General features: G+C 45.7%; 1 protein-coding gene across 1 annotated transcript; it reads left to right on the plus strand.

Moving 5' to 3' along the window:
• The first annotated feature begins 15,591 nt into the window (after positions 1-15,591).
• E2f7 (E2F transcription factor 7) lies at positions 15,592-57,728 on the plus strand. The gene is made up of 13 exons (XM_032912272.1): positions 15,592-15,792; positions 16,433-16,525; positions 23,510-23,788; positions 30,262-30,430; positions 34,459-34,749; positions 36,146-36,304; positions 37,596-37,730; positions 47,002-47,187; positions 47,660-47,729; positions 49,331-49,811; positions 51,227-51,482; positions 52,700-53,121; positions 55,095-57,728. Exons 2-13 carry the CDS (start codon positions 16,433-16,435, stop codon positions 55,260-55,262), a joined length of 2,709 nt encoding a protein of 902 aa, XP_032768163.1. The 5' UTR covers positions 15,592-15,792; the 3' UTR covers positions 55,263-57,728.
• Positions 57,729-64,190: the final 6,462 nt, after the last annotated feature.

Below are 64,190 nucleotides of genomic sequence, written 5' to 3' on the forward strand. Positions count from 1 at the left end.
TACATCTTTATCTGAAGGCAACTTTTCTGATGTCTTGATGGTGTAGAGCCCATTGCATCCACTGGAACAGGAAAAACATTAAAGAAGGATTCATATCTGAAGGAGAGAGGAGCTTGGAACCTGATCTGCTGTCTCTTCCCGTTGGCTCAGCCTACGTTTTCTAGAACTCAGCTCAACAGAATCATACAGAGCATGCTTCTGTGCGGGGCTTCTTTGTGGCACTCATTTTTGAAGCTCTAACCACCCTGCTGTGTGTCCAGAAGTGGACAGCTGCAGCATTACAACCCCTTTCCAGGACAACCCTGAAAGATATAGATGAAGGAAGATCGTCACAGTGGAGGTCAGTAACCACAGTATTACAGTCTGTTTAGAAGAAGAAATGGCCAGATGTACAATTGTTCACTGACTCATGAGCTGTAGCCAATGGATTGGCTGGACGGTCAGGTACTTGGTAAGATCACAATTGGAAAAATTAGTGAGAAAGACATCTGGGGAAGACGTATGTGGATAGATCTCTCCAAATGGGCAAAGGATGTGAAGATATTTGTGTCCTGTGTAAACGCTCATCAAGAGGTTATGTCAGCTGAGGAGGAGTTCAACAATCAAGTGGATAGGATGACCCGTTCTGTGGACAGTCAGCCTCTTTCCCCAGCCATCCCTGTCATTGCTCAATGGGCACATGAACCAAGTGACCATGGTGTCTGAGATGGAGGTTATACTTGGGCTCAACAACAGGGACTTCCACTCACCAAAGATCACCTGGCTACAGCTGCTGCTGAATGTCAGATCTGCCAACATCAGAGACCAACACTGAGCCCCAGATATGGCACCATTCTTCAAGGTGACCAGCCAGCAACCTGCTGGCAGGACAACTACATTGAACCACTTCCTCAGTGGAAAGGACAATATTTTGTTCTTACTGAAGTAGATACTTATTCTGGTTATAGATTTGCCTTTCCTGCATGTACTGCTTCTGTTCTTCCAAAACCACCATCCATAGATTTACAGAATGCCTTATCCATCCTCATGGTATTCCATACAGCATTGCTTCTGACCAAGGAACTCATTTCGCAGCCAGAGAAGTGTGACAGTGGGCCCACAATCATGAAATCCACTGGACTTACCATGTTCCCTATCATCCTGAAGCAGGTGGTCTTTTCAATCCTCCTTTCTACAACTGGTCACATGGTCTTAGCTGGTATTTATACCTACCTTCCTCTACTAACCATTCTATATTTCCACCGCCCTCTGCAAGCCCCTCAGCAGGTCTTGGCTCTTTTCCTGGAGGAGTGGCCCATACCTTCATTCCTGATGGGTCTGCCAATTAGGTGACAGCAGCATGGAGGGCTGGGGCAGAATTCTTCAGAAGGCAGTATATGCTTTGAATCAGCATCCAATATATGGTAGTTTCTCCCATAGCCAGGATCCATGGGTCCAGGAATCAAGAGGTGGAAAACGGAATAGTTCCACTCACTATTACTCCTAGTGACCCTCTAGGAAATTTTTTTTGCTTCCTGCCCCCACAATTCTAGGTTCTGCTGGCCTAGAAGTTTTGGTTCCAAAGAGGGGTGCTCCAACCACGAACCACAATAAACATTCCCTTGAAGTGGAAGCTCAGACTTCCCCCTGGTCATTTCGAGCTTCTAATGCCCTTAAACCAACAGGCTAGGACAGGAATAGCAGTGTTCGGAGGGGTGATAGATCCAGATTACCATGGGGAGGTTGGATTGCCTCTCCACAATGGAGGTAAGAAGGATTATGTCTGGAGTGCAGGAGATCTTTTGGAGCATCTCTTAGTACTACCATGTCCTGTGATTAAAGTCAATGGGAAACTACAACAGCCTACTCCAGCAGGATGGCAAAGGGCACAGACCCATCAGGAATGAAGGTATGGGTCGCTCCTCCAGGAAAAGAGCCAAGACCTCCTGAGGGGCTTCCAGAGGGTGGAAGAGATACAGAATGGGCAGTAGAGGAGGGTAGTTATAAATACCATCTAAGGCCATGTGACCAGTTGTAGAAAGGAGGATTAAAAAGTAATATGAATGCTTCCTTTTTATTTTGTTAAGAACACATTTGTGGGCTGGAGAGATTGCTCAGTGGTTAAGAGCACCCTACTGCTCTTCCAGAGATCCTGAGTTCAAATCCCAGCACCCACATGGTGGCTCACACCCATCTGTAATGAGATCCGATGCCCTCTTCTGGTGTGTCTGAAGACAGCAACAGTGTACTCATATACATGAAACAAATAAATAAATCTTTAAAAAAAAAAAAGAAGAAGAAGAAGAACACATTTGTATAGCTATTTGTGCTTTCTTCCAGTTTCTTTAACATCAATTGGTATTTAAGTTGAGATTCTAAAAGAATGTTCCCAAAGGATATTGCCTCATTGTAAATTTACAAACATGTTTGCAATTGTATGAGGAATAGTTACATCATGTTAGGCATAATCATGACCTTGTTATGGTTTCATGTGGACGTGAGATACTATTTGTATCAAGTTGACAAGGGGTGGATTGTAGTGGCTATTCCTGACTTGACTATATCTGGAATGATCTACAATCCAGGATTGGAAGGCTCACCTGTGATCCTGATCTTGAAGCTGGGAGATACAAGTTTCTGACCTGGATCTTGGCATGGAGATCTTGAGGCATAGTGGCTATGAATCCCAGGAGAATAAAGCAAGATCTCTGAGCTCAAGGTCATCTGGGACAAAGGAAGTCCCCGATCCAGGCCTGGTGGTACACACCTTTAATCTCTGCCATACCTCCTGCTGGAGACCTACATAAGGACATTGGGAGAAGGAAGATTCATTCTTCTTCCACTGCTTGCCTTGTGGGATTGAGCAACTGCTAGATCCTTGGACCTCCATTCACAGCTGCAGCTGACCATTGTTGGGGAGTTGGACTGCATACTGTAAGTCATCAACAAATTTCCCTTACTGTATAGAGACTACCCATAGTTCTGTGACTCTAGAGAACCCTGACAAATACATATATAAAATAAATGGCAGAAGGATGTGCCTGAAGGAACTAGGAGAAGGAGAACAATCCATGTCCTCCAGAGCTCCTGGACTTTATCCTGGATATGGTAACGGAGTAGATCTTCATGTTGCCTTCTTAAAACAAGAAGCCTGGTGGCCAGAGTACCACCAGAAATGTCTAGCTGCTCCCAAGAGTTCCGGCTCTCCACCATAACCCAGTGGCAACGGAATCACTGTCCACCTTTAGTCCAGTGCAGCATGAAGTTCTGCTTCTTCCCTCAATAGAGGGTAAGAAGAAGGTGAGATGGTTCCTCTACTGTCTTGCCCGTGCTGTACAAGCTAAAACAGACAGCTCAGAGCTCTGCCTGAAGATACAGCAGTGGAAGGAGCTAGGTAGGTGCGTGAGTCCCCACCCGCAGGAAAGGCACCGGCCATCTAGGGTGAGTTAGCAGACATGAGTGAGAAATAGAATTCCCTCCGTAAGCCGCTGAAGTTCAGAGGTTCATTTGGTACAGAAATTGATGTCCTGAATGATGAAGAGACTGTTACAGTGCTCTGAGTGAAAAGCATTCCATCAGAGGTAGCAGTTTTTGTGTGTTCGAGCCATGGCCAGATTAAGAAGGGTGGTTGTGGACCAGCAGAGATCCCAGCATGGCAGAAATTAAACACGGAAGGAGAGGATCCTGAAGGAGAGACGAGCAAAGCAGAAGGCTAGAAGCCAGATCTCTGAGCACCTATAACCCACCAACGGACATTGTCCTTGACCTTGCATGAATATTTGGAGCAGAAGGGAGATGCGGTGTGACATTTTAATTGGCTTTCTCTTACCTTTTCTTCAGGAACATGTCACAGAGGGAGTCCAAGTGAGAAGGTCTGTTTTGAGACTATTAAAATCCAGGGAGAGTGGTACTACATACTTACAATAGGAAGGATGTGGAGGGCATAAAACATGCCTGGGTCCTGGATACATCACTGTGGTAGTGTCCAAAGTCTTCTTGTCTAAAATCTAAGCACAAATGATGCTTATTTTTGTACGGCTGGCTGGCTTAAGTCAGAGGCCTGTGTGCATTACAAGCAGAAAGTGGCTCCCGGCAGCTCATAAAGTGCAGGAGGTCCTCTGTGGTGAAAATACATGATAGTATTATTATTACTTCATAAGTGTTAATAATTAATGTATAAAGAATAAATGAAACCAGCGGAGGCTTTTATGAATGCACACTGAATTGCCTAGCCTATAAATAGTTTTATTGAGATTTAATAATATATATATACACACATATATATATTAATCTTTTGTGTCATGAGATTGCCAGTAACTTGAAAGACAGGACGGGGGCAGGTCAAAATGCCATCTCTGATCACCTTTGCCCACTTTCTGGAAAAACAAGGCTGCCTGTATTAGTTAGGGGTCTCCCATACCTGGAAAGAACAGAACATGTTTATAGAAATACACCAGTCTAAAAGAATTGGCCATCGATTCAGAAAGGGAGCAGCGAGCAGGTGGGAAATTCCAGAAACAACTGCAACTTGAATCCAAAGGCAGGACCTGCGTACACCTTAAACCAGGGAGAGCAGACTTGGCACGGGAAGCGTGAAGACTGTGTGCTGACAAAACAATCGCTTCCCCCTTGGAAAAGCTCACCCTTTTGTTCTGTCTATGCCCTCGCCTCCTCGGATGGGGCCCATCCACGTTACAGAACTCACTCTGCTTTACATACTCTCCAAGTTCCGTGAGGAAGACTTCCAGGACAAAGCACTCTCACAGAAACTGCCGTAATAAAGCTTAATTGAATAGCTGGACACTGAGGTGCGGACAAGGTAATGAACTATGGGACTGTGCGTGTCTATCGGACGGCCGCTTTAAAGTAGAACATGTCAATAACCCGTCTGCAGCCATCCAGCGACATTTGCCTCTTAACAAGTACATGGACTCTTCCTTCTCTTAAAGGCAATTGAATATTAAGAAATAACAAAATCACTGGGGGACAGCTAGATGGCTCATTTCACAAGGTACTACTTGCCAGGTAAGCCTGGTGACTAGAGTCGGACTCCAGAATTCACGTAAAGCAAGAAGGAGAAAACAATAATATTTTTAAAGTCATTAGACAATAAGAGCCCGATGATTATTACTACTATAAAAGTTTAATTCACATCATGCTTGTGTTCCCAGTTATGTATCCAGCAGGTTTGTAACATTTCACTCCTTTAGAAGAAGCACTAGGAAAATGACAAGACACCCACCCTGCGGTTCTTAAACCGGAAGTTTTGGTTGAACTTTATTGACTCTGACTGTGGTCTAGAACGTTTTAATTACACAAATTTTGAGAGAGAGAGAAAAAAAAAAGAACAATTTACCCTAAGGGATATTCTAGTATTATGTCACTGTGCTTGCAAATATCTATAAACTATTTAACAGCTACAAGAAAACTAACCAGTAAACTGGAAAAACAAACAAACAAACAAACAAATTCCTAGAGTAAATGTCAGTGAGCTTAAGAAAAACAGTGAGCACACAGGAATGCTATCCAGCAAGGAATCCTGCAAAGCGATGCTGAGAATCAGAAGAGAAAGTCAGAAGAGCGGGCAGACTGTCCCCGCTTCAGCTAAGAAAAGGTCGAATACCTGAAATACAGAGACATTAGACACATAAAGATTTGCATACCATCGGTTTATTTAAATGAACTAGGTCTAAAGGGGAAGGAATTTAAGGCAACAAATACTAAACACCACAGAGGCGTGCGATGACTATTTCGGGCTGTTAACTTGACTGTGTCTGGTATGAACTATAATCCAGAAACTAAGGGCATGCCTGTAAGAGATTTTTTTGCTTGGTTTGAAATGGATGAATCCACTTCTATTCCAGACCTTCAGGATAGGAAGACGCACATTTGACCCAGATAGTGAGGCAGGAAGGCCCGTGCCTTTGAGTTGGCTCTTTTTATTAGTTCTTTGCTAATGCAATACATTCTGACCTCAGTGTCCCCTCCCTCTACTCCTCCCAGTTCCCCTTACACTGCCCATGTCCCTCATCTACTGCTCCTCTGTTTCCCTTCATAAAGAAAGCAGGCCTCCCAGGGATATCAGCCAAACATAGCACACCAAGACACAATAAGAATAGGCACAAACCCTCACATCAAGGCTGGACGAGGCAACCCAGTAGGAGGAAAAGGGTCCCAAGAGTATACAAAAGAGTCAGAGACACCCCCACTTTCACTGTCAGGAGTCCCACAAACAGCCCAAGTTAATCAATCACAACATATATGCAAAGGATCTAGCGTAGACCCTTGAGGGCTGCAGGCTCCGTGATTGCTGCTTCGATGAAGATCTCTGTGATCTTCAGTTAGTTCTGTGGGCTGTGTTCTCCTTGGTTTCCTAGACCCCTCTGGCTCCTATAATCCCTCCGTCTCTCTTCCCTGGGGCTGCTGGAGCTCCACATGTCTGGCTGTGGTCTCTGCCCATGCTCCCATCAGCTGTTTCAGATAGGAAGACGCACCTTAAATTTGGACCACAGATGCTGCTGGAAACCTATATAAGGACCTCTGTGGGAGAAAGAAGCTTTTGTTCTTTGACAGTTTGTTCTCATTCCGCTAACAAGTCCATTCCTTCACTGGCATTCGAGTCTACTTCTCCAGCATCCTGAAGACCAGCTGAGGCAACCAGCCTGGTGGGCTGAGCAATGTCTGGACTCCTGGACTCATAGCCTTCCATCGCTGGATTAGTTGGGCAGTAGCCTATAAATGATTCTAACAAATCCCATACCTACACACACACACACACACACACACACACACACACACACACACATGCACGCACGCACAAAATAATATATATACTAACAAACCCCATGTATATATGTACATATATAGAATTTATATAGAATTTATATAGAATTTATATATGTACACGTATGGGATTTATGAGACTATATATTCTAATATTCTAAAACTATAATAGTCTAATAAATGTTCTAATTATATGTAACATGATATATATAACATATCTAATATTTTAAAATTCTAATATTCTAATAAGTATTCTAATATTTGTAGTAAATTCCATGTATATAATAATACATATTATATAACATATATTATATATAATATCTTATATATCACATAGATCAACATATATGCCAAATATATGAAATATAATATATGCATATGGTATTTGTTAGAATTTATATTATATATTCAATTATATATATTATATATTATATTATATTATATATTCAATTATATATATTTATAATATATATTATATATTATATATTCATCAAGGGAGAGATGTCTCAGTGGTTAAGAGCACTGACTGCTCTTCCAGAGGTCCTGAGTTCAATTCCCAGCAACCACATGGTGGCTCGCAACCATCTGTAATGGGATCTGATGCCCTCTTTTGGTGTGTCTGAATACAGCTACAGTGTACTCATATAAAAGGAAAGAAAGAGAGAGAGAAAGAGAGAAGAAAGAAAGAGAGAGAGAAAGAAGGAAAAAGGAAGGAAGGAAGGAAGGAAGGAAGAAAGAAAAAAGAAAGAAAGAAGAGAGAAAGAGAGAAAGAAAGAAAGAAAGAAAGATTGATTCTTTAAGTTCTACTACTATAGAGAACTGGCCTGATATGTCTTATTGAATATGGGGGAAGGTGGAGGGGCCCAAGTTCCATCCACCAAGCTTTGGTCATTGGCACCTTGCAGAACCAGTAACAAGATACACCCTCAAAACGGGCAAGATCCCAATCTGTTCACTTGCTAGCAGCAGCAGCAGCAGCTGGTGCCTTTGATGCAGAGCACAGTGCCATCAAAGAGCACCTCTGACCTTCTACTTGAGGGCATCGGCAGGAGAGAGCTGTATTCTGTGACGGTAACTGGTACCTTATAACACCACTGAGGGCAGAGGAAACCAACACTCGGTCTGGGAAGGTTTAGGTGTCCTGAGAGGTTAAGAGACTTCTTAGGAATGTCTAAGCCACCAAGCCTGATGACCTGAGTTCAGTCCCTAGAACTCACACTGTGGAAGGCGAGATTCAACTCTTTGCAAATCGTTTCTAATTTCCTTATGTGTTCCATGGTACACACATGTGCACAGGCACACACACACACTCACAATAAGTTAATACATGTCCAAAAAAGCTGTAAGATTTCCCTCAGACATAAAGAAGGATGTCTTTAAATAAGGTTAGAAATTACACTGTAGGCACTTTTCAACTTTTGAAGGTTTGGCTAAGATTTTGAGAGTTTGCAACACTGTAAAAGTGATACGAGTTCAGTAGAATTCATATTTGAGTCTTTGTCTTTCTTGGGCTGGGAGTATCAATCTGAGTCCGTCTTGCTACCCAGAGCAACTCACTGCACCACAGATCCCAGCCAGTAAGCAAATGATACTCTACAATTTCGCCTGTTGTTTTGAGTCTAGGCATTCAATGTTATCAGACGTCTAATACTTTTCCATAAAATAGGGTTTGTATTAGATGAGCTGCCCAAGTTAGGCTAAGCTAAGGTGTTGTGTGAGATTGGCACAGATGCTCATCTTCACTTCATCGGGTAACCCCACCACAAGATGAGGTGGTTTGAATGAGAATGGCTCCCATAGGCTCGTAGATTTGAATGCTTGGTCCCCAGCTGGTGAAACTGTTTGGGAAGGGTTGTGGCCTTGTGGGAGGAGGTGTGTCACTGGGATGGGGGTGGGGGTGAGATTTCAAAAGCCCATACCACTCTAGTTACTGCTCAGAATTCTCTCTCCTCCGACCTCCCTCTGTTTTATGGTTGTTGCCTGGACAGGAGAGTGGAGCTAATAAGCAGCACTCCTCAGTGGCCTCTGTATCAGTCCATGCTTCTAGGTTCATGCCCTGTGTGAGTTCCTAATCTTATATCTCTCAGTGATGGAGTGAAAGGTGAAATAAACCCTTTCTTCCCCATGTTGCAATGGTAACCCTAACCAAAACAAGTTGATGGGATGACAATCTGCACTACAATACATCTACTTGGGCCCAATACACCACTTCTGTCATGTTTGCAAGGTAGAAAAGTCCAACAAATGATAAAGTGACTCTCAATCACTGTCCCTCCTCTAAACCAAGGCTCAGGGAGCATTGTGACAAGAGAGGCAGAAAGAATGTAAGAAGAGAACTGTGACACGCTGTCATCTGGATATATAAATGAGGCCATCTCATTCAGAAACTTACAGCAGGACCAGCACAAGATCAAGCCAGTCAAAATTCCCATATAGATGGAAGATGACCTCACACGACCCATCCCTAATTGAAGAAATATTGGCTGTTGTTAGAGAAAGGGACAGGGAATTATTCTTCTCTGGGATGTGGTCACTGGTGGGTCTCCCAGGCTTCAACAGATGCCCTGACACTCATGCACATGTGGGCAGCATTAAATGAATTTGATGGCAAAGGGAGAGAAAGAGAGAGGGGGGGAGGGGGAGGAAGAGAGAGAGAGAGAGAGAGAGAGAGAGAGAGAGAGAGAGAACATGACGGGGACACATGGGGATAACGGTGGTGTTAGAGAATGAAGGATGAATAAAAACACAGAGAAGAAAGCTATAATGTTGCTCTACGTTGTGCATGCCTATTAATTTCTGTAAATTATAACTTACTACATAAAATGTAATGTATGTAAGTGTAATATTCATTATACAGTGTCATATAAAGCAGTTATGTACATAATTTTAAAAGGCAATATCTTTCTTCTTAATGAAGTTTAATCTCAGTCTTTTCTCCTTTACCCTTTGCTCCAAACTCATCTTTCTGCCACACAGTGGAAATATTTCTATTTTGTCTTACAAAGTATTACAGTAATTAGCATTAGTAATACTAAGTAATACTATTTCAAGGGTAGTAAAAAGGTACACCCAGACACTTAATTTTAAGATGAGAAACAAGAAAGTTACATAGCATTTGGTCTGACTTTTTAACAGTTATACTATTAAAATTTGAATGTGTGCACATCAATATTCATAAAGTGAGTTGATGAATAGAGATGTATTCCATTTGATCAAATTATAGAAATAAAACATGTGATCCCAGAAATATTCTTACATATCCCACATCAAGTACTAACTCAATCCTAATCAAGTACTAACTAGGAGTTAGTAGAAAATAATTTTAGGAGGCAGCAAGTGATTTCAGAACAAACTAAGCATTCGAGAAATATTTAAAATTAAAAAAAAAAGTTCAGGCTTTTCAAGGCTCTTCCAAATTAGCCTGCCACTTAGGGGAAACTAAGCCCTAAGTATGACCTGGAACCATTTGTTCCATGAGAAAGCTCGTGGCCAAGCTTGATCTCCAATACATGTGCCTCTGCTTTCTCAAAGTTCTTTACTTTCTGGAGAAGACTGGAGATTCAGAGGAGATTTGTCAATCATTTTCTCCAGAATCTCCTTTCCAGGGCAGTAGTCAGTCCGCCATTACTACCCAGCGTGGTGCCTCCAAACACCATGAGCTGGCTTGCACCATAAATGATGCTGGATGTAGTAAAGAAGTCCCCTGTACACACCCATTCTGACTCTCGTCCCGTGACCACTCAACTCCAGAGTCATCCATCTGGATCTGGGGGGGTTCAGCATAGATTCCTCCCCTCCCTCTCCAGTGAGTACACAGCAACACACATAGATGTCCACATAAACACACCAAGTATCTTTCCACATACTGAGAGTGCAATTCATATTTCCTTTCTCCATTGTGCTCATGATTCCAGGAGTCTGTGGGTAACAACAAGTGAATTCCTCCATTCCCTATGGGACGTGCACTCACAGTTGGGGCATCTCTCTCGGAACAGCCGGACATCTAGATGTCATTTAGGATGGGAGTCATAACCGATCTTCGCTGTTATTTTCTTTGTACTGTCATGAGCCAGTCAAGGACTCGTGCTCCTTGGGTTGCTCAGAATCTATCGAAAACAAATGGTTACCTTCTCTGACCTGCTGCTAGGTGGAGAAGCTAACGCACCAGGTTCTCGGATCCACGAATGGCTGATGATACGGGTCTCTTTTATTCTTTTTAAAGACAGGTTCTCACTACGTAGCCACAGCAAACATGGAACCCACAGTGTCGATCAGACTTGTCTCTGCCTTCCAAGTTGGTTGGGGCTAAAGAATGAGTTCATGTCCAAGTTGGGTGGCTCAGTAAGATGCTGTCTCAAAATTAAAATGGAGAAACGTCTCTGCAATTAAGAATGCTGGCTTCTCTTCCAAAGGACCCAAGTTCAATTCCCGGCACCCACAGGGTGGCTCATAACCATCTAGAACCCCAATTCCAGAAAGTCTGATGCCTCTTCTAGACTCTACAGGCATTAGGTACAGAGGTGGCAGGTACATAAACATACATACAAACAAAAATACCCTTACAGACAAAATAAATAAATATCAAACGTCAAAAAGTGAAAGGTTGGCAGTATAGCTCAACGGCGGGGTATTCGTTTTGCTGACATGAGGCCCTGGGTTTAAATCCCAGCACTAGGGCAGTGTGGAAAAGGAGAGAGCTATTATATAGCTCCATTAAGCAAGGCTTGAGAATTGCCGGGATGCAAAGTCAAGATCCCTCTGTTATTTGAAACTTGCAACTGTACTTTGGAGCACAGATGTCACATTAAGAGCGATTTATTTCCACTGTTCGTGGTCGTGGAAAAAAAGAGGAAAATAGCTGAGAAAGGAAGCTCACACACTGACTGGAAGGAAGCTCACACACTGACTGGACAACCCTGGCCATCTTGCCCTAGAGTTGACTCTCATAATTCTATTTCACTACGGTGTGTTCGTTCCATAAAATGTGATTAATACGGTGTCTCTGAAAATCTCGGTGTTCAGAATCCAAAGCAAAACAAAACAAAAACAAGCAATCACAACAACAAAAAAAACCAAAACCAAAAAAACGGTAAATTTGCAGGTTTGGGAAAAATGCAGAGGTTCTCAACCTGTGGGTAGTGACCCCTTTAGGGGTTAAACAACTTTTTTTACAGAAATTACCTAAAACCATTGGAAAACACACATATTTGCATTACAATCCATAACAATAGCAAGTAGTACATTATAAAGTAGCAATGCAAATAATTCTATGTTGGGGGGGGGTCAGCACAGCACGAGGAACTGTATTAACATGTCGAAGCGTTAGGAAGGTTAGGGACCCTGGAACCTCATATAATTTCCTGAGGGAGGGATGTCAGGCATAGGAATTCTACTATGCACAGCTGTCGGGGCCCTCCTGCCTTTCACCCACTCTCCTCACCCATCAAAGGCTTTCATCGACAACCACAACGCTTTCATCCTTGGAACAGAAAGACCTCACAATCTCTGTCTGCTTTAGAGAGTAGTAGCACATCCACCGAACCCTAGATCTCACTGACGGGATCTGTGGGTCCACGGCTGAACCACAGAATCCGAAGAGTCCACGGGAGCCAACAAGGAAGCATACACCTGGCATGATACGAGACCCAAGTACTGAGCGTTTTAAAACACAGCACAAGATCTAGTGGATGGGGAAATACTTGGGTGTGGAGTTCAAGTACTGAAATGTTCAGGCATCTCCTGAGGTGGACCCAAGGTTAAGCTTGGCATAGCACATCTTGGCTATCTGGGGGCTGATACCAGATACGTGATGGTAGAGCATTCTAGTCCATGGCTTTTCAACGGGCCTGAAATCTGATGTAGCAGGGTTTTGTTTTTTTTTTATCTAGACTTTCTGACATGAAATCGGATGTATCCACTTTTAAAATGGCCCCAGATTCTCCCGGTGAGAGGTAAGAGTGTGTGTCTTCTCTCCTGGAACACGGATGAACTTGGGTTCACTGCATCTGAGAAGGAACTGTGACATTGATGTTCCTTTCCTCCTTGGCCTTGTGGTGATAGGCTATCTACTTTGCCAGCCAAGACTCATGTTAGAGCCCTGAGGGCATGCAACAGAGAAGTCCCTCTTCCTGGAGCTCCCGATCGGGAGCCAAGATGCGGGGCCTGCCACAGCTATTTCCCAGCTGATCATCCAAGACACTGCTAGGGTGGGAATTCCAGGACCTAAAAGGACTGACCCGCTTAATAAGTGTGTTGGAACACTGTCTTTGAACATGTCCATCAAACTGTAACTCTTCCAATTGTTCTCTAGACCTAAGATCATTCTTACTTAAGCGTACAAATCTAAAATCACATATCGAATTCTTCTTCAATAGAGGCCACTCTTGAAACTGATAGAAAGCTTTAAAAAAAGAAAAAAAGTTGATGACACGAAACTTTGTAATCTCAATGAAACAAGCACCTAAGTTTTGAAATGTCAGAGCAGTGAGTGGACTTCATTTGTTGTTTAAATTTAGGTGTATGAATTTTGAATGGTACCCCGCTGAAAATGTACATCCATGTAATAAACTCTGGAACCCACGAGCATTACCTTATTTAGATGACTTTCTAAATGTACATAGGAAATAAAAGTATTTATGTAGTAGTCACATGTGTTACATATACGAACTTCTGGTTTTTAAGACAGTCATTTGGTGGTTAATTTATTGTAGCAGCCAGAGAAAACTACTACAGTCACAAATAAGGTATTTCCTCATCTAAATTCTCTGCATCTACACGAGGAAAAAGTATCGAAAGTTCCAGTTTTACTCTTTGCATGCCCCTGTGCTACTCTAAGCATTTTCAAGACAGATTTCAGTTCAAATTTTTTCTTTTGGTGTGTGTGTGTGTGAGAGAGAGAGAGAGAGAGAGAGAGAGAGAGAGAGAGAGAGAGAGAGAGAGAGAGAGAGAGAGAGAGAGAGAGGGAGGGGGAGAGGTATACATGTAAATGCCAGTGTGAAGATGCTAGATATCTTTTTTTCAGTAGCTCTATACATTTTATGTACTCATTTATTCACTAATTTATTCCTTTGAGACTGGGACTGTCACTGCCCTCAGATAGCTTGCCTGACCAATGACCTTCTGGAAGCAGCAGGTCTCCACAGCCTGGGTTACAGAATACCCCACCCCCAGCTTTTAAACTGGGTGCTGGGAATCCCAGCTCTGTCTTTCTGCTTGTTTAGCAAGCACTTCACTGATTAAGCCATCTCCCCAACCACACCTTCTTTTTTGACACGGGGGTCTTTCCTTTATCTGGTTTACTGATTAGGCTAGACAGGCTAGCCCACAAGCCCCAGAGATCAGTCGGTGCCTGCTGGTGCTGGAAGCACAGGCACCGCACCACCACACCCACACCCGCACTCTGATCCTTCTTGCACCGGCGAGCACTTTATTGGTTGAACCAATCCCTAGAGTCTTAAACTTGTTATTTGCGATAGATATATTTTTACTATTGTTTATTGGCCCATGCTGATTGTTTTACATGCTTTCTGGTCTTTTCTAAAGTACGGTCCGGTAGCCATTTTTAGGCTGTATTTACCAGCAGCCTGGATAACATATGATGGAACATCTTAAATTCTTCTGTTGGATCACTGTACATATTTGAGAGCTAACAGGTGAAGGGTGGAGCCTTTGCACTGAGGCTAAGAAGGAGTAATGAGAATGATAGTTTCTCACTGAAGTTACCAAGTGAGGAAATACTAGTGGGCATACGTTAAAGAGACCGTTATAAATCCCAGCTGAGGGTACCCTGTAAAATAACAGTACTCGTGAGAAGTGCGGGGATCAATGCAAGAAACTCAACCAGGAGCTTAGAAGACATGAACAAAAGCGATGTAGTCGGACAGAAAATAAAAAGCATTAGGTAAAAAGAAAAACCTGAATAGTGACTTTAACAAGTGTTCTGTACTTAACTACATAAATGGCTGAAACTGGGTACTAGATGTGAGTGAACTCTTTAAAGTATCTTTACGTTTTCTTCTGCAAATCCAGAACAGTTCTAAACATGAGTTTCTAGGGAGGGGCCTAAAACAACAATCTTTCCCTTAGGTTCATGTTTTAAATAAGAATCCGAAGGAAGTGAAAGATCTAATAGAAATCAGCAATATTCCACAGATATTCTTGACTGGTCCCCAACCCCCACCCCGCGCGGCTAGTCCTTACCAGAAAGTATCTAATTTCCTCGACCATTTCTAAAGCTCTGGGAAGGAAACACCAAGAAACCTTTGCAAAAACCCCTTTGGTGCGGCTCCCTGGGTTGTTCCCAGGGCTAACGGGCGTGCCATCTGCTCGCAGCCCAGGTGCTAACCAGGGTTCACGTGTCACCCGGCGCCGCCCGGTGTTAGGGAGCCGCCCTGGCAGGTCCAGGCAACTCCGCTCCCGCAGGTTGCTGGGGACAGGGTGGCGTCCGCAGCATCCCGCGCGTGCGGATCGTTTCCCCGGCTCCATCTGCTGCGCGGGGAGCAGGCGCGGGTCGGTCCCCCACAACAAAAGGGCACCCCGCGGAGAGCGCGCCGGCCCGCGCCGCCCCGCCCCGGCTTCCCGCGTCCGCGCCCGCGTCCCCGCGGGAACCGCTCCCGCGTCACGGCCTCCAGGTACCCGGAAGGGGGAGGGGGCGAGGCGACAACAATCCGGCGGGCGGGCGAAAGGGAGGAAAGGCGCGGCGCCGAGCGCCAAGACAGCGAGGGGCGGGGCTTCGGGCCGTGCCGCCGTGCCATTGGTTGGCACCGCCCCGCCGGCCGCCGCTCATTGGTGAATGCTCAAATTCAGTCTCAAGGCGCCAGAGGAGGTGTTTTAGCGGGGACCGCGATCCCGGGCTGGAGCTTGTCTTAGGCGGGTAGGAAACGCTGTCGCTACCACGGGTGGAGCGGAGGGTCTGCGAACTTTGCCCTGTCCTGCCCATGTCGCCAGTCGGCCGCTGAGATCTACACGGTCTGCCGGCGCACGCGTGCGGCTGCGGGCGTCCCCGGAGATAGCCTCCATCGCGCTGCGGCAGTAAGGAAGCGTGCGGCCCCCGGATGGGGAGGCGGGAATGCGGAGAAGGGTTACCCGCCGCCCTGGCTGCCATCCCACAGGCCCCGGGTCCGAGTGCCCCTGCGGTTGTGCTGGCTGCAGCGCTGGGTGAAGGAGGCTGGTCCCTCCCCCAAGATTTTGGGGGTTCCCCGGGAAGAGTTTCACTTGGGGTGTGCTTAGATGCCTAGGGAGGGGCTGTGCGCTTCCCGCATGGGTTGGTCTTGAGATCGGGTTTCAGTCTAGCCCCTAGATCAAACCCACTTAAAGTTGAATTCCTCCCGGTTCTTTGCGCCAAAATTAACCGACCTGGGAGACCCTGTAACTTACTTGACATTTGCCTAACACCTTCCTTACTTGGTAACTATTATGCCTATTGCTTTTTATAAAGGATTACTGTTTTGTTCAGTTTTTCTTCTTCCCAGATTTCCAGTGATTTCTAAGTATATTATAAGTGTTTGTTCATGTGAGTTTTAATGAGGAATGGAGGGTATCTGCATTCTTGGGAAAATCCCAGGAATGCTCCAGGGAAGGGGAAGTTAATGTTCATAAGTGGCATTTTGTTGGTGTTGTTGGAGGGGGAAATAAATGTAAAATCATCTTCTGATATAATTGTGTGTTCCAGATGGAGGTAAATTGTTTAACACTAAAAGACTTGATCAGCCCCAGGCAGACCAGACTAGATTTTGCCGTTGAAGATGCAGAGACCGCACAAAAGGTAAGCACAAATAAATACTTTATAGTCTCTAAGGTATTTTGGATGAGGATACCTAGCTTTCATCCTGTATACAGCGTAATTGTGATGACGATTATAGAGGAGTTTTTAGGGAACATAGCCATTGCGACCATTGTTTCAGCTCCTCTTAAGTCATTAGTGTTGGGACCCGCTCCTAAAGTCAAAGGTACCTTCTGGATGCAGTGATCAGGACTTTGTGATGCTTAGAGCTCTCGAGGGTAGTTAATAAGCCAATGCTTTGCATAAATTAGAAAAGTCAATTCCCCGGGGCAGAATTTTGTGTTTCTAAATACCGGATGTAATGTTCAAAAAGCTGAGAAACACAATCTTCATCCTAGCGAACCAAGAGCAGAGATTTCTCCCAAGGGTTATAGTCTTGCCTGCTACTATACAGGGGTCAAGGTGACTGACCCTCACCAGCTACTCTGAGTAGTTTACAGCCCTTCTGCTTCAAAATGTACTGAACTACACTCGGCAATAGCCAAATCACCCTGGCCTGCATCGGCACAGGTATGCAGAACAGATGTCCTGTTGAGAAGGTCTAGCCGTGAAATCTGAGCATTGTTCAAGCTGAAGCAAACAGATGTAGCAAACCAGTTTCAGAAACCTTGAATCCAAGTCTACAGTAGCAACTCCCTCGGGCATTGACCCTCTCCGGATTCCAGGTGTTTGTGTTAGGTTAGCGTCAACAGTGAACCTGGTGACAAAGAGCTTGTCTTTATACAATATTCGGCAGTTGTTATGTTTGTTAAGTGGGGACCATGTATACCAAAACATGGTCGTTTTAAAGAGAGTGTTTTAAAAATCACCTAAGACTATTATGACCTTAGGTAACATATTCAAAGGTTTGGCTTTGGAAGTTCCAAAATGTGCGTGTGATATATAAAGTCTTTCCTTTCAGTACTCCACTTCTCTTTCTGGTCAGTGACTTACCCAGTACTATCCTCAAGGTTCGAGGGCCCCCCTCTCTCTGTTTGCCTCAGTAAGTGACGAGTTTCCTCATAGAGTTGCAGAGAAATTCAGACGACCCACGAGATTGGGAAAGTGGTTAAACTATCTTTCAACTAGAATAAATTAGTTGGGGTTTAGCACAGAAAGGAGGCAAGAGATGAGAACGGAGGGTTTCGTGGGGGATATTGGGGGTCCCTTTGACCTCTCCTCATTGCTGAAAGATAAAGAGGTTTCCTAAGGTTTGTGGGAACATGGGGTTTACAGTCACAGAGACCTGGGTTTGATTTCCTGCTCTGCCACTTACCTAAAGCTATGGGACCCCAAATAAATATATTTTTAAGGTCTTTTAGTGAATATTTGTGTTCGTCGGCTACCTTTATAAATCAGAGCCAGTGCCTAGAATCCCACCCATTGGGTGCTTGCAAAGTGCCTAGCGTTATACATTTTTCACGCCGTGCTGAATGAAAATGACTGTGCACTCATAACCTGCTCTTTAGTTACCTTAGAGGCTTTCAGAGCCCCAGGTGCAAAAAGTAGCCATGTACGTCATACTCACAGGATAGAGGAGGAAGGAATCACGCAGAGGCTTTGGGAAGCTACAAGATTTGGGCTGAGCCTTGTTGGATAAGGAAGTTCGACCTAAACACTGAGTGAGAAGAACGTTTCGGACAACAAAAACAAGATTTGAGCCTTTGACAAATCCAGAATGGCCAGAAGCTAATGAGGCAAAGCTATTCCTTCCTAGGATCCCTCGGGGGCTGGGGGGGGAGGGGGTTCCTGGAGGGATCACTGGATCACCCTTCCTTTCGAGGACCTCTTTCTTGATCTATACATGCATGTGCTGTATAATCCACACATCTCCTGTCGCTCATGGAAAAACTTGTTTCAAAAGAAACGTTTTTAGCATTATCACCCAGTTTTACTGTTCTTAGTTCGGGCGTACATCCTGACCAGTATAGTCATGGATGCCAAAGATAGGAAAGGGACAGTTTGGGACAGAGAAGTGGGTGTTATGGATGGAGCTGTTAAGGGATCCATTCATTGGGCTTTTGGGGAAGGCATCTAAGGCTCTGGAATGTGAGGAGAGGGGGAACTGTGCCGGAGGCTTATGATTCAGTGCTGTGGAGGCTAAGGCAGGAGAGTTGTGAGGCTGGAATAACAGGCTCATACCGCCATGCCTGGCTTCCAAGTATGTTCTTTAAAGGCCATTCGTGTCTTTAAGGAGGAGCTAAAGCAGAAGGTGAATTTAGCTTGGAATATGCTTGGACCTGTGTGCTCTCTAGACAAATGACTCTGCATAAGGTGCAGCCCATGGGCTGACTTTAGAATTCCTGAAGAGTTACAGCCTTGGACCCAAAGTTGGAATTGTGAGCACGTAGGTTGACCTTAATGCCGTGTAACTGTGAGTTTGGGTGAAGTAGTCTGGAGAGCGTCAAGGGAGCTGAAGGTCTGGATGTGGATTCTTGTAAGTGTAGGGAAGGGAGCCCAATGGAGGAGATGGAGAAGGTACAGTCAGAAATAGAGAGAGCTAGAAGAGAAAGAGTAATGTCTGGGAAGCTGCAAGCTAGATTTTATAGAGCCAAGCATCAGTGCCAACCTTAACCACTTCAGAAGAGACTAATGGCTGCTGAACCTCTTGGAAAAGGTCTCAGTGGGGACCGCTCCTCCGAGGGAGTGTACCCTGACGGGCAGGAGAAGTGTTAGTCCGACAGCTCCTAACATGGGTGCTCTGCAATGAGCCTTGAACACCAGGTCAGGTTTCATCAGCAAGGCTCTTCGAATGGAAGTGATGAGAGGAAGTGATGTTCAAAGGAAGAGCTGGGGTGTGACGGAGGGCAGAAAACCAATGGGACGTAGCGTGAGCTGTGCATGAAGAGGGAACTGGAGGTTAATCAGCTGTTATCAAGGCTCTTGACAAAGCTGGTAGCCACATGTGACTTGAGATGGCACGGTCAGAGCTATATAGAGACAGGAACAGGTTGAAAACCAAGTTCTTTTAGCTTCCAAGCCTTCTCTGTGGCAGTGTGCAGCATAACTCCCCATGCCCATCATGCCAGGACTTACCAATAATGATGAGCGCCTGCATGATAGGCACTTGCATAGCATGTCATAGATGCCAGCCTTTCACTTTATTGTCTGAGCTGATGCTCACAGTGGCTTTGTGCCAGATAAACCCAGGTTCACTCCCTCCTTCATATCCAAGAACTGCGAGACCATTCCATGGCTTGCATTTCTCTGGGCTCCCCACTGAAGTGATGTCCAAGGTGTAGCGGGTTACATACACTTCCTAGCTAGCAGCTCCCACGAAAGTTCAGTGAGCAAGAGACTTGTGAGTGCCCAGGATTTTAGCCAAGGGAGGAAGAGAGTGGGAAGGAGCAGGACCAAGCTTCAGGATGGAATTCTGAGATTACACTCCAGGGAATTCAAGGTGACCCCTTCGAGTGGTCCCTTCGAGACTGAATCTTTGTTTGCTGGGAGGACTTTTCCCAGTCATTGAGTTCAATGTTGGCCTCCCAGGGATGGGTGTGGTCCTGGGTTCTTGGGTCCTCTTTAGCCAAGGCAATCCAGCCAAGGGCGTGTGTTGTTGGCATAACTTCTAACAGCTGGAAAAATGACTCAGTCATTCCTGAAGAGTCCTGGTTGCAAACAGAGTCTACCATATGAGTAGGCAGCTTTACTAGAAAGCCTTGGTAATTAGATTGAACCCCATGGTGTGTGTGTGTGTGTGTGTGTGTGTGTGTGTGTGTGTGTGTGTGTGTGTGTGTGTGTGTAGAAACATAGAACCAAGTAGAATGAATAACCAGGTCTATTTTAATCCCACTTTGCTCTGCCCCACACAGTGTCCAGAAGACAGTACAGACAGGGGGCACAGAGTAGATGATAGCTCACTTTCTTGCCCACCTAAGGCCTCACAACACAATTCCTTGTGCCATTATTAAGTGTTGATATAGAGGTGTTGTCTTAGTTAGGGTTTCTATTCCTGCAGCAAAACCATGACTAAAAACCAAGCTGGGGAGGAAAGAGTTTATAGCTTATACTTTCATATCATTAAAGGAAGTCAGGACAGGAAATCAAACAGGACGGGAACCTGGAGGCAGGAGCTGATGCAGAGACCATGGAGGAGTGCTGCTTACTGGCTTGCTTCCCATGGCTTTCTATAAGAAAGCAGGACCACCAGCCCAGGGGTGGCAGCACCCACAATAGGCTGAGCCCTCCCCCATCGATCACTAAGTAAGAAAATTCCTGAGAGCCGGAGCTTACAGAGTCATTTCCTCAAGGTCCCCTCCTTTCAGGTAACTCTAGTTTGTGTCAGTTGACCTAAGACTAGCCAGGACAGGTATGCTATAGCCTAACTCAGCCACATTACCCAACCTCACTCGTACTTTCTCACATAAACTATATGAAAAATGCATCTGCGTCTGAAGAAATTATTCATCTGAATTGCTCTGTCACTGAAGAGAAACTCAAGACCTCATTCCTGTGTGGACATGTACCCTGGAAATAGAAGGGAAGGGAGGAAGAGGAAAGCTGTCTACTCATAAGCCCGGGACACACCCCGTGCCTTGAGGGAACCTTTTGGCAAGACATAGAGTTCAGTCGACACCTGGACTAGGCAAGTCATCATACGAAACATGACCTGTGGAACTGGCCTGGTGCATGGACTCATTGCTGAGTCAAGACCTGCGTCAGGAAGCCGAGGAGAAGTGCCGAGTGCTGGATTACACTGGGGCCGAGCGCCAGGGCAAATGGAGAGAACGGGAAAGGGAAAGAGGATAGCTAAGTTTTCTTGGGAGCTCACTGTGCACTAGCGAGCTAGTCTGAACCCGCGAGGTTGGTCTTCTGATGAGTGTTGCTTTTCAATTGAATACATTTCACTGAAATAAAGGAAGCAGGAGAAAACTTGCCCACTGGCCTGAGATCCTATATACATAACCACTCCCCCATGTTGTGTCTCCAGCCACTACTGGGCACCTTTTCCGGAACTTAAAAACAGATAATTTCCTTCTAATCTGCACCCAGAACGAGCTCATTTGGAGATGCACCATTTTTAGAAACTGGTCTCAGATACCTTTCACCTACTCAGATTTCCCCACGGGCTGCTGTGTACAAGTTCAAGCAATGTATCTAACCTCTATTCCTGAGGTTATGTAACTTCATCCATAAACTGAAAATAAACAATAGTACCTGAGTCGGAGGATTAGATTAGGAATTGATACAAGGCCAGGATACACGCCAGGAAACAGGACATGACATGTATTAAACACGCCATCATTTCCCTTGAGGGTTCCCTTGTGGGCACCATCAGAATGGCTCACTCGCAGGGACTTGTTAGCAGAACTGAGCAAGTTAGCAGGACTGTTGGTCGCCTGCTCCTGCTAAAATGTGAGGTCCTGTCACCTCCACCACTCCTTCCCGGTACAAGAGAGTGTCGCCTTAGCAAATTGGCAGCGTCTGCTGACCCAGTGAGCAAGAGTGGTTGGCCAGTGTCTGAGGGTTTTTATTTCTGTGAAGAGACACCATGACCACAGCAACTCCTACAAGGGAAAGCATTTCATGCCGGTTGTGGTGGCGCACGCCGGTAGGATTTGCTGAAGGAGGCAGAGGCAGGAGGGAAAGCATTTCATTGGGACTGGCTTACAGTTCAGATGTTTAGTCCATTATCATGGCAGGAAGCACGGTGGAGCACAGGCAGACATGGTGCTGGAGAGGTAACTGAGTTCTACATCCGGTCCTCAGGCAGCAGGAACAGAGGGGCTTGAGCTCTGAAACCTCAAAGCCCACTCCCACTGACACACAACTTCCAACAAGGCCACATCTCCCAAGAATGCTACTCCCTATGAGTCCATGGGGGCTACTGTCATTTAAACCACCAGAGCCTTCGGACCCAAACACCAATTTCTCCCGGTCTTGTGCCTTTGTCCAGAACAGGACTGTGTGAAGCCCTGATCAGCCAGACTGGAGCATACAGTAGCTGTAGGGTGGTTGTTACAGTTCAGGAAAAGTGTGAGGTGTTGAACCTTCCTCCCCTCTCATCATATGAGTCACTGTTGACAGGAAGAGAATTCCATTAAAGGAAGGGAAGAATCTTCCTAACTTCGAACGGTGAAAAACAGCAGGAAAACGTTGCTTCCGTTCCTTGGTGGATCCAAATGCAAGCTCTTCATGCGGTTTGGTACTGCGGGCTCACTTCAGACCCTTTCTTATAATTGTCTTAGGCAATATACACAAAGTATGCGGGCAGGTGGTGCTACGCAAACTATTTCAAGATTGCAAAAGCTGAAAAGCAAAACCTTGGCACAGATCACTTAACCGCGCCAGCAATTCGATACCACCTTCAGGGCATCTAAGCTTACGACCTACTGGAAGTCTCACTTGTTGGAGAGACTATAGGTTGATTTAAGGGACAGACTCAAATGGTAAATCATGTGTAGTGAAAATTCTACACTAGTCCTATGAGATAAGGATCTGGGACCCCGGAAAAACAAAGCAATATAAGCCAGCAAAACAGTGGTCCTTTGTTGTGAATGGTCGGAGAAACACTGCTCAGAAAACATGAGGCAGCTCTCAGGGTAGCTTACGATGGTATTCTGTTGGCTCCTCTCCCTTTAACTAGTCTCGTTACAAGTTGCTTTTGACCATAGAACTGCCAAGGTATAACTGTTCTTCAGTGGTGAATGCAAACTTGTAAGTAGGGTTTTGAAAAATACAGCCCAATGAAGCAAAAAGACTCGATTGGCCTTCTTCCTTCCCAACTACTATAGGCATCTGTTGGTGACAGACAGATACACTTCATGAAAAATATGTGCAAAAAAAAAAAAAATAGCAGATACAATGGGGTTCTTTGAAGCCATGGTTCAATGCAATGCTCTCTCCATTTATCCAGTATTGGTTCTTTCTGACCTTGAACGTGTGGTCTGTCTGGATTCCCACATCTAAGTGGAACATACTCTGTACTCTTAGCAGACACCTGCCCTTTCTTGGCCGTGCTAAAAAAGTTCTCTTTGCTTTAAATAGGAAAATATATTCGTCGATCGATCAAGGATGACCCCAAAGACACCAATGAAAAATGAACCCATCGATCTGTCAAAGCAAAGAATCTTTACTCCAGAAAGAAGTCCCATTACTCCGGTAAAGCTGGTGGACCGGCAGCCGCAGGTGGAACCGTGGACACCCACGGCCAACCTGAAGATGCTCATCAGTGCGGCCAGCCCAGACATAAGGGACCGGGAGAAGAAAAAGGAGCTGTTCAGACCCATTGAGAATAAGGGGGATGCATTTGTGAACTCCCTGCAGGTAATGAGCTGTGCTCAGGGGCTTTGTAAATCTTCACAGACTTCCATAACCATTTAAAAGTCACAGGGCACCTGTCTGGTCAAACAGCGTCCATTAAACCTGGCGTCACTTGTTAAAGGCTGACTTTTTGCTCTCTCCGATTCTTACTTTTCCTAATCAATTGTTTGTCTCCCTTAACCAGACCAAATCTTAAAAATAACTCGTAGTAATTTGATCCAGTAGAGAAATTTGGATTATTTATTTTTTTAGCTTAGGTTACTTATTTACATTCCAGTCGTTGCCCCCTTTTGGTCCCCACTCCCACAGTTCCTTATCCCATTCCTCTTCTCTCTTGCCTCCGAGAAGGTGCTCCCACCGCCACCAGACCTCCCCCTTCCCTGGGCCCTCAAGTGCACCTTCTCCCACTAGGGCCTGACCAGCCGGTGTATGCTTCCAGTTGGTGTCTCAGTCTCTGGAAACTCCCTGGGGTCTGGGTTAGTTGAGCCTGCTGGTCTTCCTACGGGGTCGCCCTCTCCTTCAGCTTCTTCAATCTGTCCCCTAATTCAACCTTAGGGGTCCCAGACTTCAGTCCATTGTTTGGGTGTAAGTATCTGCCTCTGTCTCAGTCAGCTGCTGGTCGGGTCTCTCGGAACAGCCATGCCAGGCTCCTGTCTATAAGCTCACCATACATCATAGCATCAGTAACAGTGTCAGGCCTTGGTACCCTGCTCCCTGTGAGATGGATCCCAAGTTGGACCGGTCACTGGACCTCTTTTTCTGCAATCTCTTCTCCATTTTTGTCCCTGCAGTTGTTTTAGACAGGAACAGTTCCGGGTCAGAAATTTTGACCTTGTCTCTCTGCTTGGGGTTTTGTTTTGTTTTGTTTTTTAAAGCACTATTATTTTGTTGGTTGAATGGTTAGCTGTGGGTATGTGGGAGTGTGTGCGCATGTGCACAGGGGTGTGTGCGCATGCGCACAGGGGCGTGTGCGCATGTGCACAGGGGTGTGTGCGCATGCGCACAGGGGCATGTGCACTCTGCTGTCATAATCACTGGTCTGTGGCTGTGAATCGAAATCATAAATGACCATTTTTTGGCTGTCATTGAGCTACCGTGACCCTCTCCTGTACTGTAATGTGCAGGGAGTGTGAGGGTGATGAGGTCTTACCGTTTAGGTGAGACCTTTTAGTTTATTTCTCTCTTATAAAAGAAAGCATTTAGTTGGGACTTGCTTACCGTTTCAGAGGCTTAGTCCATTGTCATGAGGAGCACAGAGGCACATGTGGCACTGGAGAAGTAACTTGAGAGGAACATCCCCATCTAGACAAGAAGGGGGGCACTGGACCTGGTGTGGGCTTTTGAAACCTTAAAGCCTAACCCCAGAGACACTCCCTCCAACAAGGCCGCATTTCCTAGTCCTCTTCAAACAGTGCAGTCCCTGATGACCAAGCCTTCAAATGTGTGATCCTGTGAGGGCTGTTTCCATTGTTTCATAGCCTAATGATTAGCATAGGGCTTTCTCCTTAGCAGGCAAGACCTCTGCTCCCAAGCCATAAGCCCAGCCATCATCGTACAGGCTCTCAGGCCATCTTTAAATTACATTCCCCGTGAAAAACCAGGGCTACTCAGGAAACAGCATATTCATACAGTTTTTGAAAGACTTAACCATCAGTCATTTCCATTCCCACCAAACTTTTTCTGAGACCTCCCTCCCAAGAAAAATGACTCTCAGCTATTTTTTTCCCCGTTTCTTGCTGGATTCTTTTTTAAGCTGTAAAATTACCCAGAAACACAGAAATTGGGAAAGAAAAAGAGAAGATGTCTCAGATTACAAACTTGAAGCTAATAGAGCAAAGCGAGTTTAATCTACCACACATACCACCACAGAGGATTCTTCTGGGTAGCTAGATACACTTATGCAGAATCCAGAGCGATTCCTTTATGCTTAGTGCCAGAAATGGTCACAATTCCTTCTCGTGTCCGGTCTGTTCCTGGCTTGGCCTCCTCTCTGGATTTATGTGTTTTGACAATCATGGGAAGCCCAGCTTCAGAGACTGAGCTCAGATCACAAGGGATTGTGGCTTAGGGCCATCTCTGCTACATATGCATGGGTTCTTGCAGACTTACTTGGGCTATTCTGTTGGGGTTTAAAGGTTTGTAAAATTGAAACTATTAACTATAACTCGTGGCTATCTTGGGTTTGCTTTTAGTTTTCTTGTTTGGGTTTTTTTTTTCCCTCTGTTTGGTTTTTGTTTTGTTTTGGTTTGTTTTGTTTTAGGACAGGGTCTTACTGTGTAGCTCTGGCTGTCCTGGAACTCACTCTATAGAACAAGCTGGCCTCGAACTCACAGAACTCCACCTATTTCTGCCTCCCAAGTGTTACTACCCCTTGCAGGGTTTGCATTTTCAGTCAGCCCATTTCCAAGAATCATTTATGGTTCTGTCCTTTCATTGCCACAGTGATTGACTGCGTGAGCACTGATACCTGTCCCTTCTATCTGCAGCCATTAAGATGGTTCGCAGTTTGGGGCTGATACAAATATATGGTTTGCTCATATTTCCTAGTGTAAAGAACTAACATTTCCTAGAGCACTGGTTCTCAAAATAGTATTTGGGAAGTAATTCATACCCAAAGGATCTTTCCCAGGGCTTTTTTATGTGTGTATATCTGCTTGTCTGTATGTAGATTGCATCTGTGCAGTGCCCATAGGGGCCAAAAGGGGGCATCAGATCCCTTGGAATTGGAGTTACAGGCCAGTATGGCCTGCTCCGTGTAGGTACTGGGAACTGAACCCAGGTCCACTGCAAGTGCTCTTAACCACTGAGTTATCTCTCTAGCCCCCAAGTTACTTTCTCAGTAATACTAAGATGTTAAATCCTTGCTCTTGTACGTTGAAGTTTGAGGAGTACAAAAGTAAGCATGGAGTCGTTTCCTGTGATTTAGCCAACACTAAAGACATGGGAAACAGACCTGTGAACCTGACCTTTTCTCAGCAGCCTAAGTGTCTCCATTCATTTTCTGCTATATTAAATATCAATTGATAAGACTAACTCCAGCTGCCACCTTAAATCCCAGCACTTGGGAGGCAGAGGCAGGGGCATCTTTGTGAGTTCAAGGCCGGCCTGGTCTACAGAGTGAGTTGCAGGAAAGCCAGGCTATACATGCACACACACACACACACACACACACACACACACACACACACACACACACACACACACACACACACACCCTTTCTCAACAACAACAAAATCAGAATTCTCACATGAACAGAAAGCTCTGTGAGGTCCTCAGTGATTTGGGGAACACAACGTGATCCTGTGAGCACAAAGTTTGAGGATTACTGTATTCCCCCATTAGTGGGAAGGCTGCCATTGACCGTGTGTACAGTCATTGGGTGTTTGCTGCCCCGGCACCTGCCTGTCTCCACTAGGCGTATGAAACACTGATCGACCCACGTCTCCTCTGCTGCCATCACTTACTGGTCTGCCAAGTTTCTGGGTGTCCCTCTGTGACATCCACTGGTTTTCTCTTGACCCTTGCTCATAAGATCAGACAGTCCACGTGACTGCTGGCCACCATGGACCTTTCCCCCTCCTCTGTGTGATGCCCGTTTGTGTGTGTCAATTTGTGTTGGGTTGTTTTCCTTCTCATAGTGATTTCTAGGAGACGGTTTATATTCTTGACACTAAACTATCATTTAGTTACTTGTGTTATATATGATACATATATCTTGGTTCATTTGGGTTTGTTTCATTTTTTTTTCCTGTTGGTTCTCAGCTCACAAAGCTCTTAAATTTAACAAGGTTTTGTATTAGGGCTTTTCCTCTTTCTTTAAGAACTTTTTTTCCCATCCTAGTTTATTTTTTAAATTCACACATATGTGTACCTGCTTCTCTGTGTATGTACCATGTGTGTGCAGCTGCTCATGTAGACCAGAAGAGGGCCTCGTATCCCCTGGAACTGAAGTTACACATGGTTCAGGGCCACTGCATGGATTCTGGGAACCAATTCTGGGGCTTCTGCAAAATTAGCCAGTGCTATTAACCGCTGAGCCCAAAACCTCTTTTAAGGATGGTCTTTTAGGGGTTGGAGAGATAGTTCAGCAGTTAAAAGCACTTGTTCCTGCAGAAGACATGGGTTCAGTTTCCGGCATCCCGGAGGTGACTCACAACCCTTTGTAACTTCTTTTCAGAAGGATACAGCGACCTCTTCTGGCCTCTGTGGGCAATGCACACACACATAAGAAAACAAGTAAAGGATGATGTTTCTCTAGCCCGGAGTTACATATTCTTTATTGTAATTTGCTTTCTACGCATCTTGAGTCCATTTGGAATTGCTTTCGTGTGTCAGGAACACAGCTGCTTGTCCCTGTATGTTTAGTGGTCTGTACATTTTCCAGGAGCTCCCTCTCCTTCCGTTGGCGACATCTACCATATGTTCTACATGTGTGTGCTTCTGTTTCAAGAGCCTTCTCCTCTCCTCTGGCCCATTTGTCTCTTCAAGGCCAGCCCCACTTTGCAGCAAGCTTCGCCAGCAGGCACAGCACAACCTTCACCGAATTCTTAAAGTGTGTAAAGTGTTCCCTGCTCTTCTTCCATATACGCTCCCGATCCATCGGTTGTTTCCCTTTGTCTCACTGCTTAGCCCTGGCCCTCCTGGAATTCTCTGTAGACCAGGCTGGCCTTTAACTCACTGAGATCTGCCTGCCTGTGCCTCCTGAGTACTAGGGCTAAAGGCGCAGGCCGGCATGCCTGGCTCTAGATTTTAATAGGATTCCTCTGACTGAAGGGATTGGAGAGCCATTACCCTCTCCATGGTGCCGAGCCTCCTGTCCATGAAAGTGGTCACATTCCTACTGCTCTCGAAAACAATGGTTCTCGGCCTTCCTGGAGCTGCAGCCCTTTAATATATTTTCTTGTGTTTTTGGTGACTATCTCCACCCCAAACATAAATAACATTATTCCATTGGTACTTCATATCTGTAATTTTGCTGCTGTTGTGAACAGTAATACAAATATTTTTGGAGATAGACGCTCGCTAAGGGGGTAGCGACGCACAGGTTAAGAACCACTGCTCTAAGATCTTGAAACTTTTTTAGATTTACTCCTGAAACCCTTACCATTCTCGTTGCTGTTATAAATAGCATCTTTTGAACTTAATTTTCTCTTGCTGTACAGTTTGGGTTTTTGGTTGACTGGTTGGTTGGTTTTGTTTGTTTTTGGTTTGGTTTGGGATTTTTTGGGGGGGTTTTTTGGTTTTTCAAAACAAGGTTTCTCTGTGAACCCTTGGCTGTCCTGAAACTCCCTCTGTAGGCCAGGTTGGCCTTGAACTCATAGAGATTCGCCTGCCTCTGCCTCCTGAGTGCTGGGATTAAAGGTGTGCATTTGGATTTAAACATGTCTTCTCCTACTCAGCTGTCCTGCTAATTCCTCCAATTTTTCAGATTTTTTTTGAGTGAACAATCATATTTTCTCAGGATGAAGAGGGTTTGTTTGTGCTTTCCAGCCCTTTGCCTCAGTCTTACGTCCCAATGTATTCACTAGGATTTCCCACATTAACCAGAAAAGGGCCAATGACTGGGTATCCCTGTTGCTTTCCCGGTTTTAAGGGGATGCTCCCCCGGTTTCTCAGCCAGCTTCTGCATTCTCATGAGTGTGCAGCGTGAAATCTGTCAAGCGCTTTTTTCTGAATCCATTGAGAGAACCTTTCTCTTTGGGGTGTGTTTATTGAGAGCCTCTTATTTTCATCGGAGACCTGTTTAAAGGTGAGTAGAGACAGGAATGCTACCTGAGTCGTCTCAACAACAGAAGAATCTGACTCACTGGCCCTTATGGAGCTTCACCAAGATTTGGTCCATTTTGAGCTATCTGACAGTTTTCCGGGTCTCTCTATCTCGTCTTTGTCAGTAACGGTCACCCAGAGTCCTGGAGAGCAGCTCCCTGCTGCACTGGGTCCCGGATGAAGGCTGAGGTCCCATCTCCTCAGCAGGCTCCAGAGCTGCTGCTTCTGCTGTCAGGTCTGCCCAAATTAGAGAGGCAAGCGGGGAGCCGCCTGACTAGGGCGTCGGCATCAGTCCTGTTTTAAACTTCTAACCACGAGTCTTGGCCTCTTGTTATAAATGAGAAACAGCTTAGTTCAGAGAAGATAATAGGAAAAACATTAAGAAAATTAGAATAGGGCTGGAGAGATGGCTCAGCGGTTAAGAGCACTGACTGCTCCTCCAGAGGTCCTGAGTTCAAATCCCAGCAACTACATGGTGGCTCACAACCATCTGTAATGGGATCTGATGCCCTCTTCTGATGTGTCTGAAGACAGCTACAGTGTACACATATATAATAAATAAATAAGTCTTTTTTTAAAAAAGAAAAATAGACTAGAATAGTTTTCACTGGAATCGTGAATGGTGTGGGTCACTTGCCGACGGCTTTCCAGCATCAGTTAAGGTGATGACCATGACATCTCCTCCTTCCCTTCTGTCTGCCCTCTGTAGCTTGACGTGGTTGGCGACAGTGCTGTGGACGACTACGAGAAGCAAAGGCCAAGCAGGAAACAGAAGAGCTTGGGGCTGCTGTGCCAGAAGTTTCTAGCTCGCTATCCAAGCTACCCCTTGTCCACGGAGAAAACCACCATCTCCCTGGATGAGGTCGCGGTCAGCCTTGGTATGTATTGCCCGGTTGCCTAGAGACCTGCCGTCTATGACAGTAGGAAGCTGGTTGGTTACCTTGGGCGGGCCAGAGGCATCAAGCACCCTCCTTTATTGACAGAGGGGCCCTGCAAGAGGGTGAGCATGGGGGTGAGGGCAGAGCTGTCTATCACCACCAAAGGCGCTTAGAATCCAAAGAAACCTAGACCTCAGGAGCCAAGCAGAAACTCCTGAGTTTTTAACCTTAAAAATGTGGGGATTGAAACGATGACTTAGTGGTAGAGAATTTGCTTAGCAAAGTGGGTATAACCACTAACTCATACATGGTGAAAATGTGTTTAATGGTAAAAGGTATTATTTTTACACTTACACGGCCAACTAGTCTCATCCTAAGTTCATATTTCAGGATCTAAAAATAAAAGCTGGGTAAGATGGTTTATACCTGTAATCCCAGGACTCCTGAGACAGAGGTAGGACTGTAAGATTGGAGCCAGCCTAGGGTACACAGTGAGACTTCGTCTCAGAAAGAAAACGACAGGTATCTTGCTCTTTAACAGTGCTTCAAAGAGTTTGGAACTAGTATTGATTGTTTCCCATGTAAAACAAAGAACAGGGAGCAAGAACATGACGCTTGAACACAGCTGGACGTAACTCCAAGAGCTAAGCTTCCTAACAAAGACGAGGGCAGATGTGCACGTGTGCAAAGTGTGCTGCCTGGCACAGCTGTGAACACGTACACAGTTGCTTTGGAAGGGAGACCCTTAGTGGGCAGGGACTGCATTTGGCTTCAGGATGATTGACTTAACACTCGTTAAATAGAAATCCTGCTAATCTGGAGGTTTAGCGGGGGATCCACTTAAAAAGAGCACGGAAGTTTTACCTATGGGAAAATGTTTAGGGGAGAAGCTAAATGAATGACCAGTCTTTTGTGTTTCATAGCTCTCTGTCTTCTGTACCCCAGAGAAACGTGTTACAGTAGCAGGCTGTCAGCGGGAGTCATTTGAGCTGATAGCTGAGAAGATTCTGTTAGAAACTGAGACCTCGGAGAGACGGTGGGTTCTAAGGGGAAGACTCGAGGTTAGGTAGGCAGACAGGCCTGGCTCTGAACTTTGCAACCTTTTCTTGTCGGTAACATAAACTCAGAGAGAGGTCGCAAAGTTGGGCTAATAAGATTAACGAGTGTAACTCAGTCCCAGCAGGAGTCTTGGGAAGCAATCCTGCAGAAAATGAGGGTTAACCACCAGATCATCCATTGTCCTCATCAGGGTTCATAAAGTCTCCCCTGGCCCCCCGCATCCCGGCCATAGACTCAGTTTCCCCTGGAAGTTTTACACTGGTATCGGTGTTGCAGGACACAAAGATGAGGTGTTTGAAGGGGAATTTAGAGTCCCAGAGAGGGTTAAAGAGGAGACTCTGTCATCCAACCCGTAAATCCCACCATGTTATACCTGCCTGGAACCAAACCCCAGAGATTCGCACAACAGCTTCCTGATGTCCCATGGTGATACAGACATGCTAAGTAAAACAAACCACCAGCTCTTGTCATGTGAGACTGAAAACTAGTGTCGCTCCCTAGGAGCTATTTTCCTCAGTGACCATCTCTTGGCCTTGAGTCTGAACCCTTTGCTCCCTCCTGGACTTGCAAGACCTCCATTTACCCAGAGGTGTGCAGGATTTGAAACTGCCATGTCCAGGATCTGCTGCGATACGGCCTTGACTCTGGTGTTAATGAACGAGCACTTAAAGACTTGGAAAGGAAGTTAGTAAACAGGAAACAGATCAGCCTTCGCTTCTTACACTGAGCTGAGTGGTGGTCTCCATTGGTTCCCAGGGAAATAGACTAAAGAAAGCATAGTAGTCAGTAGTAAGTCCTTGTATGTACAACTAGGACCGTAAGTAGAATTAATAAGACCACCTCAGAACAAAAGACAAGAGGGAAGGAGGCAGAACGCCCTAAGAAAGTTCCAGAGTAGTCCTGTAGGTCCTGAGACCTGCGAGTGGAACTTTATGTGCACAGCCCCATAAACCATGAAACTTCGGCATGATTGGGATGATGACCGATTAAGCTGTCAAGAGGCTGCCACATTTGGCGTTCACCAAAACGACCTACCAAGTGCCCATTTACAAGTTCTTATTCTCAAAGCAGGCAGAATCTTCCTTCCTTTTCCCTTCCTGGGACTCCCGACCGTTAGGTGGAGACTAACAGCTTATTTATCAAGCACAAAAATACACAACAGCCAGGCCTCTGGCCGCTCCCAGGGAGTCTCAGTGCATTCACTTGGAATTTCTAGTGGGCAGGTTTGTGGGAAGGAGGTGTTGCTGTGTGAGCACAGGCTGCAGAGAATAGATATAGATATAGATAGCTCTGCACAGAGGCTCCTGCCAGAACCTTCCAGCAGGGCAGCCAGCACTGAGCCTGGGGTGAGGAGCAAGCCGGTCAGGATCGTGAGTGGAAATGTTCTGATTGACCATGAAATGCCTCTTCGTGTGTGTGATAAAGCCCCTCCTCGTCCCAGAGAGAGGTGTCTTCATTCTTTGGTGTCTTTCTCCCATTATATCTTTGAAGAACCCAAAGCTACCTTCTCTGGGATGGTTTCTGGGAACAGAGACGGCGCCTCCTTATAGACAGTTGGGTTTTCTACAAAGCTCCCGGAGGCTTTAGCGTGGATACCTACATGAGAGCAAAGGGAACCGCAGGCCTGGGGCCTGTCACACCACACCGTGAGTCACACACCAGAGGTGGCTAGACTCTGCCTCTGCTGTCGGCGGGGGTTTTAGGCAGCTCCAAATCGTGTTATGTGGAGATGCAGTTAACATCTGTTGAGGACCCTTTAGAGTAATGGCCAGCAATCATTTCACAGGGTACGTACTGTACTGTAGAAAGGTTAAATAACGTCCCAGGGCGGGACACTTCGAAAGGACAGATTGAGGATTCGTGTCCGGGGAGTCTGATTCTAGAGCCTTCCATACTTAACTAGCATACACATTTTCAGTAATCAGAAGAATATTCCAACTTGGGGGAGTGCAGGGGAGGAGGTGAGTTTCCCAGTGGCCTGCCCTGAGCTTTGCACGTCACTGCTGTTGGCCTGAGGTTAGCAGATGGTGAGTGAAAAGAAGGAGAGTTACTGCAAACCATGGCATATAGACAGCCCGTGTCCCTCCAGCCACATGAGAAGGGACCCCAAACCCTTGAGTCTGGGGTTTCCAGTCCAAAGTGGAAGGCAGTACTTATCATCCATTTTCCTTAGCAGACCGGTCAGGGTTTGTATATTAATTATTTCTTGCATCATTCAAACTCCCAAGAGAGGCCAGGACTGTCCAGTGAGGAGATTATCAGCACGGTCGAATTTATGGTTAGCGTTGCTGTCCGTGTGACAGGATTTAGGATCATTACAGGAACACGCCGTGGGTGAGCCTATGAGGGTGTCCCCAGAAAGGGTGAACCGAGCAGGGAAGACCCACCCAGTATGTGGCAGCACGATCCAAGGTGGTAGGAGTCCCAACTGACTGAAATGAGAAGTCAGGACAAACTGAACAACAGTCTTGTCTCCTCTGCTTCCTGACTGTAACTGTAGTAGCCACTTCCTGTCCCAACACCGTGACTATTCACCGTGATGGACTGTCTCCTCAGACTATGAGTCAGAGCAAACCTTCCTCACCTCGCATTTGTCAAGTATCTTGTCACCGTGACGAGACTAGAAACTAATATAAGTCTGCAAGTTAGGAATTCGGTCCCAACTGGCCAGCTGTTGAGTCCAGTAGGCACGCTGTTAGCCACACTGGTACATGCTGTTTGCTTAACCGTGCTATGCTGTCGCTGTCACACAGGTGGCCGTCTCAAGGGTACGCTACCCTAGACATGTTAGAAGGTTGGTTCCCAGGAAGAACAAGCAAGGTCTGTTTGAATCTTCCTCAGAAGGACTCAGGGATTCTCCACAGCTGCTAGACATTAACTTGGACGTCAGACACGTGCCAGGCCCTTCAGGAGTTGGTACTCAGAAATGCTCATTTGCATGATGTCTTTGGCTTCTTCTGTGCAAACAGGTGTGGAAAGGAGACGCATCTATGACATCGTAAATGTGCTGGAGTCTCTGCATCTGGTCAGCCGGGTAGCTAAGAATCAGTATGGTTGGCATGGTCGGCACAGCCTTCCCAAAACCCTGCGGACCCTACAGAGACTGGGAGAGGAACAGAAGTATGAGGAGCAGATGGCCTGCCTCCAACAGAAGGAGCTGGACCTGATGGAGTATAGGTTTGGAGAACGCAGGAAAGACGGGTCTCCAGATCCCCGAGATCAACATCTACTCGATTTTTCTGAATCTGACTACCCCTCTTGTGAGTCTGTTATAAACTCGTGAATAATGGCCAAGGGAGGACGGTCTCCTCTAAAGAAATTGACTACTAAGACGTGAGGTGTCAGTGGGACAGCCCTCGGGGATGTACTCTCTCATTCTGTCTACTAAATGACATCAGAGGGCTCCCAGCCGGGCTGCCCTCTCCACCTCACATGTGACCTCTCTCCTGGTTAGAATGTGTGAGCCCTAAATATACCGCTTGCTTTTGAGACTTCACACTAAAGACATTATGTTCTCAAAGATATTATTCAATTACTTGTTAGAGTAAATTACCAAGGGAAACAGTCTCAGTAGCTGAAGCCATTAAGAAAGACAGACCACCCCTGCTTGCCTTTGGTACCATTTGTTTTGTTTTGCTTTTTTTTTTTTTAATATCTATATATCTTCCTTTGTCTTCCTTTACCCCAACTTAACATGTCTTTTCTTCTTGTTATAAACATCGGTGCCCATCGGCCTCCCATCCTCCCCATTGTGAGGATGGCACATGCCAGGCCTCACTGACACCCTGCCTTGCAGTATTCGACACTGAAGGAAGAATAGAATGGTTTTCTTTAGCTCTCGAGCTTCATGACTTTTAGCCCTGCTCCATGAGGAAGTACTTAGCCATATAGCCAGAGGAGGCACTCGTCTATCAGGATTCTCTACCTGCCGTCCACAGAGACACGCTGATAATCAGTTTCCTCTCTGTGTAAAGGCAGACACCTGTGTCAGGGTACATTCTAGACACCGTGATGACAGAGAGGTTCTTGGGCTAGGGAGATAGCCGAGGGCCTGAATCCAGGTCCCCAGTACCCAAATAAAGTAGCACACAATGGTGTGACCCCATCTGTGATTGTAGCACTGGAGAGGCAGATAAGAGGACCCCTGGGGCTCTGACTTGCCGGTCTAGCTGTATCAGCGAGCTCCAGGTTCTGTGAGACTGTCTCAAAAAGTAAGACGGATAAGCAATTGAAATACGACAGGTCGACCCCGGCCTCCACATGTGAGTGCATCAACCATACACACAAATGGAGTTCTTTTGAAAGAACAACTGAGCCCTAGCCCTCTCCTCTCATCTGTCTGCATTAATCTTTTCAAAAAGTTGCTTAAGGGAAACTGCCATGTGGCTTCTCTCACGTGATGTAAGTATGAAGTGTTACAAGCAGTAGAAAATCCCCATCTTGGAGTCTGCACCTTCCATAGTCGTTTTACAAGAGGCAGGAAAATCCTTCCGACTTCTTTATGGGCTTATTTCTGTGATGTGCATCCAGTAGGCTTCTGCCTATTCCTGGATGCTCCTTCCATGTGCTGGCGGGGCGAGGTGGCTCTGGAAAACTAGTAGCAAGGTCTTTCTTGTGGTAATTCATGTTGCGGTGATATTTTTTCCCCCTTTTTAGCATCTGCAAACAGTCGAAAAGATAAATCTCTAAGAATTATGAGCCAGAAGTTTGTCATGCTGTTCCTCGTCTCTAAAACCAAGATTGTTACCCTGGATGTAGCTGCCAAAATCCTCATAGAAGAAAGCCAAGATACCCCGGACCACAGTAAATTCAAAAGTAAGAGCTTTCACCTAATCCACGTATCAGAACAAAGAGAGAAGACTGCGAATAAATGTGTACAGAGAGGGTTTTTATTGATGGTGCTGGTATTGAAGAAATGTATTCCTTGTGCTCATAAAAGCCTTCTGTGCTTTTAGAGGTCAATCATATAATAGAACCCTGCCAAACCCAAGTCAGAAGCCCCCCACCCCCTGAGATTACAGTGGACAAGGAGGCAGAATGCACCCCGAGAGCCCAGGCCAGGGAGGGTGTGATGGCTGTGCATTTCTCTATGCTGACACTACATCCAAGCAGACTGTCTGAGTGTTCTTTCCCCTTTCTTCCCCATCCCCCGCCTACTTCTCTGAAGGGTGGAGATGAAAGTTGTCTACAGGTAAGCAGGAGAGGAATGCTCAGGGTTGGGGTCTGGGAGGGTACAGGGCTGCTCTTAGAAAGGAGAGAGTCTTGGTGTCCTACCCACGCAACTTCCTTGCCCTGAGAGCGTTCCTGAAGGGTCCGTGCCAAGGTGAACTCTCCAATTGCCTTTTGGTTTTTGCTGGAAAAATAACCACCTTGTGGGTGGAATGCTAAGATTAAGTCCAGCCCTGGCAGGCCCTGCCGTCAAGTGGACATCTGACCCTTTATTCATATCTTGAGTAGAAAAGTAGGCACACTGTCTTGTCCTGCTTTTTTTTAACACACCTTCTCTGTCTTTCCATGTCTCCCCACTTTCATACATGCAGTTCCCAGTGGTTTTTCCAGAATGCGTTCAGATGCCCCTCAGACGTCTCCCCCTTGGCTAGGGTTTTAGGTGGGCAGCTGTTGTTTTTCACAACTGTACGTCATGACCTTGAACCTTGGCCATTCTGTGTACCCAGGAGTGTGGCTTCACTGGTTCCCCGGGGAATCCCTGTCATTTTCACAGGGCAGGTGCCACTACCTTGGGCTGGGGGACACACAGGACAAGCGTTTGCTGCCCACATACCAGAGTTACAGTCACTAAGCCTTCAGTCGTAGCCTGTGTCCCCCGTAGTTTTGCTATTATGGAGCCCCCTGCTTATCAGCAGAGGATTCTTGAGATGCAAAGTTGTGGGAGGGGAAGGACACATTGCCTTCTCCTTACGTCTTGTGTGTCTGCAGAGGCATCAGGTACAAAGATCTTGAGTGGCATCATGACAGAGCCACTAATCTCATACTACCTGTCCCCCAGAAGGTTTATGTGGTAGCCAGGGGATGGTCCCTGTCACATAAATTAAAATGTGACGGCATTACCCGTGGCATGACCGTAGTTGTGTTTTATATCTTCAAGCAAAGGTACGGAGGCTCTATGACATAGCCAATGTGCTGACCAGCTTGGCTCTGATAAAGAAAGTTCACGTGACAGAAGAGCGAGGCCGCAAACCAGCCTTCAAATGGATCGGGCCCGTGGACTTCAGCTCCATTGGTAAGGAGATGCGATTTTAATAAGGACTTCCCGTATGTCCTTTTCCCATTCTCCATGTCACATGGAATGTTAGACTAGTGACCTCATTCTTATAACAGTAATTACTCTCCAGAAAACATAGGTGCAGGTTGCCACATACACATCAGAAAGGAAAACACTAGAAGCTTAGAACATGGGTTTCTGTAACTGTTAAAATCTTCCTATTTATACAGGTTTTTATTAGGCTCTGGAACTTTTCCCTGAAAGTTTAGGACTGAAGGTCTGAAGTGACACTTCTGAACCTGGGTTATTTCCACATAGGCAAAAGAAACCATCGTTTTTATGGGGAAATCCCAAATAACATGAAAAGGCTACAATCAATTATTCAAAACTAGCATGACATAAGGCAGGTAGCTTCTAAATCTAGCAGGGACGTAGTGACTACCTTTTATGTAATTTAGTTAAAAGGTTAAATACACCATAATTTTGCTAAACTATAATCAGAGATATTACCTTGTGTTTATTGCACAGTTAATATCTAGGCCATTGGGGGCTGGGTCTTCTGTGAAAGGAGCTTCACGTGTGGCTCTGCTACCTGGGTTCAACAAGCCTGTAAGAAAGGGTCATTTTACCATTTCAGTGTTGGCATTAGTGGCATAAATTTGTGTCACATAAATAGGATTTATAAAAGATATAGCTAGCTCTCTGCATCCCTGATAACATTAGAGTCTAGATCATAAAAAAAAAAAAAGAAGAAAGAAAAACCAAGTGTAACTACTGAGTGGACTGCAGGCCAGCACCGTTCCACATGTCATGAGAGATTTAAGCTCTGCTGGGTAGTCCATGCACACATAAAATAGAAGGCGCCATCATTGTCCTGCTTCAGTACCTTCACCTGTGAAACCTTCTCCCTTGCATTTAAAATAGTTGGCATGCATTCTGGGATATGTGGCACTAAGCACTTTCATCCTTATGTAAATATGGAGTCTACCCACACCCAAAAGGTCACTAGGCAATACAATCGTATGGGAGCAGTGCTACATAAACGCTACACCTGACCCAAGCATCCCGTGACACGTGGATATGTTGTCCTACCCGATATCTGGCTCAAATACCAACCCCGTAATGTTTTCCCGGTCACCTAGAGTAAAGAGCACCTGCCCTAGACAGCTGCAGCATAGAAATTGGTATTCGTATTACCCTTGCCCTGCACACCGGAGGGCAGATCCATCTTTTGTGTCACCCGCTGAAGTTTTGTCAAAGGCACAAAATTAGCACCAGTTTGGAAGTTAGAAAGCAGTCAAGTTCTAGGAAGGTGGTACTGGCTCTGTAGCAATTCAGATCATACAAATTAAGATTAGTTGGACTCGATTTTGGTAAATTTGAAGAATAGCATATTTAGGGATAAATCTGGTCCACATTGGGGAGATTCCCATCCTGATTTACGTAGAGAACATAGGGTAGACAATGAGGTCACATACAATGAGCTGGGAACACACTTTAAGACGGCCTCTAAAGGCAAGCCAAGAATTCATCCTCACTATAATAGAAGCGACAAGGAGTCTTTGAGCAGAGAGATTACAGAGGAGAAAGACTGCAGCGTGGTGATGCCATTGAGCCAATCAGATCAGTAAAGACGTGAGGTTCTGACAAGAAGCCAAGGGGTTCAGATTCCTGCACAGCCTATGAGACCACAGCTGCTGGAACCCTGTTCCGGTTCAGTGACTTAGAATCAGGTCAGGAACGGTGAACTGAACATTCCCTATCCTTCAGTTACCTATATTACTTCTTCTGTGTTCTCCAGCTCCATTACTGATTGTATCATCACCCAGTGACCTCTCTTAGAAAGTCTTTAATATCTTCCTCGCCCCTTAAGATTCTCACATGACTGTCTCCTTCCCTCTCGCAGATAGAACAGTTTATTGTATGTGGGTGTTTTCTTTTTAATTTTATTGGAGTATCACTGGGGTGCAATATGTAGCACAGAGTTTAATAAGTTTTGAGCATGTAACTGGGTTACATAATGAAGGTAGCTTCCTCACAAGTGGTGCCTCCCTTCATCCACTCCCTGCCGGCTCGTCCCTCGATGCTCTGCTTCTAGGATACACACTCAGGGTCTGCGTGTATAATTCTTGGACTGTAAGTGAATTACATTAAGTCGATCTCCATCACTTATGGATTCCATCTGTGTAAATCCACATGCCATTGAAATGTATTTATTATTCAAAAATGGGTGTTTGTGGCCTTTGTGGTAATTTGCATATATGCAAAACAACAACAAAGGGGGTCGTTCCAGTAGACTCATTCCTAGATGTGGTTGTACAAGGAAGGCTTCTTGTTTCAGCCTCACGGTCTTTAGTGTCATGTGTCACATACCTGTACTTTTTTGTCAGTGACTCTGCTACTTAAAATGGCTCCCTAGAGGGACAACAGCAAGATGACTCACTCTAGACATCCTCATGTTGTGGTTACCACCCATAAAGTGATTTTCATTGCTACTTCATAACTATAATTTTGCTACTGTTACGAATCGTAACATGGATGCCCGATACGCAAGATGTATTTTCTTTGTCACAACTGACCCGAAGGGGTCCAGACCCACAAGTTGAGAACTGCTGATCAAGGGAGAATGAGCGTGAGGACCACTTAAAAGATACCTGCAAGGCCTAGGAAAGAGCCCGCCATCTTGAAATTCAGTTCATGTGGCCAGGATGTTATTCCTAAATAATTGAGCCAGCTCAGCCTTGTGAACCAGCCTGGCAGCCCTCCTCATCTCAAGAAGTTCCCTGGGCAACCCACCCTGAGTAGCTGCTCAATTTACAGCGGTCCCTGTGTAACCGGTGGCTCTTCCTAACTTCCTGTTGCCCCAGAACCACCTGACCATTCATGTCAGCCCACCCTAGCTAGAACCAGCATCCCAGCAACCAGCTGGTGGCTGAGGCCCACAGTGGCACAGTACTAGGAAATCTTTGGGAAGTTTGACCTACAGAGGCCCCGCTGGAAAGAGTGGCCCACCCCTCCATGACCTTAAAAGCAGCTACCAATCCACTGAGACTTCTGGAAACCAGTTCTGTGGCCCTACTTCTGGCCCCAAGTATCAACTAGACAAACTCTTCTCAGTTTCCTCCCAAGGAAGCTCTACGAAGCAGTCTGGACCCTTACCCACCTATTTTCAGACCAGGAACCTGCCAGACAGCTGGCCTTGAGTATATTAGCTTCCAGAAGCCTGAGAATTCACCCGTGCATCCCTCAGACGTTCACAGGAGCCGCGACAAGTTCCACTTGTTTGCAGCGCTCAAATATTAGCAGGCACCTTGCTCCTGAGCATGCTCTCCCGCACTCATCTGACTCTCGGGACAGCATTGCCTCTGTAACAGAATGGACGGGCATCCCACATCCAGATACACCGCAGAGCTGCCAGCAAACACACTTCCCCTGAGATAGCCACTTCTCAACTGGCAGTATGTTCTACATGCCCTGCAGTGTGAACCTCTAAGACACCCACGTATGTTGCAAGTGTTGATTACAGCTGAAGAAGGTGCATGACTAAAACATCTGCCCGGAGCCTCAGCTGAACAGCCTGTCCGCCATTGGACATGTTGCCAGGAAAAAGCCTTACTGTAAAAACCACCCTGTAAAACTGGTAGTCAGTGGTTCCGCCAGCTGGACAGACATCCAAGTCAACACACAAGGAACATTTTTTTAAATGTAATGGAACCACATAGTAAATTCAGCAATGGACTCCAAAGAGAAGGAACTTAATTACCTGACAGAATTCAAAAGTATAATTCCAAGAAATTTAATGAGCTATGAAAGTATACGGACGATTCAATGGAATTGGGAAACTAGATTGTGCATGTAAGGAACTTAGCAAGGATCAGGAGATCAAGTAAAAACCAAAGAGAATCTTTGAGCCAAGTAACAATTAAAAAAAAAAGTCAAGAGGCTGGGCAACAGAATAGATTACACAGAAAAAATTTCTGAACTTGACATCCTTTGAACAGGCAGGTTAAATACAAAGAAAAATGAAGAGAGAAGAACTCCATGCCTTTGAGACTTACTCAAGTAGAAGTAAGCAAGCATTCATATGGCGTTACTCAGAAGGGAAGGGTCCGGGGATCCAACACCGCTGTAGAAAGTGCCGTGAAGTTCTCAAGTCTTGGGAACGATGGAGAAATCCAATCTCAAGAAGCACTCAGGCACACGCACAAAATCTAAGAGACCCGACAACAGAAGCGCCCGCCCCTCGGGCGTGTCATTATTAGATCCAAAAGCACACAAGTGGTATTCTCACTGGACCAGCCCACCTCTCAACCATGGCCTTACACCAGGGGAGAATGCCGTGATGTAGTCAGAGTCCTAAAAGAGAGAGTGGACGTCCTAAAAACTCAGTGGATAAGAGCGCTTGCTGCATGACTGTGAGAACCATTTGGGATACCCACACCTCCACAGCAAACACCTTTAACCCCAGCTCCAAGGGATCCGGTGCCTTCTGGCAGCCATGCTCTCAGGCACACTCCCCTACATGAATGCCAATGACCAATCGCATACACAATAAAGGGGGGAAATGTTAGCAGAGAATACAATCTCCAGGAGAGTAATCCTTGAGAAATGAGGCTAAAATCTTTCCTAAGACAAAGCAAAACCTGATTAAATTTCCCCCCACCGGAACAGCCTTGTAGACTTGTAAGAAAATCCTCAGGCCGGTGAGGTGACTCAGCAGGTAAATACGCTTGCTGCCATAGAAACACACACACACACACACACACACACACACACACACACACACACACACACACACACATACACACACACATATACACATACATATACCCATACATACGCACACATACACACATATATACACACACATACACACATATATACACACACATACATACACACATACACATACACACATACATATACACACATACACATACATACATACACACACATACACACACATGCACATACACATACACACACATGCACATACACATACACACATACACACACACACACAATTGTAAAATAAGGATAACTTTGAAATGACTAAAGCAGTCTTAACACCAGGAGCAAAAGGATAACTATACCACGAGAAAATAAAACATGCTAGCAGAATAGTTCCACAAAAGACAGAGTCCAACCTTATTGACATAGAAATAAGAGAGGAAGAGAGAAAGATGCTCAGAACAACCAGATAATGAACAGATTGATCAACGTATGTCTCGTCAGCGATGACAGGGGATGCACACGAATGACACCCCCTATCAAGATGCAGGTCTCTTCACCTACACAATGAAGAACAAAGAAGAGGAGGAGAAAGGCCATGCAGATGGGCACTGAAAGGAGGAGTAGCTGCATCTTTACATCAGATAAAATGAGCTTTGTATGACAAATGGAAAAAGACCCAATGGATGTTTAATCATTAAAGGATCAATCCAACCAGAAAAGTCAATGTTTATGTATACACACATTACTAAAGTACCCAAGTACAGAAAACCAACATCGTTAGATTTCAAGGGAGAGATGGGCGGCGAGGCAACAGTAATGGCGGGTGGTGTTAAGCCCCGCATTTCAGAGGCAAAAACAGATGATCTCTGTGAGTTCGAAGCTACCCTGGTCTACAAGGTCGGTTTCAGGCCAGCCAGGGCTACATAGAGAGACTGTCTTTCAAGAAATGAATGAACAGTGGAGACCTCAGTGCAATGGGTGGGTCAGCCAGATTTTCAGTATTGATGAAAAAACATCCAAACGAAACTCTACTGTTAGAGTAACCAGACAGACAGACACACTCAGAGCACATTTCATCTGAGAACTGTGAAGTACACGTTTGCATCAACATGAGGAACCTTCTCTAAGATCACGTGCCACCCACAAAGCAAGGCTCAACAATATAAATAAATAAATAAATATCTAATAAATTGATATAGTGCCTTTGACCACAAAGGAATCAAACTAGAAGCCAACAAAAGAACTTTGTAAGTTGTACAAATGCGTTGAAATTAGACAATACTCCCTTGATATTCCATCAATGAAAAGATCAAAGGGGATATTTAAACTGAAAAAAAAATGGAAATTAAGTACAATATGAAAATCTGTGGGACGGAGCAGAAGTAACAAGAAGGGGGTTTATAACAATTACATGCCTGTATTTAGCAAAAACAAGTTTCAAATAAACAGCTTAATGAGACAAGTAAAAGCCAGAGAAGAGCTGAACAGAAGTAGAGAGAGATGTTAGCTACCGTCTCAGGTCTTCCACCATTCTTGCCCGGCATAGCACTGGAAGTCTTAAGACCATCAGGACTGAGACAGACATAAGTTGGAAAGAAAGGAATAGTGAAATGGCCAATTTCCAAGCAGCATGACTTTATGTAGAGAAAAAAACTAGACACCACCAAACCTGTTAGAAGCAACAAGTGGATTCAGATAGATTGCAGAATACAGACCAACAGACAAAGATGGGTTATGTTTGCCCACAACGGTAACAAGAAAGAAGTCAGGGAAGCAATCCTATTCGCCACAGATAAAATGCCTACAAGCAAATTTCACAAAAGGGTGGATTATCTACAACAGAAACAGCATCCTGGGGAAATGAATGGACCACAACTTCTCAAAATTGTAATCCCAGTACTTGGGAAACAGACACAAGTGGATCTTTGTGAATTCTAGGCCAGCTTGGTCTACATATTAAATTCAAGGGTGGCAAGACTACATAGACACCAAAAACAAAATGAAAAAATAAATTCTGAGCCAAAACCAGCAAACCAGAAGGGTTACAATATTAAACTTCAGATCCTTACTGCAGAGTAGAGACCCAGACAGGATGGTAGTCCTTGACTCCAGAACATGCTAGAGCTGAGAGCTAGAGCATCCAAACAGAACAGCTCTGCTTGCTAATCAGCGTAGCAGAATAGCAGACCAAGAAGTAAGTCCTGTTTACAGCCAACTAATTTTTGACAAAAGTGACAAGAGTCTCTTCAATAAACGGTGCCAAGAAAATGCTAACAAAGACTCTGGAGCCCCATCTCACACACACACACACACACACACACACACACACACACACACACACACAGACACACAAAAAGTGTGCTGTTAAGCCATAATTCTTCTAGAAAACAACAGGTAAAATGCTTTAGGGCATTAATTTAGTACAATCCTAAAAGCATAGTCAATAAATAACATTGGAAAATAAGAGTATGTCAAACCAAAAAAACCTCGATACAGCAAACAGTGAAGAAGCACTCTACAGAATGGAGGAGATCGTTGTTAACTATCTGGCAAGGAAATAATTTCCAGACTATAAAATTCAAACAACAGGTCTGAGGGATGGGGAAAAAAAAAAAACAGTTATCTGTCTGAGCATCCTTTAGTCACATGGGAAATGGAAGTCAAAGCCACAGGGAAATGTCTCGCTCGAGTTAAATGACTGTATATCCAAAAGACCAAATGCACACTTTGGATATGGAGAAAGCGGAAGCCTTATCATTACAAGGATTGCCAAGTAGTCTAAGCCATAGTGGGACGCAACACGGGGGTCCCTCAGAAGTGAGAGACGAAGCTACCGGTCGTCCGCCAGTCCCACTAGTAGCCATTGGGACTGAGACCAGTGTGCTGAGGAGAGTCCTGCGCTCAAGGTTCCAGCACTGTTCACAACAGCCGAACTGGTATCAACCTGTCTGTCATCAGATAAAGAGAGAAAACGCAGCATGTGTGAACAGGAGACTCGACCCCTTTCCCGCTGCTGAGGCAGTGACATTTAGTCAACAATGCCCCCTCCCCCGCCGTGTGGTGAGATTTTCCTACTCTGCCTGCCCTGTGTGAGCTACAGGAGCTCTCCCTTCCCAGTGCTTCCTTCCCTGACCTCACATACTGTTCTGACTTCTCACACCACACTGAGCGCCTGAGGAGCCCTTCCCAGGCCCCAGGCATTCTGTCTCATGTTTGTCCTCTTCAGCCGTGCCCTGTGAACTCCAGATGCCATAATGCATTAGTTCTCCCAGCTGCGTCCTCGGCTCCGGGAAACTATCAGGTTCCTTCACCCCAACCTAGAAACATCCTCCGGGCAGTTCAGTTAGGGCAGGCAAAGCTCGCCTGGTTTTATTTCTGCTTTAAGGAGTGGCTGTCCTCCCAGATCCTAAAAGCCACAATGTATCTGTTTCTGCTCGGGTTTACTTGATTGAGGAGAGCAGGCCAATATGGTCCGTGAGACTGGCTTGACCCATTTTTTTGTTCTTTTGTTTTATTTTCTGATTTTATAAAAGGAACATGTATTTGGGCTTTTGTTATGGGAAAGCGAAAGCCGTAAAGATTTCTTTCTCATTCGGTTTCAAAGCTGTATGAGGTGAAAGTGCACTCTGAAAGGCCAGCTGGACTCTTCAGCGTGTTAAATCAGACTTATAATTAAAATATGTGCGCTTTGCGCTTTATAAGAATAAACAGGCAAGGCGGGAATGACGATCCGGACCCCAGGGATGGCTGCCCAAGTTATAGAACTTTCCAGCTTGACTTCACACTGGCACCCGGAAGCATTAAATGGTCTCCATGCCCAGCTTCAGCCCTGAGGGCTGCTGGCCTTAGTACTTTGGTCACTTGGTAACCAGGCCTCTACCTGCGTCAGAAAGAAAGGAAAAGGCAGAGTAGGGAATTGAGACTCGTTTATGCATTGCTTCAGCAAGAGGCTGATCTCGATTCATCTTGAAAGTGAATCTCAAAATACGTGTGTGGAGCTGAACACGGTCAGGTTTCCTTTGCTGTTGGGCCCTAACGGAGCATCAAAATGCCAGGCCTGTTCTAATTCGGGTTGAAGAACATCTTGCCCCACTTTGGTTGCAGTTGGAATAATTTTAGGATACATATGGGTTCACTTTCATTTTATAGTTAGCTGCTTTCCTTTTTCTACTGCATGGAAAGAAATGAGGGCTTGAGATAGCTCATTAAATTGTTTTTTAAATAGGATAACTATTTCAATTTTAAGTTCAAAGCCATTTCTTTCTTAAATTTATTTATCTTTGTTTTATATGCAGTGATGCATGAATGTCTGTGTGGGGGTGTCAGGTCCCCTGAACCTAGAGTTACAGACAGTTGTGAGGGGCCATGTGGGAACAGAACCTGGGAAAGCAGCCAGGGCCCCTAACCAGCGCCCTGGAAGCGTCCCTTAGAGAGATGAGAATGACCAAAGGTTGTGGGTTGTGGCTGTGTAGCAGCTCTGCAGCCTTCTCTCTCTCTCTCTCTCTCTCTCTCTCTCTCTCTCTCTCTCTCTCTCTCTCTCTCTCTCTCTCTCTAGATGAAGAACTCTTGGACGTCTCTGCATCTGTCTTACCGGAACTGAAGAAGGAGACATATGGTCAGATTCGAGTGTGTGCAAAAGAGAGGCTGGCGCGGTACGGTTCCTTTAACACGGTTCAGACATCTGAGAAGATACAGAGAAAAGTGAGCTCCGAGCCCAGCAGCCCACAGGGAGGAAAACAAGGTATCTGCCCCTTGGTTGCCATGGAGGAGTAGCCTTAGCAATATGCAGGCATTTTCAAATTATCTCTCTGGACCAGGCCATTTTTTTTTTAACCACCAATTTTTCACTTGCCTGAAGTCAAACCATTATTGGCTGCAAAAGACATGCTGACTTCACAGTGTGCGAGCATAGCCCCACGCCTGAAATTGATCCAGTCAGCCTTGATCAATTGGCTTGGTATGCTTGGCCTCCTCGATATGTCACAGATGTTTATGACTTGGGAAACAAGACTTGTTTCGCTTTCTTGCGTATTCTTAATGAAACCTGGAATCGTCATTAACAGCTGACGTCTGGCAATTACCCTTTTTGAAACAAAACCAGAACAAATGTGGGGTAGCCTTCATAAGCCCTGAGCTGCGAGGAATGGTCTCTGTTGTGTGCATCCGCGCATGTAAGGCCCTGTCTATTTGCTGACCTTCACGTTCCCTTCCAGGGTCAGCCTATTCCCTGGAAATTGGAAGTCTGGCCGCCATCTACAGACAGAAAGTAGAAGACAGTTCGCAGTAAGTAGTCTTCAAGAACCCAGAGTGTGTTCTCTTCTATTTCTTGGTGTTAATTTTGGCCATATTGACGTTGAGCCACCGCAAAAATGGATTTTTTTTTAAGCCACTCTTCTTATGAAGGAGTGAGTGATACATCTTTCCCTGTGTGCCCAACCCTGAGATAATAGGACACAAATGCCTGAAAACTGTTCCCCTGCCCCAGCTACTGTAGCTCAAGGAAGCAAAATGGAAGAGACGGATACACTGAGAACTCACAAGTACTAACCTTACTTTCTCATCACCGTAGCTCAGTTGTCTAGTAAACACCAGGTGCTTTTCCAGCAGCCTCCATGTTTATTACCCTCTATACCTGCAGTCTTCTCAGAGGCGGGGATATTTATCCTCATTAGAGAGAAAAGAAACTAGAATCCCGAGACGTTGAGTAAGTGGTCCAGGTTCACATAGCTCACCGGGGTAGCTGATCAGAACCCCCTCTGAGTTAAATGTGGGATTCGATTTCAAAGGCATCTTAGGGTCATAGAGCACTAAAGAGGGGATGAGAGATAAAACGGCAGGCATGTAGGAAGAAACAGACCATGCGTGCAGCGGGGCTAAGGAGAGACAAAATGCTCATTAGTGTGGCTGCCATTTGTCCGGATAGAGTTAAAAGAAATATCATAAGTAAGAAGCATTTCAGTGGGCATCGTGAGGATAAAGGCTATTATCACCAAGTCTGATGACCCAAGTTCAGTCCCCGGTTCCCAGAAGTTGCCCTCTGACCTTCACACGCGCACCATGATACCTGTACTCACACACATGTATAACAATAGTTTTAAAAGTCTCTCACAAAATATAAATATAAAGGAGGTGTCTGAGTAAGGCTCCAACTGGCAAAGTGTTGACAATCAAGAGGGTTTGTATGTATCAGACACACAGTAAGGACTAATGTGGGTTCCGTAAGAAGATCCTCCTGGCCGAGGTTAGTAGTTAGGGTAGGAAGCAGAGACGGCTTCCATCCACCATGGCACGGATCTGAGCCGTGTCAGCTAAACACAGAAAGACAACGATGGACTGAAAGACGGTGACTTAGTAGTCAGAGGCATTCGATGGCATAAAGGATCGGGTCATGGTGAGCTTTCTGGTAGAGAGGGAGGGGTTGACAGCCAAGGCTGGCGAACACGTTAGTGGTAGATGGACTTGCTGCAGCCTGGTGACTTTCAGAGCTCAGTTCCTGCCTAGGGAGGCAGAGAACTCCTCATCTTTGCTAAAGTTGGAGAGAACAACTCATCTTTGCAAAACCGACCCTGGGTAAAGTGTGCCTGATCATCTGCAGCCCACAGAAATCCACATCCTCTGTTACCAGACGTTAATCTAATTCAAAACCAATAGCTGCGGAAGAGCCAGTGTCAGCCACCTGAGAGCCCCAACATCTCTTGCACATTGGCACCTCATGTCATCCCTAGCCACCCACTGCAGTCACCTGGTCCTCCTCTGGGTTCAAGGGAGGGCATTTGAACATCATCTGAGCAGTCTTGGGTCACTTCTGACTTGAATAGCTTAGAATCAGGAGCTGTGGCAGTGTTCGGAGACTTGGTGATGCTCATCGTATCCTTTTATTTCAGGGGGGAAGCCTTTGTCAATAAGAGAGCTGCACCTCCAGCAAGTGTCTTGGACTCTACCCTCCCTGTTGACTCCGAATACTGTGTTAAGCCTTTAGCCCAGCCAGTATTTTCTGCCGCGCAGACAGATTTGCAGGCCTTCTCCGCACAGAATGGTCTAAACGGACAAGTAGGTGTCCCCGTTCCTTCTCCAGCCTCGGATGCAGAGAGCTTAAAGTCAGCTCTGCTTGCCAGCCAGCCCCTGGTATACGTGCCCTCCACGTCACTCTTCATGCTATACGGGAGTGTGCAGGAGGCACTGTCCCCAGAGTCAAGGTCAGAGGATGATGGTAGTGGCTCCGATGTCCCAGCTGACCTGTCCCTGGCACCCACTGCTCAGAAGCGCCTGTGTGAGGAGAGGAATCCTCTGGAGGATGATGAGCCTGCTGTGAAAAGGCAAAGTCGGGAATTTGAAGACAGCCCCTTATCCCTAGTTATGCCCAAGGTAAGGGAGTGTGAGTGAATGTATCTGGTGCCCTCTCGTTTGCTCTGAGTTTGATGAGGTCACATGTTCCCAAGAGGTATAGCCTGGAATAGGACTATATTTTCAAGTGTTCCTCATATATTTCATGGAGCACTAGACTGGCTTTCCCAAAATAATCTTGTCATAAAATAATACTATAAGAAAGATGATTTTTACTTAGAAAAAAATCACACTTATAAAATGCCCCCCAAAACGTATATAGAAGAAAAAGGCTTGCCTGTTAGGTCAGAGTAGCAGTCACTGCTAACATATTTGTATATTTCTTCTCAGTCTTTATGAACTTAAAAAAAAGTTTGGAAACATTAATCGTTTAGGCCCTGGAACCAGTGGGGTCCTGAGCCAGGACTGTGGCTGCCTCGTGAGGGCTGAGACTAGACTGGGCTCTCTTCACCGCCCAGAGATCCTGGTTCCTTAGCTACAGAACAAAAAGACCAAAAGAGACTGAGAGGCACCAGAGTGCTTTCCTCACAGAACTTATATTGGGTCTGGGTAGGCCAGAGGCACATGGCATGGAAATTACTCCATTAATTAATAGTCTCATTACTTAAAAAAAAATAATGACTCTGCCTTCCTCTTGCCAGAATGGGTTTTTCTGATTTTATATACAGGCCAGCATTTCAGATCAGATGTGTAAGGAGCCGGTAGGCTTGGTAACAGTGGAGAGAGAGACAAGCACGGGGAGGTGCCTCAGAGCAACCAGGGTACATTGAGTACAAGTGGGAAATTGTCAAAGAACAAACTTAGGGAAAAGTAAATTCAATGTTTATTTATAAACTGAAGGAGAAGAGAAAAACGTGCAAGCCTTGCCAAGCACGTGTGTCAGACACCAAGGCGTCTCTGGGCTAGCCCACATCTCTTAGAAGACCCTAAAACAGTGATTCTTGGCCTTTCTAATGCTCCGACCCTTTAATACAGTTCATGTTGTTGTGACCCCCAGCCATAAAATTATTGTTGTTGCTACTTTGTAGCAGTAATTTTGCTACTGTTATGAATTGTTATCTGATAGGCAGGATGTATTTTCATTGTTACAAATTGACCCAGGGTCAGCAATAGAACCCTAGGAGAGAGATTACAGCCCCAACGCTCCTAATGGGTTACCAACACAGGGGCTTCTCCTTCATAGTCTGAATGCCATGGCCAAATTGGCATCACCAGAATCTCCATCATGTCTATATTTAGGTGTCATAAGCCTACACATACATATACACCCGTTCTCTACTGTACCTATAAATAGAATCAAAACAACTGAGCCATGAATCCAAATGACACACGGCTGTTCTCTTGTCTGTGCAGTAGATAATTTAAGAAAACTCTTCTAAAATTGATTACTGGAATTTTTACTTGGCTTTTCTGCTTTCTGGTTTGGTTGTCCTTAGAAACCCTCAAATTCCACAGACCTCGCCTTTCCTGTGACCACGGGAAATGGGAGAGCTACACCCCTGGAAGATCCCTGTGTCAAGGGTCAGCTCCCTGCTGCAGAAGATGCTTCCGGAAAGGCTGTCCCAAACGGCTTCGTTGCTTCTGAATGTGGAAACCCATCAAGAAATCCAGACACTGAAAAGTCCTCCAACGACAACGAGATCACCAAAGACCCCTCCCTGCTGCAGTATCTGTATGTTCAGTCTCCCGCAGGTAAGGGGTTCCTGAGGCGTTCCTCGAATTGTGCACTGGGCTGACATCTTTGCCGGGGTCACTTGACCAGAGAGAGAAGTTTCTTGATGTATTTATTATACCTGCCTCACTCAAAGCCTCTGTAAGTGAAGGGTGAGATTGCCGGTCTCCATTCACGAACTACGGAGGAGATAAAATGCATGGGGTAGATGGTGGGGTTTTTTGGGTTTTGTTTGTTTTATTTGGGTTGTTTTATTTTGTTTTTTATTTTGTTGTTTGTGGAGGTTTTTTTGTTATTTTGTTTTTTTTTGCGCATTGCACTTTATCTGATGTAGAAACTGCACATTTAAAGGGTTATTGTTTGACTGATTCAAGCGAATCTGTTGCTGGCTCAGGATGCTAGTTTGAGTGTGTCAGTGATTATGCACAGCCGAGCATTAAGAACAGGAGCCCCTGACTCACAGTGGACACAGCATTCAAAGTGTTCCTCTTATGTCCTTGTGTGTGTCTGCATTCCCACACGGATGCACACAACCACAGAGAAAAAGTAAAATAAAAAGAATTCTCCACAGGCATTGACCTCAAGACCCTGCATGCAGCCAGGTGGTGACAACACACCCACCCTTTTATCCCAGCACCTGGGAGGCAGAGACAGGCAGATCGCTGCGAGTCTAGGCCAGCCTTAGCTAGCGTTTTATTGCTTTGAAGGGACAATGTAACCAGAACAACTCTTATTTATGAAAAAAAAATGATTTTGGGCTGGCTTACAGTTTGAGAGGTTTAGTCCATTAGCACGGCGGGATGCTTGGCAGCAAGCAGGCAGACACAGATAGGCACAGCTGGGGCATAGGAGACCTCAAAGCCCAACACCATAGTGACACATTTCCTCCAACAAGGCCACACCTCCTAATAGTGCCGCTCCCTGTGGAACAAGCATTCAAACGCAAGACTGTATGTGGACCACATCTGTTCAAACCACTGCTGGTCTACAGAGTGAGTCCCAGGGCAGCTAGGACCACACAGGGAAAGACCTTGCAGGTAAATGCTGACACACAGTTTTGCCCGCTGTGTGATGTAGCCGCAGCAGCTGCAGGAGCACAGCAAGAGTGTTCGCCATCTACAGGGAGGAGGTGCCCTCAGTCACTGATGCATCATGGACTCCACTGGGGGAGCCATGAGATGTAACTGTGCATGGAGCCCTGTATTGTGGTTTTCATCTTGTTCTCCTTCTCTTTCAGGTTTAAATGGTTTTAACATGCTCTTACCGGGCGGTCAAACCCCCCATGCGGTGGCACCATCGTCGGCTGCGATGCCGTCCTTCGGTGTGCCCTGCATGTTCTTACCGTCTCCAGGCTTGGGCCCCTTTCCAGTTCTCTATTCTCCCGCAATACCCGGGCCCATCTCTTCAGCTCCCGGCACTCTCCCAAACACCGGACCCATGAACTTCGGCTTGTCCACCCTGGCATCGGCCTCCCATCTTCTCATCAGTCCGGCAGCCATGGTCAATCCAAAGTCATCCACCCTCCCTCCCGCAGATCCTCAGCTTCGGTGTCAGCCCCCACTAAACCCGAATCCAGGGATGCCAGGCTCGCACGGTGTCATCCACCCGGAGTCCCCCGGTTACATGAGACATCCAGTGTCCATGGTGAAGGCAGAACAGGTAAGACGCACGACCCCGCTGTTCCGTGACTGGGTGTGTCTACATACGGTTCGCTTTCCACTCCTCCACTTTACCGATATGGAGAGGTCTTCCTGGCTCACGCTTCAGTGTGAACCCGGTGTTAACTATTTATTCCACAAAGCACTGGGCTCCAAGGCAAGAGAAGTCATGCTTTAAGACACATCTTTTCAACAGCATCCTCCTTCCCAACAGCAGAAGGAACCGTGTGGGCATTGTTATAGGAGGTCTTCATACTCAGACTGCCTCCCTGATCTGGCGTTCATCTCTCTAGGCTGTTTAAGAAGACCATCCTGAATTTAACTGCACGGCTGTAATACTGCTCTCTCAGATCTCCGAGTTCTTCTCGGCACCCACTGTTTCGTAAAACTCCCCCTGGAGCCGAGGTTACACACACACTCATAAAACACACAGACAATTGGTGCCCACATAATCGCTTCTGCACTTGTCTGTGGGGTTCTTTTTGTAGTCCTGCAGTAAAAAAATCTGTTTAAAGTTCTTATAAGACAGTGTTCACTAATTACTCGCCCCAAAAACGGCGTTCTGTTTGGCCGAAACTCTTCAGTCGTTATTCAGAGGCTCGAAAGTTTGCTGCAAACATAAATTGTCAGATTCATTTTTAGACACAGTTTGGTTTGGTTTGGTTTTGCAGTGCTGGGAATCCAACCTAGGGCCCCACATAAGCAAATGCACCGCCATTTGTCCGGATCCCTTACCTGAATGTACACTTTGGAAAAATAATAGTTTTACTGCACCTGTAAGAATTTCAGACTATATTTTGATTCTATTCATCTTCTCTAACTCTTCCCAGATCTTTCCCTCCCTCCCCGTCCAACGCTGTTTTCTTTCTCAGTCTTTCTAAGCCCACTCGGTCCAGTGTGTATTGGGCCAGCCACTCCTGGGCACGGGGCCTGCTCCAAAGTGTGGTCAGTACAGCTAGTGTCACCTTAAAGAACGCTGCCTTTCTCTTTCCCGCCAGTCAGCCGCCAGTAGCTCCTCAGCTAGTAGTGGGACACTGTGCGCACCTCCTGTCCCTCCTGGGGTTGTGGGTTTTTTGGTTTTTTTTTTTAATTTTTTGAAATAAAATTATAATTACATTATTTACCATCTTTCCTCCCTCAACCTTTCTCGTATGCACACGTACCCCACATTCTTAGATCCATGGCCTCTATTTCTTTAATAGTTGTTACATATATGTTATATATTCCTCTGTGTGTGTGTGTGTGTGTGTGTGTGTGTGTGTGTGTGTGTGTGTGTGTAAAATTTGCTCAGCTCCTATAATGCTACTTGTGTATATAATTTCAGGATAGGCAGTTTGGAAGCTCTTCCCTGGGAAGGATTATTGACTAACACACTTGGTCTCTGTAGTCCCCTAGAGGTCTGTGTCTAGCGTTGAGCTGAGCCCCCTCGACATAGGTCTTTACCTGGCCTGAGTTTGCTCACTTTGTGAATGTGGTCACGGTGTGGGCATCCTTCCCATCAGCGCCTTGTGATTGCTGGTTATGCCCCAGTCTGGACAGTGTAGGAGCTAGAACATTAGCAGCATCCTGCTCCCGTCCATTTCAGGGCACATAGAGAGGATGGATGCTAGCAGGAAGGACCACAAACACACATGTTTGCTTTGCATCTCCTAAAACACCAGAATTTTCTCACATAATCCTTCTAGCCCTGTGAAGTTGTTACTCATCCCTGATGGGGATGCAGAAGCGAATGGACACCAAGGTGGAATAATTTGTCCAGTATCACAGAACTAGTGATGGCAGGGGCCCTGGCCCTGACCCTGGCCTCTGGACCTCGACCATCTTGGTAGGCTGTTTTCCTGTACCTAAGATACTCGGCATTGCTCTAAGGGTTGGCTGACAGATGAGGGGACAGACAGCTTAGTGACACCCAGCAGGAAAAGACTCCCATCTTGGACCACGAAACATCATTTGCTTTCTGCTTCTCCTGTTTAGTCCCCTGCACCAGCGACTCCCAAGAGCATCCAACGGAGACATCGGGAGACGTTCTTCAAGACTCCTGGCAGCCTCGGTGATCCGGCCTTTAGAAGAGAAAGGAACCAATCCCGGAACACTAGCTCAGCCCAGAGGAGACTAGAAATCTCTAGCAGCGGGCCTGACTAACCTGAATCTTCAGTGGGTGGGGTGGCTTCAGTACCTGACATTCCCTGTGTCCCAGACAAATGTCCTAAGTGGAACACGGGCCACCCCAGTCCTCAGCTGGTGTCCTTGCTCTCACGCTCGAATCCACTGGTTCTGCTAACTTCCCGATATCATGAGTCATCTGTTTTCCTGGAAGTAATTATTACTAATTATGCATTTAATACCACCTAGCATCCAGGCTGTTCGCGGTGTCACCGCGGTATTGCTCTGTGACTGCTGTGGTTTTTCTGAAGGGGGGGTTGCCTAGCACTTAACCAGGGTAAGGGTTGGTGTCTAAGCCTCTCCACCTGCCCTGAGCAAGTCTGTAGTGAGAGCTGTCTCTGCAGCCTAAACGTGCTACCGCTTCCTTAGGCTCCGGGAAGCCGTCTTCAGTGAGGAATCCTACGGTATTATTTATTCTGTCCCTGCACCGGGACTTTACTGCACAAAGTTTACAACATCATCCTAACATTATTTTCAGGGTATTGCGACTTGAATGTTTATACTTTTGTTGTTGTTGTTGTTGTTATGATTTGCCCTGCACTTACTCTACAGCTTATTAATAATGTGGATAAATGTATATACGTGATAAATGTCAAGACCAAAATAACTGTGAATGCTACACCTAGCCATTAATGAACTGTGCTGACCCATCTGGAGGTGTGGGAACGAAAACTGAAGTCTAGGTGCCTCGTGACTGTTCCTCCAGCAACGATGAACAACAAGGTCTTGCCGTTTGTTTAAAACAAAACAAATCCTCCTTGTGCTCATCTCCCTTCACTCTGCACCCGTGTATCCTAATTTAAATGTTCGCTGTAGCGTGCCAGGGTGTGTGCCTTCTCACGGCTGCCGTTTATAAGACAAATCAGGACGACATTGCGGAACGGAGGCCGTGGGAACCTGGATAAGAGTTTTGGTTGAATTATGAAGCACAATGAGAGGGAGACAGAGCGATAGACAATTATCTTCTTTTACCTTTCCACATTTCCCTGTGTCCAGAGGAGAACGGGCATTCTGTCCATTTCCAACAGTGTTCATTCATACGTCCCGTGGTCCTCCCAGAACCAGCACAGTGAGCACGGCGTTGGTTGTTCTAATAGTTGTTCTGCAAAGCGCACGTGGCCCTCTGTGAGCCGCGTTGCTCTAGGGTTCCCCGTGTTCTACACTGAAGTTACCACACGCTCGTCTCTTCTACTTCCTTTTCTCCTCTTCTTTCAGTCTGTCTTCTATTTAAACTTCTTAGACTTTAGTCTTAATATAAGGCTACTTTTCCCCTTTGTATTTTTGTACCCTGTGAAATACTATATAAAAGGATAAAAAATATTAATTTAAGAGACTCTGGGAGTCCGATCAGAGTAGCTTTATATTAACTACAGGATGCCTTTAGCCTCACTACCCCCAACACTCGCTTTGGGAAACTTGAGATAGGTAAAGCCTGTTTAACACATTCGCTACTTCATCAAATTCTTCGTCAACACTAAGCTTATAAAGTTGGGGAAAAAAAGGTATTGTTCCTTTTTTTAAAAATTTTTTTCTTGAGTTAGGTAAACATTGCATGCTGTCTATGACTCTGAAGCCACACTGCTGGTCTCTTGCTGGAACATGAAAGTGACCCCCTTTCCAGGAGTGTATCAGACATGCAGCAAGTGAGTCTCCTATGCACTGCTTGCTTTTAAGATCCCTCCAGCATAGGGGATCCACAAAGCATTTCCGTCAGGAAATGCACATCTCCCCATAGACCTTCTGTCTTCTCTCGTTCCTGGATAGCCTTCATTAATTTTTAACCTTTTGCTATCCCTTCTTATTATACTCAGTTACCCTGTGAATTGACCATTATTAACCTCAGAGAATTTACGATTCTTGGGAGGCGTCAAGCAATTCCACCCATGGGAAACGAAAGTTAACTTCTGGATTAGGGTCCCACTCGCCGTGGCTTCTGACTCTGCCGGAAGACCGGTCTCTGAAGCTTTACGGCTAGACCTGAGTGCCTGAGACAGAGAAGCGGTGGCTTCTCATTTAGTGCAAGAAGAAATAAGGGAGGGCATGGGCTTTGAGTCAGCACTGAGGGGGCGTGCTACCTCAAACCGTGCCGTCCGGGGTTTCCAAAACCCTTGCATTCCGGTACAAGAGCTGGGGATATAACTTATACTTGAACCTACCTACGAATTTACATTGCTCGATGCAAGGTGCTATTTCTGGACTTAAGCGGCTGTGATGTGAAGCTGCTTCCTGCTTCTCTTGTTGCACTGCTAGACTTACGTAGGTGTTGACTTCATTGCTGCTTGTCGCTTCTTCGTTGTCATGGGGCTTGGGCTCTGCTCTTTCCTAATGGCTGTATTATCTGTGGCCATCTACTTGTAACGCTACTACATGTAAACCAATCTTTCCTTTTAGAAAAGTACTAAGCTTTATAAAGTAGCCATGGAAATAAATGTATTTAGTAAGGCATGTGTGTTATGTTGCTTTTATAACCGTGTGTGTGTGTGTGTGTGTGTGTGTGTGTCATGGCATGTGGGTGGAGGGGAGGTGACAACTTGGAAGAGTCAGTTCACCCCTACATTGTGAGTCCCAGGGATCAAATCAGTTGGTCAGATTCAGTGGCAACTACCTTTGCCTACTGAGCCGTCTCAGACCCCGGTGAGTTCTTTTCTGCAGTTTATTATAAGACTGCTAACAGCAGCTACAATAGCCACATGGAGGCTCAAATCTTTTCACTGAGACCTCCCTGTAGTTCTCACGCGCGTGCGCACGGGCACACACACACACACACACACACACACACACACACAGAATCAGTCTGATCTGAAAGCTGGGGTTGGGGGAAGAGGTTAGGAGCATGGAAGCATTCTGTTGGCCTTGTATCTAAAGTCCAACTGGAAGTTTGGAGCTGAAATTCCATACAGCAGTCAAAAGGTCAAAGGTGAGACCACCTTCTCAACCCCTGGTACACATAAGGTTAATTAAAGGCTTTTTCTCAGTGTAATCCATGCTCCAACGCCTGGGTTCACTCAACTCTCTAGACTCAGAGGGTGTTGTCCATGGCGCCCAGGTGCCAGCTCTGCTGTCCTATTAAGTGGGACAGCCTGGTCTACACAGCGGAGACTTGAGCCAGTTCACACAGGAGGCTTGACCTCGAACCTCTGACACAAGCGTTGCATTTTCCTCCGGCCATTGCCACCTAAACCAGCCGCAGGCAGGCTGTTGGTATCCCCTTAGCACACATCCAGTGCCCTTTCTCGTGACTCAGAAAGCCCAATCAAACTCCACCCCAGCCTAACATCTCCCCAGGCGAGTCAGTTACCAGAATCCACTTCCTGTTACAGGAAGAGCTGGAAGCAAGAGGGAGGCAGACAGGGATGTAGAATTCAGAGACTTTCACTAGGTCGCTTCCTCAAGGTTTCACAGCCTAGAGAGTGAGGGAACTCAATAGATGTTCTTAGGCGGGAGAAGGGGTGGATGTTTGCACAATCCCCATCACTGCAGAGCTCAGCATCTTTGAAACAGAGCATCTGTCCTGACTGACGCTGCAGCCACACTTTTAATATCCTGTTACAATATCCTTCCGTTGTTCAGGATGTCCACATCCCCAGGTGACCACTGAAGTACTTAATATTTCATATGTAACAGAGTAGTTCTGGTGGTTAATTTGTTTTGGTGTTAAGGTAGGATTGATTCTGTGTTTTTTCTGACCTGAATGCTTCCAGATTTAAGAAACCATACCAATGGTATCCATTCTCCCACATCTAAATCCATTGTTACATGTAGTCCAGTGGTAAACCTTTCATTTCAATGACTCTTAGAAACAAGTGCTCTGAAGAAAAAGTGGTAAAAGTAAGCAGTTTGTCTGGGATAAATTGGGGGATGGGCAGAGGTCTCTGGTGTCTTCCTCTATCACCTCCTACAATATTGTCGGGGGAGCAGGTGTCTCAGCCTCCATGGTCCCTGCCATCCCCTACCCCAGCTCTGGAGTTGCAGATGTACCCTGCTATTCACAGCTTTTATGTGGGTGCCGGGGATTTGAACTCAGGGCCTCATGCTTGCACACCCAACACCTTACCCACTGAGCCATCTCCCTAGCCTTGCAGTTCCTGCTCCAGTACAACATTACAGCCTTAAGTTAGCAAGTGCATTTAACGTAGAAGCTGGCTAGAATATGAAAACATTTTCACAGCATTTTATGAGAGCCTACTCTGAGAAGCAGTGAATTAATCCCCCAAAGCCCTCTAAAACGAACTTAACACAGCTTTCTAGAGACAGAAGCCGTACATGACATATCTATGCTGTATGACTGTCTCAAAGGCATATCTTCAAAACTGGACTGAAAGAGTTACCATAAAAATTATTAAAACATGACAACGACGACGATGACGACGACGATGATGATGATGAAGCTTTAAAGAGTTATTTTATAGCATGTCTTTGGTAGCACGACATTTACCTAAAATTATGTCCCATCGTGTTTTTATTTTATTTTAGGAGAATGGGCTACACGGTGTGTCTAGCGCTTATAAAAATGGAGTTGGTCCTACCGGTCCTGCCTATAACTTGCAGCCGTACTGTGGACAGCTTTTGTCTGTAACTCACTGGGCACATGTTTCCAGTCTGTCACTGCTTCCAACTTGCCTTGCCAGCCATGTGCGGTACCCACTACTGACTGCCAGCTCATGTCTACTCTCCTTTCTGGTTCTTATCCCGGGGTCTGAAAACCTGACAGCTACATTCTGAGACTCCCGGGGTGCTGGGTTCTTGATGTGGTTTTGACAGAGCCACTCGTGCAAGCCTTGTAGACAGACTGGACACTGGAGAAACAGCTCATGCAACAGGGATGCATTTGAACAAATTAAAAAAAAAAAGGAGTAAAGTAATTGGTGATAAACGATGATGATAAACATCTATGGGCAAAACAGCAAAACTGTGCTTGATTCAGTTACTGAGAGTTAATGTAGCTTATGGTACCTGAAGTTTGACCCGTGCTCCCGAGGAGCTGATGGTGTCTAGCTATGCCATGATGCCGGCATGCCTGATCTCACACATTCTGATTGGGATTACTTTTGAGTTTTAAACCTGCATCTTATTAGAACACTTGCTATTTGAGGGTCTCGGTCAGTACGGTGTTCACTCTACACACGCTCTCCACCACTGCAGAAGCAACAGAGATTTCCAGTGACGAGTGTTTTAAAACATAACTTAAACAATCAGGGTCCTAGAGCATCACTTGGGGGCTGGAGGTAGGAGGGGCCAAATCCTTCCCAATGACTCCTTCAGGATCCCTGTATTCTGCCTCTCTCACAGGCTGCAGCAGTTACAGCCCAATGCAAGCCAAGCTCCACCAAAAGAAAAATGGAACTGTGGGACTGGGCGTCTCCGGAAGTCTCTGCTCTGTCCTTATAGACTGGTGTACACATCTTCTATAGTTTAAATATGGGCCTCCTCTTTCACAGGGTTTTGGACCAAGAGCTACAGGCAGTTAATGACAGCTGAGAGAGAATCAGTCTTCCCAGGGTTGGGTTCTCTAACTGTGTACCCAATACCAAGGTCAGCCCTAAAACATACATATGAGCAATATGGAAGGGTTGTATCTATATATTACATTGTTACATAACAGTAATAAACGAAAAGAAGGAATGGATTTGAGAGAGAGAGAGAGAGAGAGAGAGAGAGAGAGAGAGAGAGAGAGAGAGCATGAAGGAGCCTGGGAGGGTTGGAGAAGAAGGGGGGAATGTTGGAAATACATTGTAATTAAAAATAAAATGAAATTAAAAATACATATAGTTTTCCCCATGGTCCATGTTCACACCTGATGCCAAGGGTCACCCCATTGGTACAAGGTGCCATCTTTGGAAGGTATGGCCTAGGGGGAGACCCTTGTGCCACTGTAGGAACAATGATCCCCTGGCTATCGCTTCTCTCCCATAGAGACCTTTCTTTCCAACATGTTCTCACCATTGCCATCTACTGCCCTCACCAGAAGTGACCCTGTGTAGGTGGCGGGGCTTTGAGTCTATAAACTGTGAGCTCAATAGACTTTTTGCAGTTATAAGTTGGCCACTTCCAGGATTTTCCACAGTAATGAACAGTCAACTAGAACAACACTCACCTTGGACCAGTTAGGTCTAGACAGGGTTATCTTTTTTTTAGTAAATAAAACTATTCATGGGACAGAAGCATACGGGTTCTATAAAGGGACATGGATCCCTGAACAAAACTCAGGCTTAGTTAAAATGGAAAATGCATCCAAATGGTGGTGGTGCACGCCTTTAATCCCGGGGCTCAGGAGGCAGAGGCGGGTGGATCTCTGAGTTCAAGACCAGATGGCTCTACAGAGGCTCTACAGGACAGCCAAGGCTACACAGAGAAACTCTGGAAAATTTAAAAAAACCAACAAAACAGAAACTTGAGGCTGGCCAGCAACAGGAACTTCACTCCCTCATCCTCCCTTTCCTGAAGTAACAGGACATCAGACCACAAGAAAGGGTAAATAGTCTGTCAGCCTCTGAATATACTTGGCCCAGGGCGTGGCACTATATGGAGGTGTGGCCTTGTTGGAGTAGGTGTGTCACTATGGATGTGGGCTTTAAGACCCTCCTCCTAGCTTTCTGGAAGCCAGTCTTCTCCTGTTTGCTTTCTCGGAACAAGATTTTGAACTCTCAACTCCTCCTACACCATGCCTGCCTGGACTCTGCCATGCTCTTGCCTCGATGATAACAGACTGAACCTCCGAACCTGTGAGCCAGCCCCAATTAGTGCTGTTCTTTTATAAGACTTGCCTTGGTCATGGTGTCTGTTCACAGCAGTAAAACCCTACCTAAGACAGTCTCTAATCTTATGAATTGACATTGACCAAGACATGCTTTCCCTTCTTCTCTGGTCCCTGTTATATCTTTTGATGCCACTGTGAATTCCTGGATGCCATGGCCAACTCTGTGGAATACCCATAGGCCTTCTTCATCCAGGCTCCCTGGGCTTTTATCTCCCAGTCACCTTCACCAACACTGGCATCCACAGCCTAGGGAGCCAAGGCTTGTGAACCTGCCTCTGGTTTTTTTCAGCCACAAAAAATAATTTCAGGTAAGAAGACCCACGATCCCATGTCCTGCCAAGTCTGCCCCTTGGGGCTGTCATCCATAAAGCTTCAGTGGGTATGGAGAAGCAGTTGGCTTTTCACCCTACAAGGCCATCTTTGGTAAATGATTCGATCGTTTTGAGAGCATACATTTCAGAAGCATACACAAGCTAATTTATAAAGATGTTGATTTGTGAACCCATGAGAACAAAATTGAAAGTCTCAATGACATAGACAAATTGGATCTGTCCACCTAATGCACTACTAATGAATAAATGAAATATGTAGGTCTGTGCACGGCAACGTGGGAATGGAAATGATACAAAGACTAGATTTTACAATATTTCAAATGTAAAGCACTTTTGTAGCAAATATATAAAAAGATATAGCATGTATGCACACACAGAGACATACTCACATACACATACACACACGCACTGACAACAATGGGTTATTCCAGACAGGAAGAGCTTGATGGAGGATGAGGCTACTAAGAGGTCTTCAACTGCATCTGAAATATCCTATTTCTGTTGCAGCAAAGGGAGCTGATATCAGTTTGACCAATGGCATCAGTCATTCTGCAACAGCAAGTACTTGTGTCTGTACTTCTCTGCCTGATGAAATGGTTTATAAAGGTTAGTCTTTAATGGATAGTTTTAGAACATGCACCCATTTGCTGAGTGCACCACAGGGGGCATCTACATGTGGACTGCTCATGGGACCATCGTTTTTGGTTATCGGGTTGGCCCAGGTATCTACTGCAGCTCCCTGCGGAAGTTTGTACATCTTCAGACACAGAGTTCTGAGAGGCCACAACTTACTCATTCCCAGAAATGTGGGAGGAAGTGATGTGTGTTCCTTCGGAGCAGAAGTTTTGAGGTAGAGCTCATGGTTTTCTATGTCTGTTTTTGAACCTTAGCCGGGAAACTAGTTGTCCCGGAACAGGGTCACTGGGCCATGCAGAGTCTGAAACAAGAAACAGACCCATGGCCGGAACAGCCTGGAGGGAGGGTGCAGCTGACAGACAGAAAACACATTCTCCAGCTTCTGGGATTGGGGATTGCCTGCTCCCTCGAATTTATGGCTCTGCTGGCTGACACACCTTCAGAGCGGAGTGGGAAACACAGCATCCAACATGGCACAGTTCCTGTGATTTTCTTAGAAAATGAAAGTTTTCAGAATGGCCATGAGTCTCCCAACCTCTTCTCTTAAACTCATAAGACATTAAAAGCAAAGACCTTAGCAAATTCAACAAAGAAAATGCGTGTGTGTGTGCGTGTATGCACGTGTGTGCACGTGAGGCTGCGTATTCACTGACCACCCCATGCCCTTAAGAAAGGGTTTCTCACTGAACCTGGAGCTAGGCTAGAAGCCAGCAAGCTCCAAAGAATCATCAGCCACCGTCCCCCACAGCATTGAGATCAAAGAAGGTACAGCCACATGGTGAGTGTGGGGGATTCGAACTCAGGTCCTTATGCTTGCACAAGATCTACACCATCTTCTCAGCCCCAGTATTGGAAACCAAATCGTGCCCCTACAACTTGCTGGAGAGCCTCAACACAGCCCAGCTTTGCAGGTAAATCGTGACTTTACCTGATGTGGGGGTCACTTCTGAAAGGACTGTAAATATATACGCCATCTTCTTTATACCCTGGAATTACATTTGTATTTCTTTCTAAAATAATTGCTGGTGAGCTGTTCTCTGCCTCTCCTTCCTCTATCGCTAAGTCCTTTCTCCTCCACAAAAGTACAGACTACCTCTACTGGGTTGGGTATGGAGACCACAGGGCACCTTGTTGCAAGGGTGGCTACAGTTCACTCAGCTGAAAGCCAGTCAGTTAGCTGGC

Source organism: Rattus rattus, chromosome 1, assembly GCF_011064425.1.
Source record: "Rattus rattus isolate New Zealand chromosome 1, Rrattus_CSIRO_v1, whole genome shotgun sequence".
NCBI classification, from domain to species: domain Eukaryota; kingdom Metazoa; phylum Chordata; class Mammalia; order Rodentia; family Muridae; genus Rattus; species Rattus rattus.

Bases quoted from the DNA above. Each gene is read 5' to 3' on its own strand.
- E2f7 (XM_032912272.1), top strand. From the start codon at position 16,433: ATGGAGGTAAATTGTTTAACACTAAAAGACTTGATCAGCCCCAGGCAG. The intron at 23,789-30,261 runs GTAATGAGCTGT...TGCCCTCTGTAG, and splicing joins CATTTGTGAACTCCCTGCAG to CTTGACGTGGTTGGCGACAG. The intron at 53,122-55,094 runs GTAAGACGCACG...TCTCCTGTTTAG, and splicing joins CCATGGTGAAGGCAGAACAG to TCCCCTGCACCAGCGACTCC.